This window comes from Felis catus, chromosome B2 (genome assembly GCF_018350175.1).
Source record: "Felis catus isolate Fca126 chromosome B2, F.catus_Fca126_mat1.0, whole genome shotgun sequence".
Lineage (NCBI taxonomy): Eukaryota > Metazoa > Chordata > Mammalia > Carnivora > Felidae > Felis > Felis catus.
Window position 1 is genome coordinate 17137532 of NC_058372.1, and position 72089 is coordinate 17209620.

At 42.5% G+C, this 72089-nt stretch overlaps 2 protein-coding genes across 2 annotated transcripts in view; one reads left to right on the top strand and one right to left on the bottom strand.

Moving 5' to 3' along the window:
• The window catches only part of LOC109500091, a 4994-nt gene extending 1412 nt beyond the window's left edge, over window positions 1-3582 (top strand). Inside the window, exons 2-5 of the mRNA XM_045058640.1 lie at window positions 1436-1580; window positions 2365-2509; window positions 2699-2819; window positions 3494-3582. Of these exons, the coding sequence (XP_044914575.1) occupies window positions 1436-1580; window positions 2365-2509; window positions 2699-2819; window positions 3494-3582 (500 nt within the window). The remainder of the gene's footprint in view (window positions 1-1435; window positions 1581-2364; window positions 2510-2698; window positions 2820-3493) is intronic.
• A 19585-nt stretch (window positions 3583-23167) lies between these two features.
• On the bottom strand, window positions 23168-60197 carry TMEM170B (transmembrane protein 170B). Its single transcript, XM_003985801.6, has 3 exons — window positions 59879-60197; window positions 41794-41964; window positions 23168-31151 (listed from the first exon to the last, which is right to left on the bottom strand). The coding sequence occupies exons 1-3, from the start codon at window positions 60195-60197 to the stop codon at window positions 31021-31023; spliced, it is 621 nt and encodes a 206-aa protein (XP_003985850.3). The 3' UTR covers window positions 23168-31020.
• Window positions 60198-72089: the final 11892 nt, after the last annotated feature.

Here is a 72089-nt window from a genome sequence, read left to right on the forward strand (position 1 = left end):
CGATACTTGTTTATTGGCCAGACCCCAATTCTTCATGACAGGGAACATCAATGCTCATTTGTCATTTGTTTTACAAGTTGAGTTCAAGTTGCACTTGAAAACGTTACTACATTTTTCTTTTCCTGAGCCCAAATGTCCATCAACAGGTGAATAGATAAAGGAGATGTAGTATATATATATACAATGGACTATTTTTCGGCTCTCAAACAGAATGAAATCTTGCCATTTCCAACAACAGGGATGGAACTAGAGTGTATTAGGCTAAGTGAAATCAAGCAGCCAGAGAGAGACAAATATCATACCATTTCACTCATATGTGGAATTTAAGATACAAAACAGATGACCGTAAGGGAAGGGAAGCAAAAATAAGATAAAAACAGAGAGGGAGACAAACCATAAGAGACTCATAAATACGGAGAACAAACTGAGGGTCGCTGGAGGAGTGTTGGGTGGGGAGATGGGCTAAATGGGTGGGTGATGGGCGTTAAGGAGGACGCTTCTTGGGATGAGCACTGGGGTGTTCCATGTACGTGATGAATCACTAAATTCTACTCCTGAAATCATTATCACACTATATATTAACTACCTCGGATTTATATTTTAAAAATAATAAAATGATAAAAATTTAAAAATGTTTTCCTTTCCCCACTCCCTCTGCCCACCAGATTCCCCTTTACCTACTCTAGTTTTGCTTCTGTTGTCTTTCTGTAACTTCTAATGTGCCACCCAATGTCTTTATGGTTTATTGTTAGCCATCTGTCTCCCACACTCCCCTCCCTTCCTTATAACGTGAGCTTTCGCGGCAACAAGTTTTGTTGTTTTTCCATGCGTTTCAAGCGCACAGGCCAGTGACCGGCACATACTAGACTTTCAAAATTAATTTATGAGTGAAGGAATACATGAATGAATGAACTGAATGAATGACTGAGTGAGTGAATGAATGAATGAGTGAATGAATGAACTGAATGAATGAGTGAGTGAATGGATGAATGAATGAGAGTGAAGGATGGCATCCGTCTCACTTTCAAAATCCAACAGCTTCAGATATTTACCCAGCACTGGTGAAGAGGACTGGTCAGTGTGGAAATACATGGAAGGTGGGGTTGGTACCGGATGGGGTGGGGGTGGGGTACTTTCTGGAGGATGGACGGCTCAGCCACCCAGGCGCTAATTAAGATTTGACAAAAGAGGTGTCTGTAGAGCAAACAGGCAGATTTTACGAGGGCAGGGGGAAGAGCTTAGATGACAGGTGTTTAAAACTGAAGCCATTTTCCCTGGGATGGGCACCCATCCTGGCATTCAGCCCAGGCACACTGATGAGGAGGTACAGGGCTTGAATCTTCTGTTCGGAAACCCTAGGGCAAGCCCAGAGACCCCCTAGGAGGCATAATGGCCTCATTATTATGTTAACCAGAAGGCTGAGGTTTCTTAAAAGGGCACCTCCCTTTCCTGGGTTTGTTTCACCCAATTCCCTGCACTCAGCTGAGCGCCCTCGGGCACTGTCTCTGGAGGGCAGGCGACCCCCTGGATCTGAAACCAGCTTGTGGCCTCTGGACAAAATGTCCTCGAATTAAAGGAAGGTAAAGGGAAGGGGGAGGGGAGGACGCTGAACGTCGGTGCAGAGTTGGTTGACTCAAAGGTTAACCACCCACTGACACAGAGGAGCCCAGTTTTCACTAGCTGCTTGAGCTGCAAAGGAATAGAGAGATTGCACGGAGTCAGAGCTGAAGACAGCCTCGATTCGGTTCACCGGATTCTAGCTTGCCAAATCAAGTTTGCCAAAAACAAACAAACAAACAAACAAACAAACAAACAAACTGAAGGGGCTGGGGGTGAGCAGCAGCTTTTATAGAGTCTTAAATGTAAATCCAACCTGCCACGTATTGTGTTAGAAACATGCACGCCTTGGCAGTTCTGTTGCCATCTCTGTTTCAATGGTCAGCATGGCCCATTGCGAAGACCTGCCCCAGTCCTCACTTGCCCCAGCCCCACTGCATTTTTCTGAATAAACCCTGTGCCCCGGGTCCAGAGCGCCCTGCTCAGAGCGAAACTTGAAGAACTCGAAGGCAGTGACTCCTCTCCTCTCCCTCTTCTGGCTAGCTGGCCGTGGATTCTCAAGTTTGGCTTTCACTTGAGCTGACCCAGGTCTTGTTTTCCTGGGACTTTCAGATTTTTATTTATTTTTTTTTTTTTGCAGGTGGTTCCCCAGGAAGGCCTCCAGTGTTTCCCCAGTCGTGATAGCTTTCTATTCTATTTTCAGCCTCTGCACCGATAACCCTTTTGTTCTCTCTGGAGCCCCCATGCTGACAGGGCGTCCTTCCTCCTTTATAATCTGTCTGTCTTTCTGTATATTTATCTCTGCAGGAATGTAACTCCAAAGAAAGAAAAGTCAGCTCCAGGTTCATTCCCTGCAGCTCAGCTGGCTGTTTATGTCTCTACAAAGCATTCACCCCAGAAAGGAATGTGTACAGCCGGAGGCATCGCAGAAAACAACACACCCCAATGTCAGGTAACTGAGTCAGGTACACCGGGAACTCAAAACAGATCTATTTTTCCCTTTGTATGAGGACAAATGGAACCCTGAGTGCCCAAACTCCAGTGGGAGAAAGTGGCTGCAGGGGGGAGAGGGGGTGTTGGGAGAAACAAAACAGGTGGTGTTAGGATCTGTTTTTTTTCTTTTTTTTTTTTCCTTTCCCAGGGTTCCTGCACTCCGCCCTCAGGGCAGCCAGGCCAAGAACAGGAGTTGATTCTTGACGGAAAGCTCCAAATGAGACCGGACCTTGAAGGTTCTGCCCTGGAGCACTGGAGGCTGGGGCGGGGCGGGGGGGGGGGGGGGGGGGCAGGTTGTGTGTGTCCCAGTCCTATCTGTGGCTTTGGATGAGTCCTTTGTAGTTATGTTACCTATTCCCAATTCCTAAAATAAAGGTGATTAAGAGATTATTCAAAAAGGAAGCTTCTGGAAGCTGATAAAAATTGACTGCTGTAAGCTTAGAGGCAGAGTGGATCTTTATGCTACTTTATTCTTCCACAGAACCTTTTTTTTTTTCAACGTTTATTTATTTTTGGGGGGACAGAGAGAGAGACAGAGCATGAACGGGGGCGGGGCAGAGAGAGAGGGAGACAGAATCAGAAACAGGCTCCAGGTTCTGAGCCATCAGCCCAGAGCCCGACGCGGGGCTCGAACTCACGGACCGCGAGATCGTGACCTGGCTGAAGTCGGACGCTTAACCGACTGCGCCACCCAGGCGCCCCCCACAGAACCTTTTAAATAGGCATGGTAAGATTTTAAAAGGCAAGGTCTAGGGAGTGTAATAGGCGAAAACGCTCAGACACCCTCTTGCTCTGAGCCATTTTCTAACCCTGATACCTATCAAATGAAGCAACATAGCTCAGATTCTGAGCCACCCGTTTTCTCCCTTCCCATTTCCCCTTTCCTGCTCTTTCTCGCTGTCCTGGCTGGCCTAAGTCGTCCTGGTCACCTTGCTTTTCTCAGGGCTTACATTCCTCGCTGCAGACGGAAGCTCTCTGGAGGCTACTGTCGAGGGTCAGCCTCGGCCTCTCCGTGGCGACACCATCCGCTAGGTGTGCCCGCAGCCCTCACCTGGACCCACCCTGCTGGGGCAGCCCCCACGGACACGGCCCTGACCTGAGCCAGTATTGTGGCCATACTGGCTCTCGTGGTCCCTGTTACGATTACAAGACGCACCTCAGCAACGGCCGTCGAGGAACTTTGAAAAGAAAAAAGTTTAGGACACACACATCCTAGAGGGTACAGAGCATGCCCAAGACCACGGAGTGAGATCATGGGGGTGGGGTGGTGAAGGAGGGAGGGAGAGAGAGAGAGAGCAAGCCCAGAACTGGGGTTTTGCTTTATTGGGGTCAAAAGTGGGGTGCCTAGGGTTTCTCGGGTTCACCCTTTATTGGCGAGTTTAAAATAAGAGCAGAAATCAAAGCACGGGAAGGGAAAAGCAGGGTCACTCAGTCCGTTATCTTTGGCACTCGGGGCTTTCTAAATGGGGAATTCATGGGCCGGGTGGCCTGGTTCTTTATCTCGTTGTGTGGTGGGCAGTGCGTTTATCCAAGATGACCGTCTTTGAAATGGAGGCCTCAGCAACCAAAAGCTTAGTGTCAGGACTCACACTAGAGCTACCCTGTGAGAAAGTGCTGAGCTCACCTCAACCCCAGTCCCCCACGACTGGGTGACCGTCCCGATGTGCCATCAACTAGCGTGGACAGCTTCCGCATACTTACGCGGACAGTCTGCCCACCCTCAGACGGTGTCCTACACGTTCCATGGCACTGTCCTACCATGATACAGTACAAGTCATTTGGCCACTGCCTCCGTTCATGAGGACAAATTCCTGATTATTCTGTTCCTTTTCTTTGTCACTTCATGCTCTGCACTCCTGATTAGTTGGTATGAGCTCTGACCCAGCCCTCCAGGGTAAGCCCTGGAGTGTCCCCTTACCTTTACGTCTCTTAGACAACTCCTTGCCTGGATCGGGTAGCCAGAGTTTAAGACCTCAAGGTCCAGCCATGGACAAGCCACATGGCACTGTGGGTGAGCCATCACGCATGGCAACCTCCCGCCTTTGGATTCCAGCCAGATGCCTGTGCATCAACCTGAGAGAAGGCTTGAGAATGGGTCTTGTTGAGAATGATCTCAGAAGGGGCGCCTGGGTGGCGCAGTCGGTTGAGCGGCCGACTTCGGCTCAGGTCACGATCTTGCGGTCCGTGAGTTCGAGCCCCGCGTCGGGCTCTGGGCTGACGGCTCAGAGCCTGGAGTCTGTTTCACATTCTGTGTCTCCCTCTCTCTGACCCTCCCCCGTTCATGCTCTGTCTCTCTCTGTCTCAAAAATAAATAAACGTTAAAAAAAAAAAAGAATGATCTCAGAAGAGAAACCGGATTCCGCATCACCATTTTCTGTCTTGACATAACAGCTTCTTGCCTCCCCCCACCCCTGGGGGTGCAGAAAGTCTGTCCCGGGAAGTGACTTCGGTGGCAGAGAGACCCCAAGAAGCAACCCTCGGTGTCATTTCTAAGCCACAGTCCAGATCCAGGGTTTCAGTCAGCACTGGAAACACACATCCCTAGCGGTCTGGCTATTGCCACTGGAACTCACACAGGCAAACCTGGAGAAGTTCAATACTGCACGCGTGTTCAAACGAGTGCAGTGATGAAATCACCAGTGCCTTCCACAGCCATAGCCCCGAAGCAGGTGAATTGGGTAACGTTTACATTATGTCCATTACATGCACAGTTTGGCCCTCGCTAAAGGCAGCAAAAAACCCAACAGTTCCAGTGATGAGGATAGATATATACAAATAACTGTAATAAAGAACAGCATGTTTATGAATAATCATACGTTATTACAGACCCAAATAAAGTGTTGTGGGAGCACAAAGAAGAAGAAGACAGGACTTCCATTGGCAGCAGGAAGTAGGAAGAGATGGGGGAGAAGGACTTCATTTCACCTGGGACCCACAGGGCAGGGTCTTAAAGGGATTCTTACTGAGTGAGCCAAATGAGAAGTCCTTCAGGGTAGCTGCTTCCCCTGGCTCATGGCTGCTGCCCCAGAGCCTGTTCTCTCTGAATGTATCGTGAGCTTGAGATATCCAGGAGAAAGGACTCCCAGGCAAAGACTGATATTCTAAATATCAAGTGACCAGTAAGGCACAGGCAATAACCAGTGGGAATGGACATACTGAGCAGGTGCGTGCCTGCCAACATCATTCCCACATGCAGGGGTGCAGCTGGTGGGGAAGACAGAAGCAAGATGTCAAAGGAGTTTGGGACTAGAGAAAGGTTTGGAGAAGAGCAGCCAAAGGAATATTATAGCAACTCCAATGCCTGGCAGGGTTTTTGTTTTGTTTTGTTTTTCTGGTGTGTGTGTGTGTGTGTGTGTGTGTGTGTGTGTGTGTGTGTTTTTGATTTTGGTTTTGGTTTTTTTTTAAGGGAATCTTTGAATATGTTTTTTTTAAAGTTTATTTATTTTGGGAGAGAGAGACCATACAAGTAAGAGAGGGCCAGAGAGAGAAAGAGAGAGAGAGAGAGAGAGAATCCCAAGCAGGCTCCACATTGACAGCACAGAGCCTGATCCAGGGCTGGAACCCACGAACCGTGAGATCATGACCTGAGCCAAAACCAAAAGTCAGATGCTTAACCGACTGAGCCACCCAGATGCCCCTCTTTGAATTTGTTCTAATGGGTATGTCTTGTTTTTAACATTAAGTAATAAAGATACGAAAATAATCTACTAATATTAAGAGAATATTTCAAAATATCCAAAAGGGTTTCAAAAGGAGACTGTGGAACTACTTCATACCCATTAGGATGGCTACTATTTAAAAAAAGAGAAAGAGGGGTGCCTGGGTGGCTCAGTCTGTTAAGCGTCCAACTTCGGCTCAGGTCACATTCTTACGATTCGTGAGTTCGAGCTACGCATCGGGATCTGTGCTGACAGCTCGGAGCCTGGAGCCTGCTTCGGATTGTGTCCCTGCCCCTCCCCTGCTTGTGCTCAATCTCTCTCTCTCTCTCTTTCTCTCTCTCTTAAAAATAAACATTAAGAATTTTCTTATAAAAAGAAAGAAAATAACAAATGTTGACCAGGATGTGGAGACATTGGAATCCCAGTGCACCTTTGTTAGGAATGTAAAATGATACAGTTACTTGAAGAGCAATATGGCAGCTCCTCAAAAAAATTCAAAATAGAATTACCCTATGAGTCAGCAGCTCCACTTCCGGGTATATACCAAAAAGAATTGAGAGCAGGGACGAGAACAGATGTTTGCACACCCGTGTTCATGGCGGCACTATTCACAATAGCCAAAAGGTGGAAACAACCCAAGGGTCTATCAGTGAATGCATGGGTAAACAAAACGCGGTCTATACAAACGATGGACTATCATTCGGTTTTATACAGGAGGGAAATTCTGACACCTGCCACAACATAGATGAACTCTGTCAACATTCACATTTGTAATATACGTATTCTTAAAAGGTTCATTGAAAAGGAGGGTATTGCAGACAGGGGGACTGTTCGTGCAGATCCTGGAGGGGAGAAGCAGAGTGCACACCTAGTCCCGTCGCAACACCCACGCGGCCTTGCCCGGGCCCCACACTGGACATGAACGGTGAGAAAGCTGAAATATTCCATTGAGTCAGATGGCGAAAGCGCATGACGTCAGAGTCAGGTAGGTTATTTTATGGTGATCTGACAGTTTTTGAGGAAGCAGGTGAAATGACTAACAACGAATTTCGGGGAAGTATCTGTCAACAGAAGTATGTGGGGTCATCGAGTGAGGAAGAGACCGGAGGGCTCGGCGCAGAAGAAAGGGCTAGAAGAACAGGGGACTCTTTCAGGGGAACGGCAGTTGGGGAAGGACAGGACAGATTTTGCAGAGGGGGAGCCCACGTGAAGGGTGGGCCAACGAGAGCGGTCAGCTACGACATTATGGAAGCTTGGGAGAAAGAGACTGATGGGACTTTTCCTGAGATCAGCACGGAAAGGGCGGGAACCCCTGCTGCCTGAAGTGTCTGTCACAAGGGGACATCTCATCAGGCGGAGATGTGAGCAGACAAGAACGGAGCAGAGGTGAAGAGCCAGGCAGAAATGCCTGAGGCTCCATCACATGGGTCCTGCAGACTCTGCCCCGAACACTGTCCCCACCCTTCGGTTCTCCAGCTTGTCCAGAGCTTCCCCTCGAGGCTGCTTCCTTAGGGAAGGCCTTACCTCATCTTCCCCAGCCCCGTGGTGATTTAGATGGCCCTCCCAGGGGCTCTGTACCGAGATGCCCTGTACCTCTCACTGCCCTTGCCACGTGTCACCGTAATCGCTCCTTCGATGTCCCGGTACGGTGACTGGCCCACAGAAGATGCTTAATAAACACCTGTTGACCAGACGAGAGGAAGGGAAGAAGTAAGGCTTTAACGTGACCATCTAGATGTCATGGACAGATGGCGGGGAGGGGATGAAAGAGTATACAGAAAGAAAACAGAATGTATGCGAGGACAGACGCTGTACATTGAGAAGGAGGAAGAGAGAAGAGAACACAGCAGAGAAAACAGAATGATCTCGAAAGTTAGAGAAAAAATCACAGTGGAGAAGCACCACTGTAATGGGGAAAGAGAAAGTTTCAGGAAGGGGATACGACAGCGTAGCAGGGATGAGATGAAGATAAGGACAGTGACCCAGAGCGTTTTGGGCTCGGCATCCTGGAGGCCTGTGGAGGCGGGCGTCAGGGAGAGGATGTGAGCTCAGCAATAGCGGGCTGTGGTGCAAATGCCACCTCTAAGCCCTTTGTCGTCGGCCGGGAGAGGGAGGCTTGCAGCCTCTCAAAGGAGGAAGGGGCATAGGTTTTTCCCCTTCGAGAAGACTGCACACACGTGAGACTATTCGTAGTCATGGGTAGGGAGAGCATCACAAGACAAAACAGGAAAAGGCACAGAGAATAGAATCAAGTCAGTGGGGTTTGCAGGAGGACTCAACGTCAAGGTCAGAGACTAGGGCTTTGGCCTTCAAAAGGCAGAGGAAAAAGTCGTTCCTTAAAAGAGGGGAGAGGAAGGAGGAAAGGACAAGCAAAGAAAGCAGGCAGGTGAGGGGGGCTGAGGGGGCCCCCTTGGATGGGCCAAGGTCAAGGCTGAGTGAGAAGGTCAGATAGGAGGGCCATTAGAGGTGAGGCTGGGTCTTGGCAGGTTTGGGGAAAAAAAGGGCTTGGAAATCCCTACCTACTTCAAGAGGAAAGAATGTTAATATACACGGAATATCTAGACTCCCTCAGAGCCCTTGAAATCCCAGCACGCAAACCCTGGAGGGTCACTCCTTTCCAGCCGCCCTGGTGAGTTCAACGAGACTTTCCGAGAAGAGGAAAAGACTTTGTATCCATTCCAAGAATTGTTCCAAGCAGCAAAGTTGGACTCAGAAAAGCCCCGGTACAACCAGATCACTGTCTCAGGATGGCCTGTCCACACTCCCACCTCTGCTTTGTGACCCGTCTGGCTTTCGGCCCTGCGGCCCTCGATGCGGCTGCGGGTCTCTTGAGAGTCCCGACCCCGGTGTGGCTGGAGCCAACCTAACTGCAAGGGAGAAAGGAACTCCTACGCGATGGGTATAACTGGGGGTGTGCCGGAAATGTGCGCCTACCATTTCCCTGGAAGAGGTGTGCCTTCCACATCAAAATGAGAAGACAGGCCCCAGGAAAAGAAGGAGGCCGTTCGTGCGGTCACCTGCGTGGATCGGTCACCTGCGGATCTCCTGTCCCAGGAAATGACAGCAGGGGCAGGCTGCCTGGAAAAGCCATTCCGGAAAACGAGGAAGAAGACGGAACTGGACAGGGTGCTCCAGTAAAGGCGTCTAGACAGCAAGACCCCTGGGTACTGGGGACAGGGAAGACGTGGAGAAACCTTTAGAAAGAGGAGGTAGAGAGGAGCAGAAACAAAACAAGAGCAGAGCCAAGCCCCATATGCGTCATAATTTCACTTGGCGTTGGCTTTGTTCCAGGGCCAGTGGCGGATTTTGAGCAAGAACCTGTTAGCAGAGAATGTGGCCGAACCCAGAGTGGGATTAGCTCAGAGTTTATTCTGTCAGAGCAATCCACCCAGGTACAAGAGAGTAAAGCCAGGGCGTGTTGGCATGAACCCAGAAAGCACGAAAGGCAAATGAGAGCCGGATGGGGCGTCCCCAGCAGCTGGCTTATCTCCTACTCCTCTCCCCTCGAGCGGCCAGCGGCCGGTCAGTCTGGTTTCTACAGAGCTCCCCTCTCTGTCCTGAGAATTCCCTCCTACTGTTCTCTCCTTTAACCATCCCCAGCCACCCTGTGAGGTGGGTAGTACCATCCTTCCCAGCCTGCAGATGAGGAAACGGAAGCCCGGAGAAGTTAAGTAACTTACCCAAGGCCACTCATAGAGTAGGCAGAGCCTGGACTCAAGTTCAGGCCATTGTGACTCTCACGACTGTGTTCTCAAGACCACCTCCCAGGTGCTGCCCTTTCCTGAACACAGTAAAGAAAAATGAGTAGAGGGAGGGAGGGAGGGAGGGAGGGAGCTGGAAGGGAACATTTGAGAACGGAGCCGTGCTTCTGAGACACGTCCCAGCAGGGCCAGGGAGGCAGTAACACCAGATGCAAGAACAGAGCCCCAGTATCACCCAGTTCAGAAAGATGGGTGCTGCGCCCCCAGGCCCCACAAACGTGTGCCATGAACTTGGTTATTTTTACCTCTGGCTTATTCCCGCTCTGGCCTCCCTTCCAACTATTAGTACCAGAACATTCTTCGGGTAATTTTTCCTTATAAAGGAGATACTACTCTTACAAAAAAGGTCAACTAGCTAAAAATATTTTGCTTGATTTTCCATGTGCTTTTCTGCATGATTTCTCTGCTTCAAGTCCTGCCTCGGAGAAACTACTAAAACATTTTCCACACGCAGGGAGTCATTTTCCAGTGCCAAATGTCTCTTGTCCTTCTTCCTTCTCTGCTTCACCCCCTTCGGTCTTCTCCGTAACTTCCAGAAGAACCAAAAGATTTTATTTTATTTTTTTTTTCAACGTTTATTTATTTTTGGGACAGAGAGAGACAGAGCATGAACGGGGGAGGGGCAGAGAGAGAGGGAGACACAGAATCGGAAACAGGCTCCAGGCTCCGAGCCATCAGCCCAGAGCCCGACGCGGGGCTCGAACTCACGGACCGCGAGATCGTGACCTGGCTGAAGTCGGACGCTTAACCGACTGCGCCACCCAGGCGCCCCCAAAAGATTTTATTTTTAAAGGAAGAGAGAAACATTCCTCTGACCTTTAAAACCACAGGGCCAAAGTTCCTTTTTAGTAAATCCCTTTATAGCAGCAAGGGCAGGGCGCTGTTGCATGCGGGCCGTGGAAATGAGCATTTCCCTTGGGGCAGGGTCTCCAGATGCCCGTGCACCTGACCCCGCAAGGGTAGACATAGCAGCTGAGCGCCCCATTCAGTGATTTGAGGGGGACCCCCAAATAGTACCTGGAGTCCCTACCAGCGGAATTACTTGCTTGAGCCAAGACATGGAAGAACCCCATTCAAAGTTCTCCTCCTCGAATATTCTTGCCTCTGTGTCTCTACTTGGCAAAATTCTGCCCCTTCTTTAGTACACAGCTCAGTTTACCTGCTCAGGGTAAATGCTCCTGTCTTCTGGATTCCCACAGCAGCTGATTCCAACCACCGTTACAGCTCTTAACTTGCCATTTACTTGTTTGCACACCTGTCTTCCCATGGAACACTCCCTCTCCCTGTTAGATCCATAAGCACTTCCATCCAAGCTGGGAGCTGTCTCAGCATTTCCATAAAAATAAGACCTGGGACCCAAGGTGTGCTGTTAAGGAGAACATTATTCGGATGCTTGTTAAAATGGTATGAAAGCTTTTCTTTTTCCCTAAGACTATTGCAGAAGGGAGAGCGAGACTGGGCTCCACTCTGAATAAGGCAAGGGCACATGAGGATTTATACCCAAGGAGCGAGGGCAGAGGGGAGGGGTGGGTCGATATTACTCGGAGGACATGTCAAGATGAGGGCACTCTTGGGGCGCCTGGGTGGCGCAGTCGGTTAAGCGTCCGACTTCAGCCAGGTCACGATCTCGCGGTCCGTGAGTTCGAGCCCCGCATCAGGCTCTGGGCTGATGGCTCGGAGCCTGGAGCCTGTTTCCGATTCTGTGTCTCCCTCTCTCTCTGCCCCTCCCCCATTCATGCTCTGTCTCTCTCTGTCCCAAAAATAAATTAAAAAAGTTGAAAAAAAAAAAATTAAAAAAAAAAAAAAAAAAAAAAAAAGATGAGGGCACTCTTGCCAGATGACCTCGCAGGATTCTTTGCTAAGTCTGGGCTGGGAAGGCCAAATCCAGGGAGGGGGCCAATCTGGAGGCCTAGTCGAAAAGAGGGCTCAGAGGAGCCTAACTTAAGTTTGGTCAAGGTCAGCCTTGGCAGTAAAGGGTGTACAGAGTAAAAGAAGCTAATTGCAGAGAGTAACTCATTCTTGTCATTCAACTCAATTCACGTTATTCTTTCTGTAAACCACTGCTGGCCATTTGACAGAAGTTCTCTTGGACCAAACTCAAGTCCAGGTTCTCCTGAACTCTCTTCTCAACTAGGCTTTGACGTTTGGGCTTCTGTGTTTGTCTCTGCACCGTCCAAGGTCAGCAAGAATCCTGCGAAGTCCATGAAGCCAGACCCCTCCCCCATTCTCATATATTTTCTCCTAAACTACTTGAGGGTAGATTGTACGCATTACATCCCTTTACCCCTGAGGACACCAGTGTTTGCCCGAGAACAAAGCTACCCTCTCAGGTAACCACAGTGGTTGTCAAATTCAAGAAACTTCCATTGATAGGATACTGTTATCTAAATCTACGGCTCGTAACATATGTCTCTAATGGATCCCCAAGGTCTTAGTGCAGCTTTAAGCTGTTTAACGTTTGTAATAAAACAGAGAAAAATGTTCTGTGCACCTACTGCGGAGACCATTCCTGAGGAACTTTCCACCAGTTTACACTGTAAACAAATGATTTGCTTCGTAAACTATTTATTGATCCAGCTCTGTGTAGTTTGCTTCTTGCCTAGCGTTTGAAGGCCCCTAAATACCTATTTATAAATCCACAAAGATATTCTAACAATCCCGCTGGTATCGAGTTCATTTGAAAGATCTGATATTTCATTATAAATGCAATTAATCAGTAGGGACGTTGATGAGACAAAACACAGCCTGTAAAATTTTAGCGGGATTTGGGCTTCTGGGGGCACACAAGAATGAAAATGTCCACTTGAAATGTTCTTTATGAAAGTTACCCCGGGCCCCACAAGACCAGAAAATGCACAGTCAACAGGCATATCAGGGGCCCCCAGTGAGATCACTGAACTAAGCAAGACCCAACCCAAGCTCCAAGGCTCTTCCTTCTTAAAGGCAAAGAGATTGCCATTCTCCACTGGGAGGGTGTGTCTGGTGATTTCCTAATAAGGTGATACAGATATTGTATCAACAGTACCTACTTTCCTGAAGACACACACAGTCTTCTATCCCTTTCTTCCATATCATTGCAAGAGACACCTTATAAGGCCAATGCTTTCTCCCTCTCCCACCATGTGCGACCTAATAAAGGCTATCTCCTCTCTTTCCTGCTTTCCTCTGAGACTTTGCCCCAACAATCTCTCTCCCTCCCTCCTTTTGTCTCTCTCTCCCTCCCTTCTCTCTCTCTCTCTCCTTCTCTCTCCTCCTCTCCTCTCCCTCCCTCTCTCTCTTTCCTTCTCTCTGTCTCCCTCCTTCCCTCCCCCTCTCCTTCTCTTTCCCTCCTTCTCTGCCTCTCCTTTCTCTCAATCTCTCTCCCTCTCTCCTCTCTCTCTCCTTCTCTCTCCCTCTCTCTCCTCCATTTCTCTCTCTGCCTCCCTTCCTCTCTTTCTCCCTTTCTTTCTTTCTCTCTCCCTCCCTCCCTCCCTCCCTCTCCCTCCCTCCATCCCCATCTCTGTCTCTCTTATCTTTCCCTCCTTCTCCGTTGGCTTTTCCCCTATAACTCAGAGCCTACTCAAGTTCCTCAAGACCAAGTCCGGGCACAGCTCCCCTCACCCCATAGGCTACAGTGTTGGGTGCCGTGCTGGGAGGGTGTCAGACACACAGGAGCGGGAACAAGGGACCAAAGAACTTGATAAAGGGACCAAAGGGACTTGATAAAGAAGCTACACGTGAGGAGAGAGTAAGATGAGGCCTTTAGTTCCAGAAAGTGAGAGTCTGGGGTGAGGGGTTAAAACCAATTTTAGAAAAATCCCGATGGGGGGAGAGACAGGATAAGGACAGAAGGAACGTAAAATGTTGGCTGCTAATAAGTACTTACGAAGTGTCTTTTGTTTAAAATAAACCCTCACAGGGGCGCCTGGGTGGCGCAGTCGGTTGAGCGTCCGACTTCAGCCGGGTCACGATCTCGCGGTCCGTGAGTTCGAGCCCCGCGTCGGGCTCTGGGCTGATGGCTCGGAGCCTGGAGCCTGTTTCTGATTCTGTGTCTCCCTCTCTCTCTGCCCCTCCTGCGTTCATGCTCTGTCTCTCTCTGTCCCAAAAATAAAATAAAAAAACGTTGAAAAATAAAATAAAATAAACCCTCACCGACGAGAGCCTACTTTTACTTATTCGCAACACCTTGGGCCCCAAGTCGCGTCCGGGTGAGAGCTATTACAGACAATTCCCATCGGGCAGTCCCTCCCCCGGCTAACGAACTTCAGAAAAAAGGAAGGGAAAAGCCACCAGGGAATTTCAGCTTTCCAGTTCTTGGCAAAAACTGCCAGGTCGGGGTCAATGGGTTTCACCTCCCTCTGACTGTCTCCTTTGCATGGGAGGTAATTGGGCAGATTGGGTTTTAAGAAGTCGTTCCCCAGAGCCAGCCCAGGTGGCCGCTTTTGTCTTGAGGACAGCTCAGGCTGCCTCTCCTGCTAATGTAGAAAGCAGAGAGTGGAGGGGCTCCTGGGCAACCGCGCTAACACAGCAACTCAAGAGGAAAAAACACCCCGGCAGCAGGATTATCTCTGCCGTGGGCCCTTAGGGCTGTGCGGGCTCAGGGGGTCCCGCGGGCCAGCACGCCCCTCGATGTCTCTGGAAAACGGGGCTGTGCAAGCTGTGGACGCTGGCCAGGTGCACGGCTCTCCCAGCCCCATCTGGAGCCGTGGTTTATTCCCAGAGCACAGTCCCTTTTCGAGGCCTGAACTCATCCCCCCGACAAGAACTAGTCCCCGACGAGGTAGCTTGAAATCGTTTCACAACGTGCGGAAACTGAGGTTCTGAGAGAGGAAGTCATTTTCCCAAGACCATACGCTAAGTGGCAAAGATACGAAGTCATTTTCCCAAGATCATACGCTAAGTGGCAAAACTGGAAGGGACGCGGTGGAGGGTTGGGACCCAAAGCCCTCGCTCTTGCCGTCCAGTAGCTAGAAGCAGACACAGGAAGGATGGGAAGGCGCCAGGACCCCACCCCTCTCCTCCTCTCTCATTGCAGATGGGCTATAAAAGTTCTCAGAAAGTTTCCGTGGCTCCCTCCGCCTAGAGGATACGACTCAAGTTCATGGCCCCAGTTCGGGGCTCTTCCCTGCGGTGTCCATTAGCCTCCCAGCCCTACCTTCTGCTGCCTCCTGCTTCCCCCGCACCTGTCTGCAACTCTCTTGCACATCCCGATCGCCACCTGGGTTTCCACTCTTCTTCCCCCTGCACTATCCCTGTGCATCCTTTTCCTCCTCGCGAAGCCGCCCCTGACCTTCCCAGCCCCTGGCAACGCTGTGACATTTAGCCTGCCCCCCCTCGCTTGACATTTGCCAGAGGCAACCTTGAATTTTACATGAAGGTCCCATTGAATATGAGTAGGTCACGGAGAGTAAATGCCAGCCAGGGGACTGGGGACAGGGAAGCCCCAGAAGGACATACAGGTTAGGAAGTGCCTGACATACATCTGGCAAACGTGACATCGTAAGGCCCAGAAGGTACCCACGGCCAGAGACCGGGAGGAGGACCAGGAATCGGAAGGTCAGCATATACCGGAAGCCAGCAAGGAGTGGCACTGGGTGGTGGGGATCAAAAACTTAGGTTAAAACTCAGATATTAAAACTCTACTTCATATTTAGTGTGATTGAGGCAGACATCTTTGAGATGAGCACAGCAGGTAGAAAAAAATTTCTTTATTTAAGTTCTATTTTTATTTTTGAGAGCGGATGCGTGAGTGAGCGAGGGGCAGAGACAGAGGGAGAATCCCACGAAGGGCAGAGAATCCCATGCAGGCTCCACACTGTCAGCGTGGAGCCCCGACCCGGGGCTGGAACCCACACCCCTCGAGATCAGGACCTGAGCCCAAGTCGGATGCTTAACCTACAGAGCCACCCAGGCGCCCCCCCACCAGGTAGAAATTTAAAAATGTTTGGAAGTGCTTTCCAGAAGACCACAGAATCAGCTAGTGAGATTTCTTCTTATTGCCCTAGACACTTTTCAGAACATTCACGGCAACGAGGCAAAGCCAAATAGGGTTCTTAAAGCTTTGCAAAGTCCTTACTTAATATGCTTGTGTGAGTTGTGACTCTCCAAGTCAGGAATACAGAGGCAAGTTTTATCACTTACTTGTCCAGGGAATTCTTTTTCTCAAGAGCCTCTCCCAATTAGCGATGTTTGGAACACACGTAATAAATGCTATTTATATTTACGTGAAACCCATGTTTCCTTGTGGCTCAAAAAACTGCAAGACTGGGAAATTTTAGAGAGATTGGGCCTTATTTCACCAAAGTTTTACTGTATGAAAAGCCCAAGTTATAACAGAAGACCAGAAGGGGGGAGGGGAAGGGGGGGAAGTTACAGAGAGGGAGGGGGGCAAACCACAAGAGACTCTTAAATATACTGAGGACAAACTGAGGGTTGATGGAGGGGGGGTGGGGGAGAGGGGAAAATGGGTGATGGGTATTGAGGAGGGCACCTGTTCAGATGAGCACTGGGTGTAGTATGGAAACCAATTTGACAATAAATTACATATTAAATAAATAAATAAATAAATAAATAAATAAATAAATCGATAAATAAATAATTTTTTAAAAGCCCAAGTTATTGGTAGCTTTGGACAAAAGAAGTCCAGGCTGAATTATCCACAGCCAAGATAACTACAGAACTCTTTTTGAGGTGCACATCCAAAATCTGGAACCTTCCCAAATGATTTGATGTATTTCTGAAGTGGACATCGGATATTTTCTAACAATAAAGACACTAAATGGATAGTTTAAAAAAAATTCTTAGTTATTTCTAGCTTGATCGTTTTCATTTCAGCATATGGAAAAAGCCCTGATCCTATGACAGAACCCGTTTCTTTCTCTTTTTTCTAAGTTTATTTTATTTATTTTGAGGGGAGGGGGGGGAAGAGGATGCGTGCCCATGAGAGCAGGGGAGTGGGCAGAGAGAGGAGAGAGAGAATCCCAAGCAGGCTCCGCACTCAGTGCAGAGCCTGACATGGGGCTCCTCGAACTCATGAACTGTGAGATTGTGACTTGAGCTGAAATCAAGAGTTAGACGCTTAACCAACTGAGCCATCCAGGCGCCCCCATGACAAAACCTATTTCAAGGGCTTATTTTGTAAACTTTCGGGGACTATTCTTTTGCCAAAAAAAATCTTATCTTCTTGATCCATCTCAATTCTGTATTCTGCATGTAAAGAAATCCTTTGACACTGGACCACTTCTGCCCCCGCTTCTAGAGACGGCGGCGAGTGAAGACAGTTGATGTGCATTTGAGAAAGAAACGCTTTAAGAGATAAAATATTTGTAAAGTGGTGCAAATTTCAATGTCAGGCAAAAATTCCTTGGGACTTATTCACTGATTTATGATCTCTGCCTCTTGTTTCCTCCCATGTGAAGGAGCTGACAGAATGTTGAGCCTATCTTTATTTATGGGCACTGTTGTAATCTAAATTTTGGTTCGAGCTTTTCATAATTTTCCCAACGCTGTTTCAAATGCCACAAACGGATTCCTGATGTCACGGGTGGATATGTGTTCACTTAATCCTGATTCGTGCTGTCGACTCTTCCTATCTTAGCCAACGAGCCCGCCGCTGACATCCTGCAGGCCCTGATCTACGGATGTCCCTGGAGCATGGATGTCCCTACTTCCCATCCCTATGATACCCAAACTACACCTTTGTCTTTGTGTCCCTTTTGAATGCAAAATGTCTAGGAAGACTCAATGTTTTGCTTTGACGTGGCAACTTTTCCAGTCCAGGTAATTTGTGGCGTGCGTTGAACCCGTTAAGGTGAATCAAGAATCTTTGACAATCACGCCACTTTATTTATGAAAGTCATGGCCTGCTTGGTTGAGCTAACTCTTGGGAAAACCTTAGTTAAACACTTAGTTAAAGTGACGGCACTTCTACTGACATGAGCATTCTATCAACACTGGTGCGTGAGTCTTAGGACTAAACACGTTCATCACAAGGGAGATATTTCTGATGGAAGAGAACAGGTTAACTTCCCAATAAGGTCTCGAGTGAATACATATGGGCCTTCTGCATCCTTTCTTAAAATGTCTTAAGCCAAAGCATTGTGGAAGAAGAATGAGCTAGTCGTGGGTTATCCAAGAAGTAATCAGTTTTCAAGGGGATCTCTTTGGGTCTCTGAGGATTACCTGACTCCAGGCAATGAGGATGCTGTGGCCATTCCCAGTCTGCTCTTATCAGCATTCGTCCAAAGAGCTGCCCATAAAATACCTGTGTTTATTCAGGTAAATGGCTTTGACTTAAAAAAAAAAAAAAAAGAAGAAGACATTTAAAAAAATTAAAGCATTTTATCTTTTCCTCAAATAAGAGCAAATTACGAGGATAAAGTGAGATCATAGGTGTGAAAAATGGTTTCAGAGTAAAAGTTGAATATCAACATTATTATAAAGCTTACCCTAGGGGCACCTGGGTGGCTCAGTCAGTTGAGCGTCTGACTTCAGCTCAGGTCATGATCTTGAGGTTCAGGAGTTCGGGTCCCACACTGGGCTCTGTGCTGACAGCTCAGAGTCTGGAGCCTGCTTCGGATTCTGTGTCTCCCTCTCCCTGAGCCTCCCCCACTTAAGCTCTCTCTCTCTCTCTCTCAAAAGTTAGTAAATAAACATCAAAAAAAATTTTTTTAAAGATTATCTTATTAATAATAAGGGTTTACGTATTTCCTCCAAATACTTGTAAAAAAATGTTATACTTCAGGTTTGAAAATTTCTTTTTTACAAATGTTTTTTATTTTTATTTATTTATTTTTTATTTTTTTTAATTAATTAATTTATTTTTTTAATGTTTATTTATTTTTGAGACAGAGAAAGACAGAGCATGAACTGGGGAGGGTCAGAGAGAGAGGGAGACGCAGAATCTGAAACAGGCTCCGGGCTCTGAGCTGTCAGCACAGAGCCTGACGTGGGGCTCGAACCCACGGACCGTGAGATCATGACCTGAGCCGAAGTCGGACGCTCAACCAACTGAGCCACCCAAGGCGCCCCGACAAATGTTTTTTATTTTGAGAGAGCATGCACGTGGGCGGGCAGAGGAGGGGCAGAGAGAGAAGATCCCAAGCAGGCTCCCCACTGTCAGCATGAAGAGCCCGATGCAGGGCTTGATTCCATGAACTGCGAGATCATGAGCTGAGCCAAAATCAAGAGCCGGGCGCCTAACTGCCTGAACCACCCAGGCGCCTCTAGATTTGAAAATTTCATCCCTTCTCATTCATCTTGCAAAAAGCCTCCCAAGTTAAACAAGCTCCAAATAAGAAATCTAAAGATGAACTAAAGCTTGGAACTACAACAGATATGATACGGCAAATGTCAAATTCATGATTCCAAAGTCATCTGGGTCCGTGAAAGTCCGTGAATGATGGGTCTATACTGATGCTGTCCCCTTGAAAGTTTCAACCTGCATTTAAGAGAAGACAACAGAAGCTGATCTGTTTCCAGAAGAAACTGGCATAGAGAGATGGGGCCTCATGTGCCCAAGGGGTCAGAACCGGGGAGAAGTCCCAGATCTGATCCCTTCCCAGTCTGTCAACCTGCACAGAGCTTTCCAAAGTCCCCAGTCTCTCAAAAATGTCCCTCCCTCAGCCCTACATCTCCCACCATCTCTGTCCCTCCTCCTGTTTGCGGCATCAAAGATAACACAAGTGTCTTGTATCCCAAGTTGGGCTCACCCACCAAGGCCAATTCCCGCGGAAAAAAAATAAGCAAAGGGAAGGGGAGAGGTGTCTTTTTATGAAAATCTGGTTGGTACCTTCTCTGGTCGCTGAAGTTCGGTCTCGATTTCTCAAGGACTCTGAGCGCAGGGGCATGTTTCTCTGCGTGGCTTCTGCAGACCACCCTGTGTAAGGAGGCTTTTTTTTTTTTTAATATAATTTATTGTCAAATGGGCTAACATAACAGCGTGTAAAGCGTGCTCTTGGTTTGAGGGGTAGATTCCCGTGGTTCACCACTTCCCTACAACGCCCAGTGCTCATCCCGACAAGGGCCCATCTCAGGGCCTGTCGCCCATGTTCCCCTCTCCCCTACCTCCCCTCCATCAACCCTCAGTTCCTTTTCTGTATTTAAGAGTCTCTTATGGTTTGCCTCCCTCCCTCTGCGCTCTTAAGGTCCGAAACTCTAGAGCGGAAAAGACCGACACTTCCCTGAGTTTGAACTACAGGCTGTCTTTGCAGAACAATAAACAAAGCCACGAACCCCCGCTCACAACAGGATCTGAGGGCTCTGGGCACAGCTGACAGGAGAGTCACAGCCATCGTCGGTGGGGTGGGGGAGGGATTTAATTTATGTTGGCTGCTTTGGCTTCCTCATCTTGTACATATTTGGTTTGCGGAATGCAAGGAATTTGCTTGCTGGGCAAGTTTAGCCATTCTTTCTTTCTTTCTTTTTTTTTGTTTCTTCCTAACCAGGCTCTTTGCTACTGAGGTAGGTTTCTGAAAAATTCCTTCAGCAGACTGCTGCCAAAGAAGCACACGGTTCCGTGGGACAGTTTCACCGTGAAGGAAGCCCTCTCTGGAAATGCACTGTGTGTTGTACGCAAACAGAATCCGGCTCCCACTTTGAAACACACAGCTAGCCGGGCTTACTACCAAAACTCAGCACAAAGTCTAGAAGGACATCCCCTTTCCTCGTGCACTCAGTACACAAGAGGGAGAAGCCAATGGGACAGAGTGCTGAACCCATCATGTGCAACATGAGAGAACTAAAGGTCACAGAAGTGAAAACCCTTGGCCAAGTTCAAAGACTCAATGGCAGAGCAGGAATTTTAAACCGAGTCTCATGATACAAGGCCCATAGCGTTACGCTGGTGTATTTGCTTTTTTTTTTTTTTTCCAACAAGTTGACCAACCCTGTAACTCTTACTACAATATTGGTTATTAGATTAAAAAAAAAACATTTTGTGTTAAGAGTCAGAATAACAAATTTGAGAAAAACACATAAATCAAGGTCCAGACTGATGACTTACCAAAATCGTACAATTAATGTGCTTTTATGATTTGCAAATAACCCCTGAACGCGATCTTCACGTTCTCTGGTAAATTGGTTGGCGATAACCTGTAGCTCTTGATTGTTCTCATATTTAATTTCCTCACGCGTATTTTTTTCAGAAACAATGAACATCAGATGTATCCTACGGAAAGGAATCCAAAAGCGCCCGTGGAGTTTGCAGGTAATGGCGAAGACAAAAGCAAGGGAAAATAAGATAGAACCACTGCGCCACCTAGTGATGAAACTCTCGCTGCGCAAGAAAACCAACCGATGGGATTCCATTTTGCCAATCCGTCCCCAGGATTCTCTGAGCCTGAAGGCTCTTCACAAAACTGGGCGAAAGAAAGATGTCTGATAACAACGAATAATGGAGAAATTAATGGCAGATCAACAAGCACAGTGGAATGGGGAAGATTCTTCTGTTAAGATTCCCTTAGAAGCTGGAGGTGAACCCAAATTCTACTCCTCAAAGATCTGTCAACAGGTCCCGCTAACCTTTCTCCCTGTACCTTAAAACGAATTAACAAGGGTTCAACTTTAAAATACGGGTGGCATTAAGTACCTATTCAGTAAGTCTGGGCTAGTCTTCCTCCACAAGTGCGACGCCGACCCATTCTCTGTCATGGAGCTCAGTGTCATAACTGAGCATCCTTCCCCCAGGTTAGCTTTCCTTCTGGTCTTGTTCTGCACCCATGGCAATAAATCTGAAACTGACATTTTCTCTTCCATGCTCGGTAAATAGCAAAATTCCCAAAGATAGTTTACCCATTTATAAAAATACTTCAAGAGCCAAAGATAATGGAATCAAAATGAAAATGTCTTGTATTTTTAGAGACAGAGAGAGAGAGCACGAGTGGGGGAGAGGGAAGGGGGAGGAGAGAGAGAAAGAAAGAGAGAGAGGGAGAGAGAGAGAGAATCCCAAGCAGGCTCCATGCTCCACACAGAGCCCAACACGGGCTCGATTCCAGGAACCCTGAGCCGAAATCAAGAGTTGGCTGCTCAACGGACTGAGTCACCCAAGCGCCCTGAAAATGTCTTTTTAATCTCAAAATTTATACTTTGCTCAAAAACTTTTTTAAGATGGAAGGGAATAATAATTTTACAATTGTTATGGTTGAGTGAAAAAGTTATCTAGAAAAAATAAAGTACATTTCAATTCAGTAATTACATGAATATGTCAGTGTACGTGAAAAAGAAAGTTCACCTCCACTTTGCTTGCACAGTTTTTAAATTTTTTTCAACGCTTATTTATTTTTGAGAGAGAGAGACAGAGCACGAGCGGGGAAGGGGCAGAGAGAGAGGGAGACACAGAATCCGAAGCAGGCTCCAGGCTCTGTCAGCACAGAGCCGGACTCGAACCCATGAACCATGAGATCATGACCTGAGCCGAAGTCGGATGCTTAACCGACTGAGCCACCCAGGCGCCCCTGCTGGCACAGTTTTTCACGTTAGCTAGCTGTTACTCCCGCGGGGCTTGTAACAATTACAGTGACTGGCTCTGTTGGTCCCTATCTTTTCTCAGGCAGGAGAACAGATGAGCCTAATTGGGTACCTAGCCCTCGCCCCTAGAAATCCCTAACAAAAATTCAAAATATTCATTAAATTTGATGATACCAACCCTGAGTCGATAATTTTTCAAATCCCCAGAATGCCATCTGGTCTTGGTCAAGAATGAGATTTTATCTTACTCCAGGTAGGAGCTCCCAGAATTCTCTGTAGAAACCAATATAGCACAGTGCAGAAACAATAGGTAATAAAGAAAACCCCGGCATAGCATTTTTAGCTCTGCGACCTTGAGAAGTTTCTCAAATGCTTTGTCTGTGAAGGACTGCCATAGCAAACCTTAGTAATCCACTTAAAGAATCCCCGGAAAGTGTTAAAGAATGAACGTGAAGTATCTGAACCGATAATAAGCACTCAGTAAGTGGTAGCCATTTATTAACAAAAGCAATAGTGTGCCTTTCAAGACAATCGTTCTTAGAAGAAGATGTTTACGTGGCCTCCAACTGGTCCTAGGCAAAACTATAAAGTCAGCCGAGTTTGTCTTTAGGACCTCTCGCTTACTTTTCGGTGCCCCTCCAAAACCCGCACGCAGAACCGGCCCAGAAGAACTGACAGGAGGGTACGAGAAAACATTCGTGACTACAGGGAGTGAGTTGAAAAGCTCTGTCATCAACAGTCAAACGCCCCATAAAGCTTTTAAAGACAGGTTTATTTATATATATAAGTGCATGAAATTGAATACAGAAATTTTATTAAAATACTGTATATTACAAATTTTTAATCCAGTAAATTTCATGTAATGACAACACTGAAGTTCTGGAGTTGCTTTTAACAGCTGTTTCATATGTGTGTCGGGAAAGGGTTCGCCCTGTCTATTACAAAGAGGAGAGACACATGGGCCTCGGAAACGGTCCTGTGATTAGACAGTGGATGATACTAATTGTGCATCTTTTCTTGAAAGCAATGGGCTGGAACCTCGGTCTTGTCTTTGCAGATCAACTTTCTATAGTCACAAATAACTCACAGGTTAAGTTTATTGCTGCCCTTTGAAGAAAATGAGTGGTGAGAAAGAATTTAAAACCAAGACCGACATCTCTAAGGCTAACCTGATGCTTACCACAATTGAGATAATTCAAGTTCGCTGCAAAATTTGTGTTGTCCAGGAAATTACGCTATGTACACAATGAGATTTATACATGAATTGGGAAATAAAAAAATTGCTTATATAAAATTAAAAATCAATAGTATACAATATTTACAGCTTGTTAGGTATTATACATAAACATAGTCTTGAAAATAATCCTTCAAAATTAAACGTATTATGTAAACATGCACGATACAAACACATACTCATACAGTGTAGTTTACAGTCTTAACAGAAGGGGGAGACCGTGTTCACATAATGTAGGGTACTTCATCACGTATGCCTTTGTTTTTGTGCGTTACCCCATTCAACATGTATCCTTCCCGTCTTTGAACTTCACAGTAAAGTATTTCTATAGTAAAAATAAATCCCTGATGGTAAACGTATGCCTAAAGGTTACATAAAGTGTCTGCCCTTGAACTACAGTATAAAACTGACACGGCTCACACCAGAATTTCGAGTTTCCAACAAAACTAAATTTTAAAATCCCACGTTAACTTGTCTGGACTACATTTTTCTCCAGCTCAAGCTTTCTTGTAGAAAAGAAAAAGATACAGACCAATAGCACATCACGAAAGCGTAATGAGAAGAACTGTCATCTGTCAGAGTCAACGGCAAAATGGCTGATCTTTACAAACCACGAGGAGTAATTTCGATTACGCCGTCCCTAACCGCTAAGCCTCCAGTGACAATGTGCCAATCCTGAATCCTGCCACATTCACTTTGCAAACGTGTCTTAACTGCAAGGCACTAACGCATCATTTAGCTTTTAAAAACTGGACTGTCTTGCTAAATGATTCATCGGTGGTCTGAGACTTAACACAATTTGAAAGTGAGTTTTTAATACCTCTCGGGTAAACTATATTTTTGCTATTTAAATCAAGACAGTTTTGTTGGTGGACGTGAAGTTGATCCCCTTGTCCTAGAATGACTAGAGTCAGGGGTTAATACTTCATGGTAGAATCCTACAAATTTTACCAAGTTATAGGACTAAAATGAAAAATACTGTGCACTTTTGTTTGTTCATCTAAATATACAGAGCTCGCGCATGTGTGTGTGTGTGTGTGTGTGTGTGTGTTGAGAGCCAAAACTGTAAAAAAAACCTCTCCATCGTAGATGCATCTGATATCACAAATACCAAGAAAGTGTAGACCATCAACTCATCCAGTATTGAAAGTAAATCACTTTTAATTACTTTTCCAACAAGTGCCTCTATTTTGCTCTCCGTGGAGAAAACTTAAATGTTCCTTCCCCCAAGATACTTAGTGATGATGTGCAAATATTTTCATTTAAAAACAAGAGTAACTTAGCAGCAGCAATACTACCAAGTTCATATTCATTCGTACAGGGCTCTAAAACAAGAGATGATCTTTAGCAATTATCAGTATGTATTTAGGAGAAAACGTGTTACCGTTACGGTAAGTGTGAATTATAGTTCCTCTTTCTATATGTATGTGTGACACAGCTTTCTAGTTTCAGTTGCATACCTAAAGACGTTCCCCAAGAGGGGACAGTTATGTTACTACTGAAGGAACATCTACATAGGTGCAGAGTGTAATCTAAAACAACATGTAAGAGGTTCATGCTCTCTTGGCTTGCCTGTAGCATTTATTTTTCGGTAAGGTTACAGCTGCATACCTACCCATAAGGTGTTAAGAACATTTTCTTCTAAACCAGCTCTTTTGAGTCTATGAACACACCATACGTACGTTTAAACTATAACATATGACATCTGAATGGAACGGAGAGGGAGGTTTTTAAGAAACTCAAAATTAGTTCTCAAAATCCAGAAAGCGTTATTATGTAAGTTCAACATACGTGCAATGGCCGCAAAGAATGTAAAAGTGAGGCCTCTAAACGCGGGAGAGGAGACAGTTACAGCTCAGAGCTCAGTTCATTCAAAGAATGTGGGCGTTCCTGTCCATTAATAAAATATTAACTGGTACATCCCCACATTTACTGAAAATCCTTTGTATGTTAATCACTACTTCCCCAAACAAATTCACAGATACGTTTTTAGATAACTATTTCAGCAGCCTCCTCAAAAACACTGTATTGCCTACACCGAACAGAGACCCTTTCATGAGAAAGGAAAACCTACCACACACACACACACACACACACACACACACACACACACACAAATGTACTAGGATTTCAAATGCTCTGTGGCCAGTTAAGCCTCACAAATAAAGAAACAGCATGTTTCAACGTGCAGGAGACAGACTCACACAGTGTAGTTTACGACCCTAACACAAGGGGGAGCTGTGTTCACATCACGTAGGGGCCTTCATCGCGCGCACCCAGGCTTTCCTGCGTTACCTCCCAGCCCTTCTTCCCATCTTTAAACACCCCGCTGCTACAAAATGCTGCCATGTGCTTGAAAAACTTTCTCATCTTTAATCAAATAATGTCCTTTTGCACCTGAAGAGTCTCCCTGCAAGACGTTATAAGAAGGACTGGGAGTTCGGGGACATTATGAGCCACCTGGTCTGACGGATGACCAGCCAACTGTCAGCACCGAGAGTCTCACCTCTGGTTCTTAAAAGGAACAACTGATGCAGCTGCCCAGCAAGTTTACTGCCAACTTCCCCGTAATTTGGGCCTACCAGAATTTCTTCCTAACTTTCCGTGTTCTTCACGTCTTACAAGCAGGTAAGGACTCTCTGAAGAGATTCTGATTAAGACTTTTCTGAGAGGGAAGCATTTTAGTAGCAAGCGTGAAGTCGTTTGAGAATATTTCAGACAATATTCTTCGCATCTTGGGACTTCCTGAATTATAAAGTGGACATAAATGAAAAGCAGCCGTATTCCCTTGAAGTTGGAAACAAACAGGCTGGGCGTGAGCACCTTTGGTCCGTGGGAGGAAGGACTTGGCGGGCACTGAAGCCCACTTCTCTTTCCGACACAGGAAGCCCAAAGGCCAGGGTGGCAGCTTGGAAAGATGGGACTCCTAAAGGACACCCTTTCCCATCCCTACCAGGATAGTAAGCTGCAGGTTGGAGAGATTCAGTGAATGTTGCCTGAATGATCCAAGGGAAGTGAGCAGGATAAGGCAAAGGAGTCAACGCCGGTTACCCTCACCCTTTTCCTCTTTTAACTAGTGGTGAACACGACTGGCAATTTAGCCCTGCTGGTCCTGGCCATTCCCACCACCACCAACTCCCAGAAGTGGTCTTAGAGGAGTATCTGCTGATTTTCAAAATCAAGACGGGGAGAGGGAGGCGCCCGGGGGACTCAGTTAAGCATCCAACTCTTGGTTTCAGCTCAGGTCACAAACTCGCGGTTTGTGAGTTCGGGCCCCGCATTGGGCCCTGTGCTGACAGTGTGGAGCCTGCTTGGAATTCTCTCTCTCTGTCTGCCCCTCCCCTGTTCACTCTCTCTGTCTCTGTCTCTGTCTCTCTCTCTCTCAAAATAAATAAACTTTAAAAAGTTTTAAAGAGAGAGAGATGGAGAGGAGGTAAAGGAAGCAAGTTTATTAAGAGACATTTTTTAGTTTCCTTCTTAAAATAGATGCACGGAAAAGGTGGAAATTGAAGAAAATAGATGAATTGTATAAAACAACGTATTCAGTTGGTATTAAAAAGTGTAACTAAAAAATTCTAATGACTATCTATTGGTCATTTGCTACCAGACATGTACTGCTTTGCGTTCACGAACAAAACATCAACAAGTGCTGCGCCCTGGATTGAAATCGATGCTGCTGGCTTAGAGGCTAGTATTCTCTCCACTCTGCCCCAGTAATGAGATCTCGGTTGCAGATATTTCCTTTGGTGGATAAGCTGGGAAAAACAGAATTTGAGGAGAGGGAACAGGACTTAAGCTCTCGAACAGAAACTCGGGAAGCCAAGTGTCCCAACCTTTTTAGGATTTGTGATCATCTTGCCGGCTCTTGGAGGACTCAAGGGCAAGATCCATCTCGGTCATCCCTGTACTTACTACAGGACATACTCAGCACAGCGCTTTGAAGACAGCAGATCCACCAAAAACATTTACAAAATTGAGTCAGTTGGTGAGTGTCGGCTTCACATGGCGGCCCCGCTCATGTCTTCATTAGATGTTCTCTAACAAAGACCTTTTCAACAACACTGATTTTAACTTACCCCTCTTCCTTATATCACAAATGCATGCTATACAGGGCAGCTCATCTCCTTAGCTCTCACTTCAAGTACAAACAAAACCCTTACTTTGGGCCGTGGAAACCTACGTTGCAGATACTAAGAAAGTATACTGGGTAATAAACCATAACACTGGCCAGTATCCACTGAGATCCAGAGTAAGAGAGACTAAGCCGCAAACACCGAACAGGGCCGCCGTCTAGAAATCTCCTCCTCCTAGCAACCAGTAGAGTTACCCCTCAGGTGCAGATTCATTGCACCTGTTGCATTTAAAAGGGTGACTTATTACTTGTAGCTTAGATGGCTCCGCCCCCCTGACTAATTCTGCTCTATGGACAGTTCTCATCAGTCTGTTAAATAAGAATTTGTTTGGGCACTGGGCCAGAGGTCTCTTCTTTGGGGAACTGATTTCACTGTCAGTGGTATTTTAATAAACATTTTTTTTAAATAAGGAGTGTAAACGCTGAAGGATTTCCCCCTTCCTTCCTGCATATGTCACATAGAAAGTTTACTGCTAGATCCCATATAAATTTTAAGAAGGTGTCACCCAAATACATCAATAAGGGCTTCTGTCATATCATTAAAAAGGGTCTCCAGCATGACTAAACCAAGAAAAATTTCCCCAAATTCAAAAATCTCACACATCCTTACCTATTTAAAAGATCACTCAACTGAACAAACACACAAAATTCTCCACTAGAACATGAAAAGCGTTCACTGAACAAAAGCTTCCCAATTAGACTATATTCATATATAGCAGCCTTAGATATATGTATGTAATGATATATACGTGTGTGTAGATACTTATCATCAAGCGTCTATTGTCTCTGTAGGAAAACCACCGATTAAAAAAAATCTCGCCATAGAAATAGCTATTAAGACAATTTCATCAATTCACTCTATTCAGCTGCATTTCAAAACATCAAGAGAGGGACAGTTGCACAAAATCCCAATGAAAAGAACTAAAAACAGCAAAGAAACCAAAAACTCCCCTAATGTTTCAAAGTACACACACACACACACACACACACACACACACACACACTTCATCACGTAAAGCAACCTGATGGGGCAGCTGCAGACTAATTATTCTCCATCCAATTATACTTCCATTCCAGAGTAAAAACAGGAGTTAAAATCTCTTTGGTCCACACCTTGATGGATTTAATGTGGCTAATTTTGGATTCCAAACCATGAGCTCCCTAGTCCCTTACCGTGATAACTTTCCTAAATCATGAAATAACCATATGTTGAAATAAATACCCATTTTGTAGATAGATCTGAAGCAATGTAAACACATTATCAGTAATTCCTCTCAAAGAATAGGAACACTTGAAATTATTGACAGAATAGGCAAAGTAAAGAACACAATTCAAGTCTGAAAGAAACGGAGAAATCAAACCGACTTGGGAAACGTATGCCTACATTTAATTTAGGAAAACATCAGGAATAGAAAGAACACATGAACATAATTCTAGGCTTGTACATAATAAAAAGAATCAATTTTAAGATTTACTCCAAAGATCTCTAGGGATGCATAGTTGCTTATTCGTTTTTTTAAAAACAGATTTCCAAGCCACAGCATTAGTAAACCCCCCAAATTGGCCTCCATACTGGTAAAAGTATCCCCTACCCCAACTCCTTATTGGTAAATCATGCATACATATTCTGCTTTTTGGTGGACAGAAGTAGTGTGGGCAATGAAGTTCTTACATTTGAACAGGACCTAATAGAAAACTACTTTTTACCAAATCATTTATAAAACAGTGAGGCTAGAGTATGCAGATTATTTTCTGGATTGCCCTTAAGATATTTTCTGCAGTGGCTTTTTGAGTTAGTACATTTGTAAGAATACCTGGTATTTTTAAAAATCTCGGTAGGAGACAAATTCAACCAGGCTCTGTGTTTTCCCTTATTCCTGTACTCTTAAAAACGATTACATCTTGCCAGAATCTCTTAAAGTGTTGTATGCTCAGGGCTTTTTCATTCTAGTAAATTTAAATAATAGCATAAAACAAGAACTGAACAACAGAATCACTCTACTACATGCTCAGGACTGTACTGATATGCTGAGATTAACTGCCAAATTTTAAAATTATGTACTATATACCCCAATTTTTACTTAGCGAAATCATGTTACCACATGCCCAAAGTAAGATAGTTTGTTACTCTTCGTATATAACTTACTTGTTACTTATCTACAAATGAGGCTTTTTGTTTTCACAGCCTAATTTAGGCCACTCTTTAAATATAGTTAATACTCCAGAATGAAAGATTAAAGATTGTGTATGTTTTGTCAAAAATCAAGATATGTGCAACAAGTAATATAATCCCACCAAGATACTAGTTATAAAGATGTTTTCTCCATGACTCACATGGCAAAAACTTTCTTTAGAAGGGTCAAAGAATGCAACATGCATTTCAGACTTCTTTTCTTACAAAGGTTATAAGAAAATTTTCAAATTATATTTTCATGACACACAAACTACAATCAACGTGTGTGACCCATAAAGTTTCTGAATTCATATCAACAGAATAGTTTCGTAGGAGGGAAACTATTAAAAGAGTGTTATTTAAGTGACTGGAAAGGATGCACCCTACAGGTCTACTTTGAGTCCTTAAAAGAGTTTAGCTAGTTTTCCATTAAGTATTATTTTCCACATAAATTAAAGTAAATAACAATAATGCCTAAACATATTAAAGCCCTAAATCCCAGAAACGCTCAACGTGAAAAATCAAGTAATTTCCCTATCATATTAAATGATCCGGTATTCAGCACTCATACGGGATTTAGCGTTACACGACAAAAATCTCACTAGTTACCTGAATTCATGTCGGATGTGGTTCACAGCACTCGTCTACATCTACACTTGCAAATTGTCACATGATCAATGTTAAAAAACAAAAAAAGAAGAAGAAGAGGAGTTTGGCACATATATCAATTCCTCCAAACGTCCCTGTAACTTAACACAACACTGTTAACAACGGTGATTCAACACCAGTGTTAACCTGATTGGCAGCTAAACAAGGTGCTTCCTCTCTTAGCTTCCGGTAGTGTAATGCGCCTGGCCCGGGACGGAGGCACGTAAGGTGCAGTGCGGTAGTGCAATCACTTGAACACCAGAGGGCGATCTTTGCACACAGCTCAAGGCCTTCCTTCGCTTGTGACCCGGCTCCTTCCACGTTCGGGTACCATTTCACTCCCGCTCGTTAACAACGCCATTTTCTGAGAAGCTGTACATCTGTTTCCTTCGGTGACGTGAGACATTCCCACCGAAACCTCAGAGTGTGGCGAGGATCCTTGAAAAGGAGATGATTAATGTCAATACAGTCTGTCCCACGCCCCACACCAGCGCTTCCAGGGGGGCCATGTTCTTCCCTGCTACTCTGTAGATGCCGGCGACGGCTGCACCTGGACGAGAGAGGGGCAGAGAAACAAGATCACACACGCATTCCCTCCGTGACCCCCTGCTCCGAGGCGACGTCGGTGTTTGCATTTCAGCAATCGATCATTCTCATTTTGTGAGCTGTCCGCAGAAGTTTCCCTGGGACTGGCAAAAGTCACGCTTTACCACGTCAGGTAACTGGAAGACAGGCCTCTTATTTTCCTATTCAACTGTAAAATACGTATTTATAGTACACGCTGTCCCTAGGCACCGAACAGGTTCATAGAAAAGGAATAATTTGCTATTGCAATCTCTCACCTGGGCGTTGAACTGGCCAGACATCACCACTACTTGTATCAACATACAATGCAATGTATTAATAATTATTAGTGAAAAGAGAAAATTACAGAAGTTAATCAAAATTCTAAATTAACTAAGACATTTTTAAAAAAATTAATTCTTAGATGTCATATAAGATAATCAGAATAGCAGACTGCTACATCTCAGAATCTACCATATAAAGTAGTTTATTGTAGTTCTTAATAAAGCATACACCTGTAAAGTTATTTAGAGACTAGTATCTTGACATCTAATAAAAATGGAAGATGAACTCAACACCTGTTCTGGGACAAATGTTTAGATGATGCACACTTCTGAGAATGAGAGAATCCCAGAGATTCTCCAGGAGAATTCCTGAGAGAACTCCCAGGAGTCGCAGAGCCCATATGATTGAATACTTCACCTTATTAATACAGTATATATAATGAAACATTTAAGTTACAGTATGCCTTCTTACAGACTGAGATGGCCTTAAAACTTTCCTCTAGAAAAAAACTGTCTCTCTATCCTAGAATGACCAAACAAAAAGCAAGACAAGAAGTAGAGGATTCAGAGACACTGAAATGACCATTATTTGAGATACAAATCCGTTCATAAAAATTAGCTAAGAATTATCTCTGTACTTCTCTTAAAATCTCCCAAATAAAAGGAACCATATTTCTCTAAAGCGATACACAGGGGAAAAACAAATTATTAATCTAAGCCAAGGACTTTATATGCACATTTTTAAATGCTTGTTTGCTTATTTTGAGAGGGAGAGAGAGAGAGAGAGAGAGAGAGACTAAGCTGGGGAGGGGCAGAGAGAGAGGGAGAGAGAAATGCCACGCAGGTTCTGCACTGTCAGCATAAAGCCCGACGCGGGGCTGGAACTCACGAACTGTGAGATCATGACCTGAGCCGAAACCAAGAGTCGGATACTTAACTGACTGAGCCACCCAGGCGCCCCTAGACACATTTTTTCAGAAGGAAATTAAAATGTGTATCATATTTCCTACATACTATGTTTCTTGATAGTACCTTTACAAATATTACCTGGTTTAAATATCCACACCACTCCAGGGTATTATTACCTAAAGATAGAAAACAGAGGTTCACAGAGGCTCAATTGCTAGCCCGTGGAAATACAGGAAGTACAAGAGCTGGAATTTCAACCTAGGTGAGTCTGGCTGTAAATCCCCAAAGCAGTCTATCATTTCACATTGACACTATTTGAAAGAGAGAACAAGGAATTCAGAAAATCATAAAGTGAATAATTATCATCTCAACATTAAATAAAACTTCTAATGGCACCTGCATTTGCTTAATCAAGTAATAAACTTCACTAGTGTAATTGGTGATATCCTCAAATTTTAGAATTGGATAACAGTCTTTAAAAACTGTAAAGATCTGGGGCACCTGGGTGGCTCAGTCGGTTAAGCGTCCGACTTTGGCTCAGGTCATGATCTCACGGTTCGTGCGTTCGAGCCCCGTGTCGGGCTCTGTGCTGCCAGCTCAGAGCCTGGGGCCTGCTTCTGATTCTGTGTCTCCCTCTCTCTCGGCCCCTCCCCCGCTCATGCTCTGCATCTCAATAATAAACAAACGTTAAAAAATTGTCAAGATCTTATGCTTTCTCTGTTATCAGAAATTATATTAAACCTGAGAAATACTCTGCTTTTATGAGGATTTACCCCAGATTTCCAAGACTATCGTCAATTTTAAAAACACCATTTGGCCTCCGTCCTTCCAGCATGAAGTTTTCAAAAATGATCCAAAGGAGAGGAAACACTGAGCACTCAACTAGCTCCAGCGGCCTAGGGAATGGGAAGCAAATCTGTCAAGTCAAACTTCTTCACACGTTTACATGACGCGAAGAGCGTGGGTTCTGGAGCCAGACCTGTGGATTAAAGTCTGCGATCCACCACCTTCCAAATGTGCCACCCACGGCAATCACTTCCCCTCTGGTGTGCCCTGTTTCCTCAGCTGTAAAATGGGCGCGTGTGAAGACGAACAGGTGATGCTTGGTAAGTCTTGGGAGAGTGACTGGTCCTAGGATGCGCTGTCAACTTTGGCTGGTAGTTGCCACAGTAGTGGATGAGACAGGTGTTTCCCATGGGTCATTCGGCATTCGGCAGATGGTGCCGGAACACGTGGCTGCCACTGGACGCCATAAATCTAGGTCCCTACTTCAATGTTAAAAACGAAACTACGAATGTAAATTTTAAGGTATAAGAGAATATGGGGCGCCTGGGTGGCTCGGTCGGTTGGGCGTCCGACTTCGGCTCAGGTCATGATCTCACAGTTGGTGGATTCGAGCCCCGTGTCGGGCTCTGTGCTGACCGTGCAGAGCCTGGAGCTGCTTTGGATTCTGTGTCTCCGTCTCTCTCCCCCTTCCCCGCTCATGTTCTCCCTCTCTCTCTTTCTCTCTCTCAAAAAATAAATAAAAATGCTAAAAAAATTTAAATATAAGAGAATATATTTATGATCTGAGGAAAAGAGGACTGCTGAAAGACTACACAAAAATAAGCAGAACCCATCAAGGGACAGACTAGAACACTTGATTAATATACTTGATTAATGTCCAGAATACAGACACACATATACACACACAAACACACATAGAATAACCGAGGCAGTACTTTTTGTAAAAGCAAACAGAACAAAACAAAACAAACAAAAAAACAAACAAAAACACAAAAAAGAACCCTAAAACTCCACAAAGTCAAAAGCAAGAACCCAAGTCCATCAGCCTGGAGTGGTTAAACTATACCAAGTCCACATCATGAAACCCATACAATTTCAAAGGAAAAATATAAACTTTATGAACCAACTCAGAAAGGACCTAAGACATGTCATTTATGCAACAAAGACAATGGAACACAAGACTATATATTCTCCACTAGTACATACACCCGCATGTAAGTGCACCTATACGTAAACATGTCTATAGGAAAATACAAACAAATGTAAATAGAAATCTGGGGAGATACATACCAAACTGAAAGTAGGGATTACAACTGAGCAGAGCACTGATTTGGGGGTGTCGTCAAAAGAGTGTTATGCAGAGAATAAAACAAATGAGAATATAAATTTCATTTTCTTTCCTGTTGATAATCAGCTAGGGACCAGTTTGGAAGCTACCACCTCGCTCCAAGAGAAGCAGATGTGCAGAAGTCCTGTATGATTTCACACCCAGAAGCACTGGTCAGAAAAGACTGTGTCAGTGGAATTCTCGATCTAAAAGATCTGCAGGCAATTTCGTGTGCCTCTTAAATGTACTTGGGAACACTGCTATTGAATAGTGAGCAGATAGGAAACAGTATTTATAAAACTACACGTAGGTTATAAAATAACAAATTCCCAAGTACTGTTATCCAGCTGAAGAAAAGAACCTCTCTATTTCCTTTGAAGTTCCCATGGACTCTGCTCAGTCACGTCCCATTCCCTCCCTGTATTTGTTTTGTTTTGTTTTTGTTTTTTTATCATTCCTTTGCTTTTCTTTGGCTTTACCACCTTCCTGTGTCCTAAAAATATATATGACTTAGCTTTCTGAATAAACTAATTTTTTTGTAAACGGATACTGTGCACCTTACAGGTCTGAAAGGTATCGTGCGTGTGGTGTAGGTATAATTCATGCATTTTCGCTACTGCATAGAATTCTACACATGAATATACCACAATTGATCCATTTCACTGCCAATGACCTTTGTTTCCAGTACTGAGCAATGACAAACACTGCTTCTGTGAACATCCTTGCGTGCAACCCTTGGCACACAGAAGCGGTCAAAAATTTCTCTTCATCACATGGGTGAAAGTAGGACGGCTCCGTCTCATGTTACGGGCATTTTCAACTTGGCTAAGGTGATGCTAAACTGTCTCCCAAAGAAGTTGCCCCAATTTATATTCTAGTTACTCCATATCTTCAGAAGCAGTTGGCATTTTTTTTTAATCTCTGTCAGTCTGATGGGTAAAAGGTACCTCTGTGATTAATTTGCATTTCCCTGATAATAATTAATGTGACTGAGCTTTTCTTCACATATCAATGGCCAGTAGGGTTTTCTACTTTTATAAAATGTTTGTCACATCTTTTTTTTTTTTTCTAATTTTTTAAATTACGTTTCTTTCTTTTTGAGAGGCAGAGAGAGACAGACAGAGTATGAGTGGGGGAGGGGTAAAGAGAGAGAGGGAGACACAGAATCAGAAGCAGGCTCCAGGCTCTGAGCTGTCAGCACAGAGCCTGATGGGGGGGCTCGAACTCACGAACCGTGAGATCATGACCTGAGCCAAAGTCAGATGCTCAACTGACTGAGCCACCTAATTGCCCCATAAAACATTTGTCAAATCTTTTGTCCTTTTTTCTACCAAGTTGTCTTTTCTTATTTGATTCGTAGGGTTTCTAGAATATAGTTTGGATATTAATCTTTCTATATTTATATATGCTGACAAAGGTCCTCCCCCCAATTTGAGCTTTAGTTTTTACTCTCTTTAAGGTCTATTTGGCTGAACACTAGCCAGCTGAAAGAATACAAATATTATGGTCTTTATTTTCTTGGGGAAATACAAGGCTAAGTTATGCAAGAATGAAGACGACACAAGCAAAACAGGATGTTTGAAGTAAATGATACATGTTCGGAACTGCCCCTCCCAACAATGGCAGACAGAATCAATTAGAAATAAGGAAAGACCCCATGAGGACCAAGGGACTAGCGAAGGCTGGCAGAGTGAGGACGAAGTGGGGAAAGCAATGCTGTGATGGTGTGGAGGCCAGTGAAAGATATGAACCTACAAGGACAGGAGAGACTAGACGAAGAGCCACCAGTGGACAGAAAATGTCAATATCCAACAACACAAAGGGCCCACGGCGCCACACCAGTGAAAGTGATTCGGGTCGCCCTCCATAGTTCCTGAGAGAGAGAGTGGACATGAAGGCCAAGGCAGATTTGGTTTTAACAGTGTGGGTTCCGTCAGCTTGTGCGGCCGGATGAGGGGCTGGCAAGCGGTGGTCCGTAGGTCCAGCCTGCACCCCGCATCACATGGACGCGGCATGGGAGCTAGGAATGGTTTTCACATTTTTTAATGGTTTTGAAAAAGTCAAAAGAAGAATATTGCACGATGCATGAAAATCACACAAAATTTAAATTTCAGTTGCCATAAATCGTCTTTTCCTGGCATACAGCCATAGTCATTTGTGATCCCAAATTATCTCTGCATTCCTAGGATAACACTCACGAGGTAAATGAGCCCATACCCTCCTATTCTTGTGCACTCTTTATGCTGCTTACCCAGATTACTGTGGCCTCAGCAAATAAGCTGTGCACAGCTTTTTCTCTTTCCGTTTCTGCAATAATTTGGATAAAACAGGAACTAAACCGTTCCTTCAAAATTTGGTAGAACTCCTCTGTGAGCCCCGTTTGAGCCTGGAGTTCCTTTGGGAGGAGAAAGTCTTCAACATGTCAATTGTTTAAATATACTGATTGTTCCATTCATATTTTCTTTCTTCTTATGCCAATTTTGACAGTTTATATTTAGGAATATATCTCTGTTCAAAAAACTTTTATATTTCTTTATTCTACATTATTGAGTATGTAGTTATTTATTCTATTTTGTCTATATTTTACTTTTCTGCCTTCAACTTTTTTAAATTAGTTTGCCAGCAATCTATTCATCTTAGTATCTTTCCAAAGAGCCAGTTTTTTGCTTTGTTAATCTTTCAGTTAATTCAGAAAACTGAACGGTGTTGGAATGCCTGGGTGGCTCAGTCAGTTAAGCGTCTGACTTTGGCTCAGGTCATGATCTCATAGTTTGTGAGTTCGAGCCCCCCGTCAGACTCTGTGCTGATAGCTTAGAGCCTGGAGCCTGCTTCTGATTCTGTGTCTCCCTCTCTCTCTGCCTCTCCATGTTCAAGCTCTGTCTCTCTCTCTCTTTTTCTCTCTAAAGTAAGTGAATATTTTAAAAAATTCAAAAAAAAAAAAAAAAGAAAACGGAACGGTATTTCTCTACACCAATAAAACTAAGCAATGTCCTCGAAAGATACCAAGTACAACCACCATAATATAGGAAGAGTCTGAGAATTAAGTTCACCAAAAGTATTCAACCCTCTTGCTGAGAAAAACATTTTTAAACTCTAACAAAAGACTAGAGAATGACCTAAATAAATGGAAATCTATTAAATGTTGTTGGGTGGAACAGTTTAATATGCCAGTTCTTCCCAAAGCAACCTCTCCATTCAATTAAATCCCAATAAAAACCATAATTATACTTTTTGAGCAACTGAGTAGACATATTCTAACATTTATATGAAAGAATAAAAGCCCATAAATAGCTATGCCGACTTTGAGAAGGAAAAGAAATGAGCGAAATCTAGCCTTACCAGATACAAAATGCCACAAAACCGTAGCGATAAAGAAAATGTGACCTTGCTGTAAGAACGCATAAAAAGACTAACAAATCAGAACAGGGTTCAGAGACAGACCCTTGTACCTTGAACATAATACGCAAACAAGGTGAATCAGTGCGGAAATGATGCATTTTTTTCCAGTGGGTGGTGTGGTAGAAACTGACTTACAATGTGGGAGGAAATACCTGGAATGCTGTCTAATACCAAACCCAAAATGAGACTCACCAGGACCCAAGTCAGGAATTGATGAAATTATGTCTGAATGCCAGGCACCTGTTTTTGTAAATAAAGTTTTACTGGAAAAAGCCATGCCTATTCATTTACACACGTCTATACGTGCTCTCACACTACAATGGCAGGGCCGAAGAGCTGTCACAGAGACCACTTGGCTTGCAAAGTTTAAAATATTTCTTATCCAGGGGTGCCTGGGTGGCTCAGTCAGTTAAGCGTCTGACTGTTGATGTCTGCTCAGGTCATGATCTCACAGTTCATGAGTTCAAGCCCCGCATCGGCTGACAGGTAGAGCCTTCTTGGGATTCTCTCTCTCTCTCTCTCTCTCTCTCTGCCGCACCCTCCCCCCCCCCACTCGCAGGTGCTCCAAATAAATAAACAAGCAAACATTAAAAAAATATTTCCTATCTAGCCCTTTAAGAAAATGTTTACTGACTCTTGTTTTAGATGAAGTAAAGATCTTTATATCAGAGGTAAAATTATAAAATTAACGTTAGAAAATATATCAGCATATATTTTGACCTTGGTGTGGGGGAGAACTTCTTAAATTAAATCGTAGACCATAAGGCAAAACACTCTTTGAGCTGATCACATGGAAATTAAGGATTTCTGGAGGAAGGTAACTGATAAAGGACTGAGAAGTTCCTCGTGAAATCCAAAACCAACAAGGGACCCGTATCTCAAATGTGTAAGAAACCCCTGTAGTTTAATGAGAAGAAAAGAAGAACCCCCAAGAAAAGTAAACACATAACTTAAGGAAGCAATCTACAGGAAAAGAATTCTAAATATATAAGCACGGGAAGAGAAGTTCAAACTCATTAGTGATCAGAACAAAGACATGTCACTTTATACCTTCAGATTTGCTAAAATTAGCTCTACACTGCCAGCTGATGGCATTATATGGAAACCCAGTTTCTCCCAACTCTCATTAATACCAACTAAGATGAGGGGCGCCTGGGTGGCTCAGTCAGTTGAGTGTCCGACTTCGGCTCAGGTCATAATGTCACCATTCGTGCGTTCAAGCCCCACATCAGGCTCTGTGCTGACTCAGAGCCTGGAGCCTGTTTTGGATTCTGTGTCTCCCTCTCTCTCTCTGCCCTTCCCCTGCTCACATTATGTGTGTGTCTCTCGCTCTCAAAAATAAATAAACATTAAAAAAATACCAACTAAAATGAAAGATCACTGTATTCAGAATAAAATCTAAGAAGTAGCAAAATTTAATAGATGTATCTATATTCAGCCAATTTTCCCATTCAGAATAGATATTAATCAATCGTCTGCAGACCTGAATATACAGCTATGAGTGCACAGACACAAACATTGAGAACATAAATATAGTTAAAATATTCACACTTCGGCTAGTTTTCTTAATTCAAGTATCTCCAGGTCAAGAGATTAGCCAGAAGAAATTTAAATGTTTTATTGCTAACCTGGAATCTTTACTTGAAATTATGCCAGACTATTTATGTTTTTAAGGGCGTAAAATATAAGACTGCCGTCTCTAAAATCATTGGCTTATTTTATTCTTGGATGAACTGCAAGTAGGTAATACATACACAGATGCATCATTAGAGATAAATGGAAATAGAAGGACATTTCTCCTGCTCTCTAACCTTTTACAATAATTTACGCCAGTAAACTCACGTATATCCACACACTACTTACAACCTCTGAACAAGCTATCCCTTCTTCCCTCCTCTGGTGGTGGGTCCACAATTGTAACAGTGGTGCACATCAAAGACACTGGCAGTCCCTTTCAAGCCTCTCTGTATGACACCACAGTGAATAAAACCAACTCGGATTTTTTCCCTTTGCCGTTGTCCATAGGTCATCTCCAACCACAGCTAGTTTAGATCCCAGGCTCAAGTTCAGATCGCAGTTAATGCCTCTCAATCCCTCTTCCTTCCCCTTGTTTCTCCCTTCTTCTCTCCCCCGTTTCTTCCTCTCTTCCCTCTGCACTTCCTCCCCTACTCCATCTATCCCCCCAACCAGTATTTTCTGAGTATCTATTATGATCCGGGTACCCTTTTATTGTTGGGAATCCAGTAGGGACGAAGGCGCTTTCAGAGTGCTCTCTCGGTCCTTTACACATATAATCTATTAAAACAATTTTTTCCACTGGACTGCTTTGTTCCTTGCCAACCCCATTCAAGACTCTCATTTTCCATGCCCTGCAGGAAAAAAGGCCCAAATTTTCTGGCTCACCTTCCAAGATCTTCTAGGATTTGGCTCTACTGGGTCTTTCCAGCTGAATGTCTACTCCTTTACTATGCATATCCTGTGCTTCAGCTATACTGGAGTACTTGTTTTAAAGCCTCTTTGCAGCAGGGGTGCCCGAGTGGCTCAGTTGGTTAAGTGTCCAACTCTTGATTTCAGCTCAGGTCATGATCTCACAGTTTGTGGGTTTGAGCCCCACATCAGGCTCTGTGCTCACGGTGCAGAGCCTGCTTCGGATCCTCTGTCTCCTTCTTTCTGGCCCTCTCCCGCACATGCTCTCCCTCTCTCTCAAAAATAAATAAAAATTAAAAAAGGTTTTAATAATCATAAGGCCTCTCTGTGGCAAAATGGACGACATGCCATATGATAAAGTTATAGGCTGCGGGTAGCAACGACGAAAACCTAATACAGAATAACACAGAAAAACCAGACGGTAAATGAAGGATGAAAAAACAACTATTTCGTGACTGTCATACCAGTGCCACGGGACAGAGGCAGAGACATGGAAACAGGGCTCTCCTCCCAGGGTGCGAGGTATGCCGGTCACTCTGGGAAAAGGTGACGGTGGGATACAAAGGAGGCCTTCGAACCACAGAAGGAAAGGACTCACTCTTCTCTCCGGGGCTAAGAACCAACCAGAGAGTTCGACATCCTTGTTGTGGCAGCAGTGAGCCGTCCCAGAGGGACGGATGGAGGCCGGAAACTAAGGGGAACGGGAGCCCCCACTATTCACTGGTTGTGACAGAAACCAACGGCAGCAGAGCCCAGCAGCCACTGTCTGCAGGGCCCTGCCCTGGCAGCGGCTGCAGTGTCCTCCGGTCCCAACAGGATGCAGCTGAGTCCTGGCTCCACCGGTGCAGGAGCTAGAACTCGCTGAACCAAAGGCAGAGGCTGGGGCCTCCGTCCAGTGTTAAGAAACGGCCGGAGGGGAGGCACCTGAGGGCTTGTAGGAAACGCACACGGGGCGGTGCACTAGCAAAGTTGTACGCGGCCAGGGGACCTTCTCAAGGGGCCAATTTCTACTAGGTCAGGGGATGTTCGTGTCATAATAACTTGTGCTTCAGAAGAAAGTGCGGTTTTATTTTGTAGTCACAGGCAGAAAACGTGAAGGACCTACGGGCTATATTTTCACTTTTTTTTTTTATGACAATTACCAAAGTCAAATTTGTGTGCCTACCTCTCTCCCTTACTAGGTGGGGAGTTCCTTTAAAGCAAAAACTACATCCACCAGACGAGAAATTTTCCCGTGAGTTTCTTCGCCCCTTGCCAACGTTTACAAATTTTTCTATTTCCCACCAAACCTTGCGTAACGAGTCTTCACCCAGAAGCACAAAAACTATCTGTTCGATGAATAAGTGAACTGATCTTTCCTTCCAAAAGTGTGATCAGGGCTGAAAATATTCCACACGGAAGATTACACTACCGTCACATGCATCATAAGAACAGAGTTACTAGAACCGTTAGGTGCACATACAATTAGGTCCTTGAACAAAACAAAATCAACTTACTAGTGATCATCGCTCCAGTTACAGAAGCCAGAAATCCGATGCTGACTGCAATGACAGAGATTACTCTCCCCTGCCTATGTCTCTGCAGCATTACAAACATCAACACTCCTGCAGCACCGTGGACAAACAGAGAGGAGAAGAGAGCCCAGAGAAAGATCCAGTACCACATCTCTGAAAGGAAAAGCAGAGTGTTAATAATTCAGTTGAAAACACCCGGGAAAATTCGGTTTAACAAACGGTGAGCCCCCACGGTCTGGAGGAGGGTTAAGTGAGGTAACAGGTATAAAAGCGCCCAGTACAGTACCTCATACATAGTATTACTAAATACTAATACTAACCACTGCTTGGCAGTTATCATCGTCACTAATGCTTGCTGGGGAAATAGTTCCAGGGCTTCAGAAGGTTAAGGCTACATTCTAATTTCCTCTAAATGTCTCCATCATTGAGCTGTAATCCATCAATGTGTCTGACGAACCCCTGATATAGTTGCAGAGCTCTTGGAACAAAGTTAACGAATTGCTGTCTGACATGTCATTTTCTATGTTCTACACTAAATAACAGTGTTAAGACATTTCTGAAATCTACTCCTTAATTCAAATCGTTCCGGAAATCAGTGATTCTCTTTTATGATTTTAAGAATTTCAGGCAATTCCCCTCTTGGCTTTCAACTTTATATACTAAAGCATCACTCGGAATTTTTTTTTTTTTTTAATTCTTTGCCTCAGATCATTTTAACGGTCCTTACCCAGACCTTTCCAAGCACCACTGTCCTTTCTTCAATGTGGCCTCGGCTGCTGTCCATTTTAGGTTACAGTTGATAAGCACACCTTTCATTCTGTCTCTCTGCTCACTCCCTTTCTTTCTGGCTACCTACTGCCTCCCAGTCAATCCACACATCTCCTGATGGCTTTGCCAGGTCCTTGCATTGACTCCGTCTCCCTAACCAAGTCTGTTGTGAGGTACGTCATGGCAGGCAACTGGTCCCAGCTGGGCCAATCATTCCCTTCCCCCAGGAATTCTGGATTGGGACCACGGGAGCATCTCAGTCATTGGGTGGCCGAAGGTTTTGTGAACAGCCATTTCATCAGCACATGAGGAAAGCCGCGACACAGGATGAAAGGAAAATGGATCCCTCAATGAGACAGCCAGTCCCTTACTCCCGTGATTTCTAAGGCCTGACACATCACTACCCTTAGATTCAATGTAGCACCTCCGTTCCTTATAATCAAATTCCCTTTTTACTTAAACTGGTTCAGGTAAGGTTTCTGTTACTCATACCGGAAAGAGCGGACATCAAAATGCTTGGATGACACCTTGAGAATCATCCTTGGTGCGCAAACATTCTATAATGCAAAATATCTGCTATTTGTGCTAGTGTTCACTAGCAAATGTGAAGGAAAAGCCAACAAAACAGTCATGAAATAAAGAGAACAGAAATGGAAGAATTAAAACTTGTTCATCCCAACATCATTCAAGTACAGGTATACAGTGCTGATGGGAATGCAAAATGGTGCAGCTGCTATGGAAAAAGGACGGTGGTTCCTCAAAAATTTTAAAAAAGGACTACCATATGATCCAGTAATTCCACTGCTGGGTATGTACCCAAAAGAATCCAAAGCAGGATCACACCCGTGTTCATAGCAGCATTATTCACAACAGCCAGGAAGTGGAAGCAGCTCGAATGTCCACCAGTGAACGAATGAATGAACGAACAGTGGGCTGCACATGCACACGGAATATCATTCAGCCTTAAAAAAGGAAAGTACTCCTTTCCTAGGGAGTTGCTGTTTAATGGGTACAGAGTTGCAGTTTTATGAGATGAAAAAGATATGAAGATCTGTTATACATCGATGTGAATGTACGTAACACTACTCAGGGGTACACTTAAAATAGCTAAGATGATCGGGGTGCCTGGGTGGCTCAGTGGGTTGAGCGTCCGGATTCGGCTCAGGTCATGATCTCAAGGTGCGTGAGTTTGAGCCCCGTGTCGGGCTCTGTGCTGACAGCTCAGAGCCTGGAGCCTGCTTTGGATTCTGTGTCCCCTCCTCTCTCTCTGCCCCTCTCCTGCCCATGCTCTGTCTCTCTCCCAAGAATAAATTTAAAAAAATGTTTTTTAAAAATAGCTAAGATGATTAAATTTTATGTGTTTTCACCACACTAAAAAACTAAATAAATTTTTTCAAGTGTGTCTATAAATTTAAAAGATGATTCTTTTAAGTCATGCCCACAAATGACTAGAAACAAGCAAAAAGCTCGTTAAGGAAGGAAGGTGTGGATGTAAGAAACTAATACTAGGGACCTTTGTGGCAACGGAACTATTCTGAATTTTGACTGCAGTGGTGGATACGTACACAAGGGATAAAGCTGTACAAAAATATGTAATACACACACACATAAGTAAGTACACATATACATGTAATCCTGGTGAAATGTGAATGAGGTTCATGGATCAATGTCAGTATCATGGTTTTGAAATTACACCGTGGTTTGCCAAGATGTTCCCATTGTGTAAACTGGATAAAAGGTACACGTGTTTTCTCCGTATTATTTTTTACAAATGCATGTGAATCTATAATTTTCTCAAAGTAAAAAGTTTAATTTTTTTAAAAAAGGATACACAAAAAAACAGATTTTAAAAACAAAATCATTTCCACCCTGCCAAATTCTTAAGAATCAACACTCAGAATGGACTCAGATAATGTGAAATCATTTGGAGAAAAAGACAGCAGGTGTATTTTCCAGTGTGTGGTGAACTGCCGGGCCTGCTTCTCAACGGCCTAAGAGACAGATGCTGGTCATTAAGGAAAAGTGGACAAAGCCTGCCTTTTAAGGTCTTTCTCTGCCAGCTTTCAGGGAAAGCGTGCTTCTGGACTGTCACTCCCAAACAACCGGCTTCAGCTGATAATAAATGCTTTAAGGACACAAAGGCTTCACCTGCTCAGAAGGCATTTCTATTTTAAAATATATAATTTTCCGAAGCGAACCTAATAAAGCGGGAAGAGAAAGGAATAATAATATGGAGCAGGGCATTTTCATCAAGGGAGCTCAGAGATAAGGAAAGGTTCTACAGCAGCAAGCACATACTCTTAAACAGAAGTCAATAATCAGCCTCAGATCCCAACCCCCGTTCAGACAGCTTACCAGATCTATGTTGTTCTTGAAATACAAACAGAACGAAAAATTTCTTGACTATATTTAACAGTATGAGTGAGGGATTATTTGACATTACAAGTAATGGTGTCTGCCTAGTGACTATACAGTTCTCGGCCTCAACCATAAATTGACCTATTCATTGGGGAATGTAAATTTAATGTTCTATAAAGCCCCAAGATATCAAAGACATTATACAGCTAAAATAGAACCTCAAATGGTCCTCTCATGACCAGTCCAGGGTTATCGCTTGGGCAGACTGAGCACAAACTATATAAACTCAAACTTATTTTCCCATTTCTCACTCTTTTTTAAAAACCTTATTATTCATCGTGGAAAACACTGAACTCCGCTGACAATATCTACAACTAACCTAGGTTTCAGGTTACTACTATTCTTGTCAATTCTCTGCTAGATGCACACAACCCGGTCAGCGGACAGGGCCTAAGACCTTGATCTACTCTGCATAAGGCAAGTCTGTCTAAGGCCCCTGCTCACTATTGGCAAACTCAGGAAACCTACTGGGCTAGTTCAGGCAAAGAGAACTGCAGTATCCTAAGAGCAGAGCAAGAACATACATCCGCGAGGCCTAGAGGAAGGACAGGTACTAAGAGGACAGGTATGAAATATCGCCACTTTTTCTTAAACTGCCCGTGTCGCACAGCTAACGTAGACACCCACGGGCCCACTGGTCCATCTGCCGCATCCAACCTTCTAGAAAGTGAGCAACAGTGGAAAGAGGATGCCAGAGGGAGCCTTGGCTGGTGCTAAGCAAGATGCACAACAAAATCTTAAAAATACAATGCACAAAACCGAAAACTCTGAAGCATGCCATTGTACAAATCACCTTAATTCACTGGAAGGAAATATTCCTTCTTCCTGGGCACACCTCCTGAAGTCCTCTCGTTATTTTTTCCCAGTCAAGGCTACCATAAGCTTCAGCCTAGACGAATTTTGCCTGGATTGTTGCACTGTGTTTGTTGCCGGAGAACTGTGATGTGTCCCGGCCTCCAAACGAGACTAGAAATAGCCCTGCTCCCAATCTCTGTCTCTCATCAGCCCCCGTTGCCAGGTTGCTCAAAATTATCTTCTGTGCTTTTGTTTTGAATCCTTGGACAAAATTATTTATGAGAAATGGTTTTCTCTAGATGTTTAAAATATACTAGCTGAGTAAAAACAAGTCAAAGAATGGTACCTACTGTATGATCTTATTTGCTGAAGAAGGTTTGTACATGCACAGAAAAATACACAAACAGAAAACAGTGGCTATCTTTTAGAGATAAGAGATGGGTTATATTATTGTATACATTATTTTTAGCACCTGCCTGAATATATATATATATATATATGTGTGTGTGTGTGTATATATATATGTATATATATACACACACACACACATATATATATATATAAATTTTGCTGCAAACATACTGTCTTTAAAAAAATAGTTTTGATTCTAAAATTCATCAACGAAGACGCCCCACTAGGCCAAAGGTTCTCAACCCAGGCTGCTCGCAAAACTTAACCTATAGAAAAGGAAAGCAGCCTCTGGAGGTAGGACGTAAACAGCAACACTGCCGTCAGCTCTATCAATCACAACACGAGACAGAGATAGAAATCACTACTCTGGGCTAAAGTTACTTAAGAGATATTTATTAAAACATCCAAAAGTCCTAGAAACAACAAAACCATCTCATTAGACAAATACTAAACACATTTTTTAATCCTCTAGAGGATATATGACCGTTCTAATAAAATCATTAACCAACAGATACTCAGCCCTAACTGTGTACTCACATAGTCTATGCCCCAAGCTGGAAATACCATACCAGTAAGCCCATAGTTTGAAACTGTTCATGGTTCCTACCTTCTTTATAGAAATGGTGCACATTACGGGGCGCCTGGGTGGCTTGGTCGGTTAAGCGTCCGACTTCAGCTCAGGTCATGATCTCACGGCCCGTGAGTTCGAGCCCCGCGTCGGGCTCTGTGCTGACCGCTCAGAGCCTGCAGCCTGTTTCAGATTCTGTGTCTCCCTCTCTCTCTGCCCCTCCCCTGTTCATGCTCTGTCTCTCTCTGTCTCAAAAATAAACAAACGTTGAAAAAAAAATTAAAAAAAAAAAAAAAAGAAATGGTGCACATTATATGTTTAAACAGTCTGTGTTCACATTAGGTTATCTCAAGCTTTGTTCTCATTCCAGCAAACCTAAGGTGTGGAATCCACAGCCTTTAATTTCTAACATCAGTGACTTCTCAGTTTGGGGATATGTCCCATATAGGTGGCTTATTAGACTCTCTGGGGGATGATGCATTTAAAAGTTGAAAAAGTCCCCTCAATCAGACATCAGCAAAGTATGGTCCATGAGCCATAGCTGGCCCACCACCTGTTTCTGTATAGCCTGTGCGCTAAGAATAGTTTTTACATTTCGAAGTGGTTGAAAAAAAAAATCAAAAGAACAGTATATCACGACACATCAAAATTAATCCGAATTTGAATTTCAGCGTCCATAAAGTTTTACTGAAACACAGTCATACTCATCCATACTGTCTATGGCTACTTTCATGCTATAAAAGCAAGCTGAGTAGCTATGGCAGAGATAATATGGTCTGCAAAGCTGCAAATATTTATTGCAGTACTTTAATTTTGTACAGTACTTTCATATATTAGCAAGAGCTGACACTTTGAATCTTTAGTTAATGGTACTTCAATAGGATATATTCTAATACCTCGGGCTCTTCAGAGCACAATAGGTAGTCGATCTTACGGGAAACAGAGGCCTGAACAAGAACAACAATGGCAAGAAAGGCCCCAGGAGAATTCACTGCCATGTCTGAATTAAAAAAAAATAAATTTAACTTAACCAAATGATAAACATACTGGAGATAGAATGAGGGTAAATAAGAAAAACAATCTACTGTCAAGAAATAAAGCAATCAACAGAACCAGACTCAGCAATGATCCAGATTTTACAACAATCAGAAAGGGATGTTGAAATGACTGTAATTTACAGGTTAAAGGCTCTCATGGAGAAGGTTGCAAACTCATAAATACATGGGGAATTTTAGCAGAAAAATGGAAATTCCAAGAAAAAGGCAAATGGAAATGCTGGAAATTAAAAAAAAATCATCATCAACAACAACAAAAACCATGATATCTGAGATGAAAAATTCCTTTACTGGTCTCATCAACAGACTTGACACAGTTAAGCAAAGAATCGGTGAACTTAACAATGGACCAATAGGAATTATTCAAATTGTGATAAGAGAGAAAAAAGAATAGGACCAGAGGAGGAGGAGGAGGGAAAAGAGGAACCATCCATCTAAGAGCTATGGAATGATTTCAAATGGTTTAACATAATGTGTAATTGGGAGTCCCAGAAGGAGAAGAAAAAGAGAATGGAGAAGAAAAATATTTGAAGGGATAGTGGCTGAAAATTTTCTAAAAATAATGAAAGATACCAAACTGCAAATCTAAGACTCTCAGAGAATCTCAAGCAAAGATAAAGACTTCCCAAAATAACCAAAACAAAATAAAATAAAAATAAGCGCCCCCCACACCTAGATACATCACAGTGAAATGAATAAAAACCAAAGATAAAGGGAAAATATTGAAAGTAGTGAGAGGGAAAAAACGCATGACATACAGAGGAAAATAGATAAAAAGTACAGCAAACATCCCGTCAGAAACTATCAAACAAAAACAATAAAGCGACATTTTTTAAAGACCGAGAGAGGAAAAAATATAAACCTGCAAAGCCAGATATCTATATTCAGGAGAAACAGCTTTCAGAAATGAAGACTTTTTTTCAGAAAGAAAAAAAGCTGGGAGAATGAACCACCTGAGCACCTCCATGACCTATTAGAGGAAGCTCTTCAGACAGAAGGAATATGATACTAGATGGAAGCTTAACTCTACACAAAGAAATGAACAAAAAAGGTTAAAATGAATATAAACATAGAATATATTTTCCTTATTTTTAATCATTCTCTTTTTTTAATTTGGCAGTGATGTTTTTATTTTACTATTTTTTTCAAATAGAATTTATTGTCAAGTTAGCTAAACATACAGTATATACAGTGTACTCTTGGCTTCAGGAGTAGATTCCCGCGATTCACTGCTGACATACAACACCCAGTACTCATCCCAACAAGTGCCCTCCTCAATGCCCATCACCCCCGCCCCATCTCCCCCACCTCCCCCATCAACCCTCCCTTTGTCCTCTGTATTTAAGAGTCTCTTATGGTTTGCCTCCCTCTCTGTTTTAAACTATTTTTTCCCCTTCCCTTCCCCATGGTCTAAAGTTTCTCAAATTTCACATATGAGTGAAAACACACATCTGTTTCTCTGACTTATTTCACTTTGCATTAATACCCTCCAGTTCCATCCATGTTGTTGCAAATGGCAACTGCATTTCATTCTTTCTCATTGCCAAGTAGTATTCCATTTTGTATAAACCACATCTTCTTTATCCATTCATCAGTTGATGGTCATTTAGGCTCTTTCCGTAACTTGGCTATTATTGATAGTGCTGCTATAAACATTGGGGTACATGTGCCCCTTTGAAATAGCACACCTGTATCCTTCGGATAAGTTCCTAGTAGGGCTATTGTTGGGTCTTTGGGTAATTCTATTTTTAATTTTTGAGGAACCTCCACACTGTTTTCCAGAGCGGCCACACCAGTTTGCATTCCCACCAACAGTGCAAAAGGGTTCCTGTTTCTCCACACCCTCGCCAACATCTGTTGTTTCCTGAGTTGTTGATTTTAGCCGCTCTGACCTGGATGACGTGGTATCTCAATGAGGTTTTGATTTGTGTTTCCCTGATGATGAGCAATGTTGAGTATCTTTTCATGTGTCTGGTTGGCCATCTATTTTTAATCACTCTTCACATATTAACCAGACTTAAAAATAAGCTGCTGCATTTGTCCACTCGAAACCTCATTTAACACAGAAGTTACATCTACTGTAAATATTTAATAGCTGTCTGCTTCTGCTTCTTAAAGAAAGCAAAAACACTAGTTTTTAAATTTAATTGTGACACCTTCAAGAGCTGCTTTAATATATCGCCCTTCTCAAAGCTTATGGCAACACTTGTGTTATTACCCACTTCTACGAAATTACCCTTTTTCCAGCTAATTATATAATTTCAAACTGTAAATTATAGTACTTATCATTGAATACTAAAAGAAATTTCTTAGAAAAGCAAGTTCTTAATTTAAAACAATAAGAGTATCATTGCTTTAAAGAAATCAGGTTAAGGCTATTTAAAATAGTTAAAAAACTGCTCTATATTCAAGTCATAGCACTGTCTTCCTAAAAGATGTCATTCAATTTGTTCTTCCTCATAATTGATTAGCTACTCAGTTACAAAAGTGTAAGAATTAGGTGTCAAAATCTGAATCTGTTATGAAATTATAACACAGCATTTTACAATGGTTTTAATTGTCATCACTTGTGAGTCCTCAAGTATCTTAAATTATACATGCCACAACAAAAAAGAAAAAAAAAGTCAGTAACAACATGTTTGTTTGAATCAGTTACTAATCTAAAACGTCTTCTCAGCAATTGTCAAAATGTTTTACAATCTCATGATACAGTATTTCCAAGGGATTTTGACACTGAACACTGAAAAATGAACTTTTTACATCAACGAGCGTATAATGAAATTCTCAATATAAACAAATTCCTAAAGTTAAATCTAAATAAAGGACCAAATGAGTGACAGCTCAGAAATAAAAGCACAACCAGGAAAATTCAGCAAGTAAGTAATGGACGTGCATGGTCAGGACTGTCACACTGTGGCTATATCACTGACAGTGATCCTGAGGAAGCAGTCATACTGCACAAGGATAAACAAAACAAAATAAAACAAAGACATAATTTCAGAACTAGAAGGGATCTTCCGATACTGAACCCAGAGTTTCCTAAACCAAGTTTTAAGAAGGCCTAATTTGGGGTGCCTGGGTGGCTCAGTCGGTGAAGCATCCAACTTCGGCTCAGGTCATGATCTTGCAGTTTGTGGGTTTGAGCCCCATGTCGGGCTCTGTGCTGACAGCTCAGAGCCTGGAGCCCTGCTTCGGATTCTGTGTCTCCCTCTCTCTCTGCCCCTCCCCTGTTCACACTCGGGGACTCTCTTTCTCTTTCTCAAAAATAAACATTAAAATTTTTTTTTAAAAAAATGGCCTAATTCTATCACTTATGTAAAACACCCAGTGCTCATCCCAACAAGTGCCCTCCGTAAATTCTACTCCTGAAACCATTAGTACATAATATGTTAACTAGCGTGAATTTCAATAAAATTTAAATTAGTTAGGTAATTAATTAAATAAAATACTCCAGACTCTCCCCTCCCCTATGAAAGAGAAAAAGTGAATCAAGATTAGCCACATTTTAATAACTGCTGAAAGGGGATGATGAGTATGTCGGTCTTAGGATTCCCATAATAAAAAATTCTTTATAAAGTAGTTGGAAAAAAAGATAAAATTATCACTAAAATGAGACAGTAAATGTCTAAGAATGAACCTAAAAACAAAAAAAAAGGCCTAATTCTAAGAGTTCTTAAATGATGTTCCAAGAACAAAGAATTTCTAGGTCCTAAACCTCACCCTATTAAAGGCCTGAAAAAGCTCTGAAGAAATTTAAAAATCTTTTAATTTTAAAGATTCAAGAAACAAGTTTATATGCAAATGGTAAGAGTTTCTCTTAACTCATAGTTACTAAACTTTTCTCTCAGAACTTTCTAATTTTTAAATCAGCCTTCCCTTAACATCAACATGAAAACTGCCAACATCAGACTGTATTACCAATGAAGAAACCAAGGCCTGGGAAATAATGTGGCTTGTCTAAAGTACAAAAACCAATCTGTAGCATTTAAGGATAAAACCAAGTTTCTTGACCCATAAATTTCGAGATTCTATTGCTTCTTTAGACTCTATTTGCATACAAAAATCTAACAGAACCCCACTCATTCTGTAGGGGAAATTCCAATAACATTATCTAAGTGTTTGCATAATTATTGTTAATGTTTAATTCTCTCATGTACTTCAGATGTAACATATATAAACCACCTCGAATTTTCAAAATCCTATCATTTAATAGGAATCATTCTCTATCGCTAGTAGTACATATAAAGAAAACATCACTAAAACAGTAAAATATTAATAATATTAATAATTAATAATATTAAAGATAGTCACTTTTTAAAAACTGGGTTTGAGCAACCTCTTGGAAATAAATGAGTCATTTATATTGAAAATTTAATAAGTCTTTAGTTATACTAAATACTCCATATTAATTTGCTTTATATATCACAACACAGCTACAAACTGATCACAACGAAACTTAATTTTTAAAAATCGGATGTCCCCAATCCTTGAGCTCTCAATAACAAAATCACCAGAAGGGCTAGCTATAAATGTAGTTTCAGGTTTAAAAATATAGGCTTGCTCCCCAAATCCCAATTCCATAAATATGGACCGGGACCCTGGATCTGTACCTTTAACCAGACCCAGGTGATTGTGATAGGCAGCAAGGTTCAGAGCTATGTTGTATCAAAGTAATCGACCGTAGGAAATGGGAGAAGGGAGGAATTTTATCATGAAAATCCAGTGTCACAACCCTGACAAAAACATCTTAGCTAGACACTTTTATGCAAGAGTAGTTAGCATACAGGTATCCCCTGCTTTTCAAAAGCTTCCATTATACCACTTCACTTTTACAAAAGACCTCCTAGATCATATCCCAAGATTTATAAGAACGCATTCAACTGGACCCATGTAAAAGTTTGGTTCTTCCTACTTGTACCAAGTTTGGTGAAAAATCTCCTTTTCTTTTCAAGTTTAATCTATTTAGCTAAGGTTACTGGAATTTGAGAGTCTAATGAGATCTTTTTCAAATGGTTCCGCTGCCACTGTTTATTCTATGACCAACTTTTATTGCTGGAATACTTAGTCACTAAAAACACAACCAGCCTATGGTACCTGATCTAATCGTATACATTTAATAAAGCAGTAAGTTACAAGGCCACTTCAATTATAAGAAAAGAGATGCGTGCAAAATGCTTTGCACAGTATCGGGCCTGCAGTGAATATTCAATGAACACAACTATTTAAGACTTCTGGAATTTATTAGAATTTTTCATCTGATACTATGGTAAATTCAACATGCTGAATTGGGGTGGGAGGGTTCTCTTCTTACATCTGACTTTTAACTGAAGTGTTGTTGACACACAATGTTACATTAATTTCAGGTGCACAACACAGTGACTGGACAAGTCTATACGTTACGCTGTGCTCCCCCCAACTGTAGCCACCATCTGTCCCCATACGATGCTACTAGAATACCATTGGCTATACTCCCTCTTCTATACCTTTTGGCTGGTGACTTACTCATGCCACAACCCGAGGCCTGTATTTCTCGCTCCCCTCTACCCATTTGTCCATCCCTCCATCCTCCTCCCCTGTGGCAACCATCAGATTGTTCTCTACATTTACAGGCCTGTTTCTTTTTGTTCATTTATTGGTTTGTTTTCGTTTTAGATTCCACATGTAAGTGAAATCATATGGCACTTGTCTTTCTCAGTCTGACTCATTTCACTCAGCGTAATACCCTCGAGGTCCATCCATGTTACCACAAATGACAAGATCTCACCCTATTTTTATGGCTAAGGAATATTCCACTGTATACATACACACCTTCTACATCCATTCATCAGTCAGTCCATCAGTCGGCCAATGGACACATGGGTTGCTTCCACATCTTGCCTATTGTAAATAAATGTTGTAAATGATGCTACAGTAACAATAGGGGTGCATGTATCTTTTTGAATTAGCATTTTCATTCTCTTCAGATAAATACCCAGTAGAATTACTAGATCATCCAGCATTTCTATTCTTAATTTTTTGAGGAAACTCCAGTTTTCTGCAGTGGTTGCACTCATTTACTTCCTACCAACAATGCATGAAGGTTCCTTTTTATTCACGTCCTCACCAACACTTGGTATTTCTTGTCTTTTTGATTCTACCATTCTGACAGATGTAAGGTGATGTCATTGTAGTTCTGATTTGCATTTCCCTGATGATGAGTGATGTTGAGCATTTTTCCATGAGTCTGTCGGCCATCTGGATGTCTTCCTTGGAAAAAATGTCTATTTAGGCCTTCTGCCCATTTTTTAATTGGATTATTCATTCTTCTTATTTATTATGTTCCTTATATATTTTGGGTATGAATCCTTTAACAGGTAGATCGTATACAAATGTCTTCTTCCATTCAATAGGTTGCTGTTTCGTTTTGTCGATGGTTTCATTTGCTGTACAGATGCTTTTTATTTTGGTGTAGTCCCAACAGCTTGAGTTTGCTTTTGTTTCCCTTGCCCAAGGAGACATAGTTAACATGTTGCTACAGCCCATGTCAAAAAGATTACTGCCTCTGTTTTCTCCAGGAGTTTTATAGTTTACATCTAACTATTCTTAATCCCAATTTCCTTTCCTGGCTCCAGTGACTCCTCCCCATCCCCGACCCATCCTTCCTCCTCTGTTTAGGCTTCCTTTCTACAAGAAAAACTAGCTCTAGTCATTTTGACTCCTCCTCGTGAATTATCTTACTTTTCCAGTCCTTCCTTTCAATTGCTAAACAAAGCACAGATAAGTTTATATTCTGGTAGTTAGCTACGAAAGAGTCACAATTACAGCTTACCCAGTCCTAAGGCTTGTCCTGAAATTGCTTTAGGTTTAAGAAATGTCACCTGGATGTCAGACTTGGTATTGCCAGAGGATACGGATGCATGAGTCAAAGATAATGAGATGGAAATTAAGAAAGAACCTGAAGATGACAATTCCGGTTTTTGAAAAATTACAGTAGCTTCTTTCTCAATAAGATACACAGGTAAAATTTCCAAAGAGCAAAGTCCTATAAAGTACGAATCATACCACCACTAATTTACTGGCTCTGTACCACAAAAGAGTAAGGAATTTTTCACCTATATTTCAGGAAAAACCTCCTGTAGTAGAGCATTTAGGAAGAACTTAACCCAATGAGAAGCTGGGGCACAGGGCACCCCGGAAGATGCATACCTACTTGGGAACATATTGAGGGTGCTGGCTATACATGTGAGTGTGAACCATTCCAACTACGTACAGTAGATACAAACTAGCCCCCCCTTTATTTTTTTGCTGACAGTCAGTATTAACACTACAGTAGCTTAGCAACTATAAAATCTAAAAGGGAACGTACTGTAAGTGTATGTTTAAAAGAAAAATGAGCACATATATATTTTATACACAAAGACATCTGACCTTCTTTCCAGTTTGAATCCCCAGCTTCTCAATGTTTGTACCAACAGAAAGAGAGGAGCACCCGCCCTACATCTGCAACTGGCAGTGAGAAAGGAGATGAGCCTGAGGCCAGCCTGTGCCTTTTTTCTCAGGGACCAGTTATCCCTCTCCCAATACCAGCCTGGCTCTGTGTTTACCCACGGGCTTAGGGATCCTGCCTTGTGGTAAGCAAAAAATTCTCCTCTAAACTCTTAGCAACCAAATTTGGGTCAGAACACAAAGTTGGAAGCCAAAGTAGATGAAGAAAATAAAAGTAAAGCAAAGGAATGCATTTCATTGTAGATTATTTTTTTAAGTCAAATTACCCATAAAACGGAAAGAGTACACTCATAGACTATAATTTTAGATCGGGGGTGGGGGGGTTAGAACATATGGAGAGAATGAAAAACTATTTCATAGGGGAAGGCATTTATCTCTACTTTGGTAAGCTGAAGAAGCATCTAACCTACACACAGTTAACAATTTTGGAATCTTGTGAATTACATGGTTTGGGAAGTGGTGAATACAGAAGAGAACTTTAGCAATGGCGATTAACTGAAGGGATGGGGTCTCCAGATACGAATCTGTTCTACAGGCAATCCCTATACAAGGTCTTCAGGAAGGAGAAAAAATAAATAGACCAAATTTGGTAGGATTTCTAAAACCGGATATATAATAAATATGGATCACTAACTTTTACACCAGCAATCGTAACTTCAAGTTTGGGGAAAGCATTATTATTCAATCATATCTTCCATATTCCAGTATCTTTTATTTGCTGGCCAAAACTTAGTTGCATTCACACACTCTTGGGCTCAATGGGGCGAATACTGCCAGGCTATTCGTAAGTATATTAAGATTTATCATCAGACGCACCAGAGTTAAGAATCTATGTGGAATCAAGTGAGAGGGACAGAACTAAAAGTCAGTGAACATCATCCCAAGGCCTGTCTCTGTCACTAACTGCCCCAGCCATGTCACTTCCATGATGATGTGTCACTATTTCTAAAATGAAGTAGTCAAACTACATAACTTCTAGCTCTAAAGTTAGTTCTAATTTCTGGTTCTTATTATCACTTTTTTTTAATTATCACTTTTTAAAAATTTTATTTCTATCAAAGTAATACATACACAAGACTATTTTCTAAAGGTCTCTAAGAAAAATAAAAGTCAATACAAAAAGGCGTCCCTGCTGGGGCGCCTGGGTGGCTCAGTCAGTTGGGCGTCCAACTTCAGCTCAGGTCATGATCTCACAGTTTGTGAGTTTGAGCCACAGGTCGGGCTCTGTGCTGACAGCTCAGAGCCTGCAGCCTGCTTCGGATTCTGTGTCTCTCTTTCTCTGTCCCTCCCCCATTCACACTCTCTCTCTCAAAAAAGAAAAAAAAAAACATAAAAAAAAACCAAACTTCCCTGCTTCACGTCTGGGATAAAATACAAACATAAGAATAAATAACACCTGTCGGTTTGTGTAAAGAAAAAAAATAGAAATGAGAATACATTCTCCTTTTGTTTTTTGTTTTTAATTAACCAGAATTCCTACTAACCAGATTTCTATAAGTCTTTCACACAGTCACTTCTTAAATCCAAATCAGTCTGGTTCTACACTACGCTTTTTTCTGTGTTAGCCATCTCAGCTCCAACTTTATATGCCTTCTGAGTTAATGTGTTACCACAATCTGAAAAAAGGTAATAATTTTTCACATATTAGCTATCAGAGCTAACCAAATTATTCTTGGCTTCAATGTCTGAATCCATAAAATAAGGATAAACAATCATCTTTCTCCAGATTACTAAAAAGATTAAATAAAATATAAGAACACATGGTAACTAGCCCAAAAAGTGCATTTAATAGGCATATGTGTGGTTTAAAGGTATGGCCATCTATCCATAAAAGTTGCTTAAATGACTCATTTCCTGATTAACAGCACATTCACTCCAACAGACGTGTCTGGAAAATAATGCAACTAGAATGTTTAAAGCATGCAACTGTTAAGTATTATTTTAGAACTGCAATTCAAAAAACATGCATTGAGTATTTATATGTACTAGGTAGAATGCTAAAATTCCAGAATTCCGTTGATTATGACAATGACCCACCCTCCAAAAGCTCAGTCTAGTAGACACAAAAATTATAATACAACTGAACAATATAATAATAAAGGCATATACATGGAGAAGTAGCAGGGGGAAGCATTCATTCTGCCTGAAGAAAGTAAAGAGGAAGAGTAAAAGTCACGTGAAAAGCAGAAAGAGTAATTCTGTGGACAAAGCCTCGGGTTGAAATCCTAGTTCAGCCACTTATTAGCAACAGGATTTGGGGCAATTTAATTTCCCTCTCTGGGCCTCTCTGTAATTCTACTTTGGAAAGTTATTAAGATTAGAAATCATATATATGTTAAGTGACATATATATATGATATATAGCAGGCACTCACTAAGTGGTGGCTGTCTTGTTCTAGGAGGTGTATTTGTTTTTAGTAGACCAAATTCTAAATGGCACTGTAGGGAGCATCTCTGGACTAATGACCAAGCTACATAAGGGATCACTAAGGTCACCAGCATCAAAAGGCCATAAGGAACCACATCACAATATTACCACTTTTAGAATCCACTTTTTTCCATGTGAAGTGATTCCTAATATGTGGTATGCCGACCTGCTGGCAAAGAAGACTTCTAATCTATTATGTCCCTCCGTTTTTATCCTCACAAAGTGAATTTTGCACATTCAGACTCATTATTTAGGAAATAAAAGAGGTCCCCGTGTTCCTCAGTCCGACCTGAGGAACTAGTTTTGGATGTTCAGCATATCTTGCATGAAACGGCAAAGTCTGATGAGAAAATGATTATTGAGATTATATTAGGGGGAAATGAGGGCTAATCCTGGGTTGAAACTGCTATTATCAACCTAATGGGGGACTTGAAGAACTGGAAGCCACTATAATGACTGGAATCTTATTAAACATTTTAAAAACATTGTCAAATCTGGCCAAGTGGGAAGTTACATTTACACTACTGTGACTCCCCAAACTAATTTTTTCTAAATAAATGATGAGCTAAGCCAGGCCTTAACATATACAAATACAAACTCTTAAGTTCTTTTCACTTCACTCCTACAAACACTATCAATACAATATTTGAGAAATCAATGGTGGATAAATACAAGCAGAGCCAGAAGTAAGAGAACGTAAGGTATCTCTAAACTCAACTGAATCATGAAATGGTCTTCATGTCGTTTTGTTTTTTTGTTTTTTTTTTTTTTTGGAAATATAAACGTATTTCTGACCCTCAACCATCATGTAAGGTCAGTTTGCTCCAAAGCAAATAACCACAGATTCAAAGTGAGGACACCATGAATCAATCCAGAACCGATGTTAATTTTATAGTTGCCACATTCAAGAAAATCAGTGCTCAAGAAAATCTGTGGTATAAAATTCCATCAATTTTCTTTTCTACAAATATCTGAGAAATATACACATACAAGACAATATACATAATTCACACATGTGTATCTTGTCAGGACAGGTTATATTTGTAAAATACTCTCCACACTCTTAACCACTTTGACGTAATAGATTTTAAAATACTAATGGTCTACCAAAATTAGCCTTATATGTTTTCAAGAATTAAATCCTGAGTATGTTTCTAAGTTTTTTCTGAGAAGCAGAAAACTGACGAGTTGCCAAGTTGCAACCGAATTTCCTTCTTGTAAACACTCATCTTTAAAGGGTATTTTTAAAACTCGGAATTCAGAGTGTAAGAATCTCCACCTTAACAAACCTGCAAGTTTCTTCACAAAGCAAACCTACAGATGCGATAAAAATATATGGGCATTACTGCTCACTTTAGCAACTACAACTTAGGTTATTATAATGTAGTGAAGTCCAATTCCCTCCTGACAGCCTTGACGAATGAAGGGAAATACAAAAAATGATAATAAGTAAATAAATAAATAAATAAATAAATAATCAAATGTCACAGAAGCGGCAGCTTGAGGCCAGAGGGAGAGAGACAGACAGACAAAAGGAAATAGGAACTAGGAGGGAGGAGATAATACGGTCAAAGCTGAAATGCTTAGAATGCACTAGACCTTGGCCCAGTCTCTGGCCCACTATACCCTACTTCATTAGTCATCTACAGCAACAAAAATTTAACAGGTGAGGCAAACTGATCTGATCGTTTGAACACAGAATTTAAGCCCTGTATCCGGTCTGAGATGTGTCAGAAAGAAACAGATCTAAGCATCAAGAAGCGGAGTGTGCGTGCGTGTGTCTATGTGCGTGCGCGCGTGGATGGGGGGCTGGTAAATCCACGCGAACTGTGCCCGAGACTCGGCACTAACGCTATTCGGCGCGTACTACACTAGGCAGCGCCGTCGGGAGCCCTCCCCGAGCCGGGCAGGAGGCGGGGGTCGGGGATTCTCCGCCCGCGATCCAGACCCTCGCAGCGCCCCGGGGACCGGCGCGAAGTGCACCCAGTTAACACCTTCCTCTCTGGGACCAGGGGCCGCGAGCCGGAGAGCGGGGCGCGCACGGGGGTGGGGCGGCTGAAGCGCGGCCCCTCTTCGGGAGGGAGAAAGGAGGCAGGGGGCGGCACCGCATCCCCGTCCCCACCCCGGGCGCATCAATTACCCGTGAGGTTCCTCAGCACCGTCCCGTGGGCCCAGAGGCTCAGGACCTGCTGCACCGACAGGTTGATCATGGAGTGATCGCCCCCTTCCGCCTTCATCTTCCCCGGGGGGCGCCCGCCGCCCTCTCCTCGGGCGCCGGGTGGCGGCGGCGGCTGCGAGGCTCCGGGGGCGGCGGCGGGTGCGCGGCTCCTCCAGGCCGCCGCCGCCGCCGGGGAAGGCTGCGGGGCGCCGGGCCGGGCGCTGCTGCTGCCGCCGACGGGCCTCCGGGGGGGGCAGCTCAGCGCGTCTCCCAGGCAGCCCCCTCCCCGCCGGGGAGACATTGAGGACGGCGGACGGGGGAGGGGAGGGGGCCGGGCGCTCTCCCCGCGCGGCCCCCGAGCGAAGACTCGGGGCGGAAGAGGCCGCTGTCGCTCCCTCTCAGGGGCAGCCCCGCGCCGCGGGGGCCGGGCACGCGAGGAGGCCGAGGTCACGCAGGGAGGCCCGGGGTGATGGGCAGACGGCAGGTGCAGCCCCCGACGGGGCCCAGCTCATCACCGCCGGAGGACGAAGAGACCCGAGACCCGGAGGAGTCTGCGGCGGCGGCCGCGGCGGCACCTGCCGCCAGCCTGCCCACCCTCCGGCCGCCGACACTCGAGGAACCGCCCCCTCCACCCGCGGCCGCCGGCGGGCCGCTCGTGCGCGCGCGCACGGGTCCCCACCTCCCCCGCCGTCCCCGGAGCCGCTGCGCATGCTCACTCTCCCCCTTCTCGCGACCCGCCGCCCTCCGACTGCCGGCCGGCCCCCAAAGCCCTCCTCCTCCCCCTTCCCCGCGCGCGCGCGAGCTCGCGCGGCTGACGGCGCCCGGCGTCGGCCCGCAGTGGGGCGGAGGGAAGCGCGGCCTACGTCACTAGCGCCACCGCCCGGCCTCACTGCTGATTGGGTGCTCCGAGGGAACCGCCTCCACTCCCTCCCCGCCCCCAGGCCCCGGGGGCGCGCCTGGTGAGAGCTGGAGTCGTAGCCCGGGGGAAGCGAGGCACCGAGATGCTGCGAGATGCTGGAGCCCCAGCTTGAGGGGCAGCCCGACCCACCTTGCGGTGGTGGTGAGGGGTGCTCAAACCCGTGTGATGGATTCGGTGGCATTTCAGATCTTCGACCTCGAATAAAATGCTTTTGATAAAGATGTTTGCGTACAAGTTATTATTTTTTTTAAAGGGCGTAAATATCTCAACATTTTAGATTCATTTATTTGCGGGTTTTTTTTTTAAAGTAAGTCAGGTGGTCTGGATAGATCACTACCTGCGGAATGCATTTTTAAGCCACTAAAACAGAAATAGACCCGTTTTATCTTCATCCAGTCCTTCCCTCAGCAAGAACTTGGGCCTCCCGTCGCTCTAGCATCTGAAATCACCTATTGATACGAGGCTTGGCAGGTGTCCTACTCCTCCACGCCATCCCCTGGTCTAGTTTTTTTTTTTTTTTTCTCCCATTGCGGTATTCTTTTTATCTAAATTGTGAAAGTCTCCCGTTATTTTTTTCCCCCTACCACTGAAACTAGACTCTCTTCCCAGGGTTTGCTGCCTTTCTCTGTATCCAATATTAGCCGGAGGAGCTAAATTACAACCACAGCGAACTAAACTCCTCCTTGATGTTTGAAACCTTTTAACTTGCAAAATAAAAGCTCAGTTTTAGCGATAGCATAAATATGCACAAGGCAGCTCTCTGCACCCCTCCTTTTTGAACCCCTCCGTTGTACACATGTATGCACTACCTGCCTGATATCACAAGAAAGGGAAATTTTTGCATCATGATTTGGAATTGAGCCAAAACTCATAATGTGGAGTTTATCTTCCTCTACAATTTAGAAGTATTAGATGTTAATCAATTTAATATCATAGAATATGACACTTAAAAGAGGCTTTAACATTTTTCTAATTCATTTCACTTTACAGGTAGAGAACTCATCCTGCAGAATTAAGTGATTTGACGTAGGTGACGCCACTTCAGAGCCTAGTTTCTGAAATTCCTAGTCTATGAATTCTTTCTTGCTATGACATTACCTTTCTCAACTCACTAATTAACTCCATAATTTAAGGTGCTGAATGGGGACGTGCAGGTTACCTGGTGGCAACATTAAAAGATTTGGCATTATTTGATTAGTGATATTAGAGAATGTGATCACGTTCCGTGAAGGGTTTATAGCAACAGCTCATTAAATTCTCACATCAGGAACTTTTAGTCAGTTAACACGGAATCAATTGGGGTTCTTATGGTTACACACTATTATATACACATAGTAGCATTCATTAAATACATATATTTAAAATATTCAGAACTTGGGGCAGTGCCTAGCACATGATGTTCAATAAATATTTGCTGAATGAATAATTGAACGAACTTCATAGAAAAGTCAGCATTTTTTGTTCCATATATATATTTTTTAAACTAAATCTTAGTGACTTCAGGAATTGAGAAAGTAAGACGCAGCAATGAAGCCTCAAGTTGTGCTTTCATAACTTGACAATTTTCCCACTGCTTTTCAGCTCAATTTAATAAGCATTTATTTGGCACCTACTATCCATAATGTTCTATGCTAAGCAGAATCTATAGGATTCTAAGGAGACTAAGGTCATTACTCTAGGCTAATGCATTGCATTTTACTTGTCTTTGCCTTGATAAAGGTAATGATACCTACTGTATTGGAAGCCTATGTTCTTGAGAGAATTGAACATTTTCCCAATAGCCAGAGTTATGAAACTCAAAACTGAGTTAATGCAAGTAGAAGTTGTATAATTTCTTTCCTTGAAGATTTTTGATATTGAATAAATATAACAATCAAGGAATGGTTGAGTCACATTCCTGCCAGAAGTCAAAGAACACACGAAACAAACCCTAGAGGTGTCTCTCAATCTTGTGCACTTGAGTGTGAAATAAACAGTTCTTGGTTTATTTTTTATGTTCAGATAAGGGAACATCCATAAGTCTTAGGCATCCTATTAATTGTCCAAAGAGGGCTCAGAAGAAAGCTCTCAAAATCAATTGGAATATAAAATGATATTGATCCTTGGAGAAAAACATTATTGAGGGTTATTTCCCTTCACTTTATTATCGTCCTTTCTTGCTATCCAGGACTATAGCACAGAGTCACATTATGTAGGCAACCTAATTTCATGTTCTTACACATTTCACTGGGTTCTAAACCCTGAGTGGTGGGGTAGGTTCAATAGAATGATTACCTGGAAAATATGGCTTGAACACTGGCTCCAAGACCTACCAGCTTTAAAATGGGAATAATGATAGTATCTCTCTCTTGAAATTTTTGGTGTCCTTTAAATAACAACACAGACCTCCTTCCTTATGCTAGGCCCTGTGTCAAATTAAAACTATAGATTCAATTGTCACAAGGATGAGTTGAAATTTCTCAATACTATCAGATTATTTTATTTTCACAATCCATATACAAGGCTGTGCAAATCTTTGTACACACACACACACACACACACACACACACAGAAAGAAATGAGAGCACTGTTGGTTATTTTTTGAAGAAAAGAAAATTCAATTGGAAGAAATGACAGAAACAAAAGGAAGAAGGAGTCATATTATTATTCTAAAATAACTACTCCACTGAAATTTACATGTCGCAATGTTTCTCAGCATACCTATTAAAGTCAAGAGACATTTTCCATCACAGTAAATCAGAGAAACAAAGTACAAGACTATTTCCTTCTCAAAAAGCTCTAATTCTAAAAACAATGCCGCAAAATGACATTGTGGAAATTCACGTTCTAAATGTAGTTAGTCTACCTACTAAAATTGTATCATTCCAATTTGCCCACCTTGGGAATTTAAAAAGCTGAAATTTCTGGGACCAGGAAATACAAAGGTGTGTCCTGTTTTATTTCCCCAGTAAGATACGACACACTTAGGATGCCAAGCTACTTTATGGGGCTGCCCAGAAAAGGAAAAGCTGACCCATATTGGCAATGGATATGACCTCCATCCACAGTCATGAAGGGTGAGGGGCATGTTTGAGATGGCAGGACAGACAGATAACTGCCCATGCCTCCAATTCTATTTTCCACCTTATTTTTGTACCCTCCCTCTACCACCTTAATTATTATCCCAAGTTTTAGAAAGAGAATACATAATGATATTTGGACTCCGAGAATTCGTACTTTGAAGGTTAATATGAGCATGAGAAGAAAAATACTGCTAAAATCACACACACACACACACACACACACACACACACACACACTTCTGCATTTACAACATATGAGATGCTGTTTTCACCCTAAAAATCAGTGTCTACAAATTACCCTGCATATACCCTGGTCATATTATAGATGAAAGGCCAAATATTTAAAAAAAAAAACATAAAATAATGTGTTAACTAAACAGCATCTGTAGATTTGTGATACATAATCTACACTACATTTCATTTCTTAAATTATTTCACTATTGAGCTAAACATCAGAAAGCATTGTATACCAAGATCAAAATGGTGAAAATGGTATTTCGCTGTATTTTAATTAACATTTTTCTGATTTTCAGTAAGGTTACACATTTTTTTTACGTGTATAGGAACTTTTGGATTACCTTTTCTAGGGACTTTCACCCGTTTTCCTTTCACATAATTTATCTTTTGAAAACTATATGTAAGGGCTTTTATACATTTAACAAATTAATCTTTGTGATATGCATTTCATTTATTGTTTCCAAAAAGTTTGTCAATTTCTTTTAATTTTAATAATTTTTTTGTCATACAGAAATTTCTGATATTTACATTGTCAAGCTTTCATTTTATGGTATCTTCACTCATGCTTTAAAAAGTCTTCCTCTTGGGGCGCCTGGGTGGCTTAGTCAGTTAAGTGTCCAACTTCTGCTCAGGTCATGATCTCAGGGTTCTTGAGTTTGAGCCCTGCCTTGGGCTCTGTGGTGAAAGCTAGAGCCTGGTTTGGCTTCCGGATCTCCCTCCCAATTTCTCTCTCTCTCTCTCTCTCTCTCTCTCTCTTTCTCTCTCTCTCGAAAATAAACAAACATTAAAAGAGAAAATCTTTCTCAGATTTTATTTTTAAACCTTCTTATATGGTTTCTAAATATTTTATGGGTGTTTTTGTTTACAACTTTGGTCCACTTGGAATTTTTTTAATGTAAGGAGTTTGGTAAAAATCCAATTTTTTTTTTCCCAGATGGGTACCGTTGTCCCCAAATCCATCATTTTCCCACCTAAATACCTAAAATATGTAACTACCTAAAATTCCAGCTATATCGTGTATCAAATTCTTTATATACTTGGATTTATTTTCGCGTTTTCATTGTTTTAGCTATTCATCTGTTCATGTGTCAGTACTACCCTGTTTTTATTTTCTTTAGCAGTAGAATTTCCTTCAAAACCTGAAATAGTTCCCTCTTGTCTATTACTCATTTTCAATTTTTTTCTGATTAATCTTGAATGTGTATTATCCCAGGGAAACTTTAAAATCAGCTTCCTAAAAAGTAAAATATAAAATAAAATAAAATAAAATAAAATAAAATAAAATAAAATAAAGTAAAGTAAAATAAAAGAAGGTAAAATAAAATAAGCTTCCTAATTCTAAAAATGTAACTGGTTATATTTTTAGTGGAATCATGTTTAATTTATGAATGAGTGTAGTGTAAATTGAGAAATCTTGATCTCTCATCTTAAGAATTTTGATTTTGAAAAGTTGTTGAAAATGTCTGTTCAGCATCTATAGATATGACCATGTGATTCTTCCTTTGGTTGTAAGTACACGATGAATGATATTAATGTATTTCCTAATATATTCTCTTTGTGTTCTTGGAATAAATGCCACTTGGTCATGGCCATGGTGTGGAAGTTCCTCAAAAAATTAAAAATAGATCTACCCTATGACCCAGCAATAGCACTGCTAGGAATTTATCCAAGGGATAGAGGAGTGCTGACGCATAAGGGCACTTGTACCCCAATGTTTATAGCAGCACTTTCAACAATAGCCAAATTATGGAAAGTGCCTATTTATTTATTTTGAGAGAGACAGAGAGAGTGCAAGCTGGGGTGGGGCAGAAAGTGAGGGGGTACAGATCTGAAGCAGGCTTCTTGCAGACTGTAGAGAGCCAATGCGGGACTCGAACTCACCAACTGTGAGATAATGACCTGAGCTGAAACCAAGAGTCAGATGCTTAACTGACTGAGCCATCCAGGCACCCCTTCCCATTCCTTTAATATGCTACTAAATTCTGCATCTTAATCTTTTATTAGAATTGCACCATTGATATAAGTGAGATTGATCTGCAGTTCTGTTTAGAGACATGTTTGATTTAGGGGTTTTTTTGTTTGTTTGTTTTCTAATTAATTTTGTATTGACTTTATACAAAATACTTAGAAACTGTCCTTATGTGGGCTTCTCTTTTTCTTAAATGTTTGGAGCAATTCAACCATAAAACTGCTATCCATGCTTTGGGGAAGCAGTTCTTTTGTCAACTTTTTAATTTATTATTTTTACTTTTTACTTTTTATTATTTTTCCTAGGTCAATCAATATACTTAGATATTTTTTCTCTTCTTGATCCTTTTTCCTATATATTTTTTTTATTTTGGTCTATTTTTAGCTCTCTGACACCATTTTGAAAAATAATTTTCAGAGTTAACCAATGCCTCCTGTAATTCTTCTAATTTCTCTAATACATTGCTCATTTTGTGACTTTAAGCTTTCCCTCACTTTATCTCAATTATATTTGCTGTTCATTTTATATTTTTTCCAGTTAGCTGGGTCTTAGAGATATTTGTCAGTCCTTCACGTATCTATATATTCATTCACATTTTTTTGAATTTTATCATTATCAGTTTCTGCTGCTTTCCTTTGCATTGTTTTGTTGTTTTCTATAAATTTTATGTTAGCTGTTTGATTCATTTACTTTTATTCTTACTTGTTTCTTAGGAAGTACAAGTATTTTAAGTTTGTTCACTGAGTGCTACTTCAGTGCTATCCCGTGGTTTTCGAGACATAATGTTCCATTAACATTTTCTATTGTTACCTTCTAGAAATTCTGCCACTTTTGTTTTGATGTCTACTTTAAAATTACTTCAAAGAGAGACTCCCTTCTCATTTTTGACTTTTAGGGGAGAAGCTTTTATATTTATTAGCAGTTCATAATGCTTTTACAGTGTGGTCGAAGAATGTTATCTATACTATTTTCTACTTTGGGGAATTTATTCACGTTTCCTTTATGACCCAGTGTATGGTTAACTTTGGTAAGTGAGTATGTACACAAAAAGGTGTATTCCATTTTTAGGGAATAGTGTGGTATATACATGAGTAAGATCTACCATATTTTTTGTGTTACTAACAGTCTTCGCCATCTTACTTTTATGTGCTAAATCTACGTAGGCTGTACCTTAGATTTTCACTAGCCCATGCTGCGTAACAAACAAACTCAAATTTTCATTGGCTTAACAATACATCTCGTTGCTTGTCTGTGGTGCGTGAGAACTGCAGATCAGTTCCTGTTCCCTGGTACCTGCTTGCTCTGGCTCAGTCCAGCTCCGGGCCTTTTCATTTCAGATGCAGAACTGGAGGAGAAGCCACCCTTTGGGTTCAGGCCGTGCTCATGGTCTAGGGCAGGAACTAGGGTCACAACCAGGGCTCTTGCCTTGCAGACAAATTTTAAGAGGACTCCAAAAACTCAGGGATCAACATAAATGCCATTCTCATTCAATATTTTTAACATCGATATTGAGACAAAAATCCATGTTGAACAGCATGTCAAAATGTTTACATGGAACAGAGTCTCACCCTGAACTTTCATGATCCTACCTCACCCACCTCACCCTGATCCCAGTGCTGGAGGGAATGAGTTTGTCAGTTCCAGGCTAAGCAGGTGCACTTAAAGTTTATGAACAGATATGGTCCATGCACATACTCCCATTCCTTCGGCCAAAGCATGTTGCATGATCAAGACCGAAGTGAATAGGAGAAAGAAATATATTCTACCTACAAGTAAAGAGGGGAAGGATGGGTGTGTAGAAGCAACAAATAATTGAAACAGATGAGACAGTCCAATACAGGCTGCGTGAGGTCAGTCTCCTACCGATACTCTAATTCTACATATTTCTCCTATTTTTATGGTTTGACCTTTATGAATTTCGATTCTATATTTTTCAAATCTATTAGAGTCTGATTATGATTTTTTCTTTTGTGAAAATTAATAAAGAGAAACGTCACTAAAATGGAGTCGGGAGGTTGGATCAGGGGAGCCCTGGGGCCCTACTACTTGTCATCAGACGGACCTTGCACATGGACACTGCTTTATTATCCCAGCAGGAGGAAGAAAGGTTTTCCTCCTAACCTGGCAACAGCCCAGCCAATGAGGATCCACTACACTTAAAACTCCCAGTTTACTCCAATGGAATTTTTGTTTATATCAGCCTCCCCTCTACTCTATAAAGAGCATTCCTCTCCTTTATTCAGCCCACTTGCCTTTGGTTTTTGCCCAAGTTTGCTTAACAGCTAATTCCCAAACAAAGCCGTTTTTGCTGGTAAAATAACTGGAAGTTTTATTTTTTTTTTTTATTTTTTTTTTATTTTTTTTTCCAACATTAGTTTATTTTTGGGACAGAGAGAGACAGAGCATAAACGGAGGAGGGGCAGAGAGAGAGGGAGACACAGAATCAGAAACAGGCTCCAGGCTCTGAGCCATCAGCCCAGAGCCTGACGCGGGGCTCGAACTCACGGACCGCGAGATCGTGACCTGGCTGAAGTCGGACGCTTAACCAACTGCGCCACCCAGGTGCCCCTGGAAGTTTTATTTTTAAGGTTAACACCTTGTAATTAAAAATGTCTTAATTGGTAGTATAGACGTTTTTAAATTTAATATAATCTTATCTAATATTAAGGTTCTGGCTCTAACAGAAATGTTTTCTGCTTGTATTTGCCAACCATAATTAAAAAAAATTTTTTTAATGTTTATTTATTTTTCAGAGAGAGAGACAGAGAGAGACACAGAATCTGAAGCAGCCTCCAGGCTCTGAGCTGTCAGCGCAGAGCTTGACGCAGGGTTTGAACCCACAAACCACAAGATCATGACGTGAGCCCAAGTTGCACACTTAACCGACTGAGCCATCCAGGCACCATTGCCAAGCATAATTTTGTCCTTTCTTTTTCAACTTTCTGAACAACTTTCAGGGATTCTGTTGTTGAGTTTGACTTTATGATTGATATGCCATGAGACTTTTAAAAAATATTTTAACAGTATTGGTAATATTTTATTTATTTTTCAAATACAATTTATTGTCAAGTTAGCTAATACACAGTATAACCAGTGTGCTCTTGTCTTTGGGAGTAGATTCTCATGATTCATCACTTACATACAACACCCAGTGCTCATCCCAACAAGTGCTCTCCTCAATACCCATTGTCCATTTTGCCCTCCCCTGCACCCACATATCAACCCTCAGTTTGTTCTCTGTGTCCAAGAGTCTTTTATGGCTTACCTCCCTCTCTGAAACTATTTTTTCCCCTTCCCTTCCCTTCCCCCAAGGTCTTCTGTTAAGTTTCTCAAATTCCACACATGAGTGAAAACATATGACACTTGTCTTTCTCTGCCTGACTGATTTCACTTAGCATAATACAGTCCAGTTCCATCCATGTTGTTGCAAATGGCAAGTTTTTATTTTCATTGCCAAGTAGTATTCCATTGTGTGTGTGTGTGTGTGTGTGTGTGTGTGTGTGTGTGTGTGTGTATACCACATCTTCTTTATCCATTCATCAGTTGATGGATATTTGGGCTCTTTCCATAGTTTGTCTATTGTCGATACCGCTGCTATAAACACTGGGGTACATGTGCCGCTATGAATCAACACTCCTGTATCTTTTGAATAAATTCCCTAGTAGTGCTATTGCTGGGTTGTAGGATATCTATTTTTAATTTTTTGAAGAATCTCCACACTGTTTCCCAGAGTGGCTGCATCAGTTTCCCACCAGCAGGACAAGAGGGTTCCCATTTCTCCATATCCTCCCCACCATTGGTTGTTTCCTAAGTTATTAATTTTAGCCACTCTGATCAGTGTGAGGTGGTATCTCAATGTGGCTTTGGTTTGTATTTCCCTGATGATGAGCGATGTCGAGCATCTTTTCATGTGTCTGTTGGCCATCTGGATGTCTTCTTTGGAAAAGTGTCTATTCATGTCTTCTGCCCATTTCCTCACTGGGTTATTTGTTTTTTGGGTGTTGAGTTTGGTAAGTTCTTTATAGATTTTGGATACTAATCCTTTATCTGATACGTCATTTGCAAATATCTTTTCCCATTCCTTCGGTTGCCTTTCAGTTTTGTTGATTGTTTCCTTTGCAGTGCAGAAGCTTTTTATCTTGATGAGGTCCCCCAAGTTTGTTTTTGCTTCAATTTCCCTTGCATGAGGCTATTTTAATAGAGGAATCTAAACCATTTCTATTTGTTGTTATAAAAGGTATGTGGTATTAGTTGTATCACAGTTATGTTATGATTTCTATTTTTGTTGCTTTTTAAAACAATGTATTTAGTTAGTATAGTTTGTATTTCTTTTGCTTTGTCTGTGCATTCTTTATAATTTAAAAGGGTAAATTCTGTTTTTATTTTTTATGATAATCTCTATCACCATCACTGATATATATGCACATCATCATCTGTTTGGAATGTATCTATTGACCCACTCCACACAATCCTAAAACTGCTTACCTCCATTTCCTTACATCTGTTTTCCCTCCTCTTCCCCATTAGATTATAGCAGATTGTATGTTTTTTCCACTGTTTACTTCTACTGCTAAACTACCCGGGTCTAATCCTACTTTGACTGTTTTTCCAGATGTGAACATTTAATGTTAGGCAAATTACTTAACCTCTCTAATCTCCAATTTCCTCATACAATGGGAAATACATGTATATTTATTTATACTCTTCATTTATATATTACATATTTTATTTTAATATTTCCTTGGGCTAATGTGTCAGCTAAGTACTCAGAATGGAGTCTGAGAGCTATAAATACTCAATTAATGCTAGCTTTTTACTGTTAGTGTATTTAAATATTAAGAGATTTTTATAAAACCATATGGAAATGCCAACTTTCTGAACAATATTTCTTCTAAAGAATATGCAAAAAGGCCTTGTAAAGAATTCTTTTTTTAATTAATTAATTTGTTTTTGAGAAAGAGCACAAACAGGGCAGGTGTCAGAGAGAGAGAAGGAGACACAGAATCCAAAGCAGGCTCCAGGCTCCGAGCTGTCAGCACGGAGCCTGACATGGGGCTCGAACCCACAAACCATGAGACCATGACCTGAGCCGAAGTCGGACGCTTAACCGACTGAGCCACCCAGGTGCCTCAAGGATTCTCTGGATGGGCAAGCATCTACTTCTATTTCTTCTCACCCTTTTTTTTAATGTAATACATTCCCATGGCTGAAAACTCTCATCATGTGAAATGTATTCAGTGAAAAGTCTTCTTGAACCTTATTCCCAAGTACCACTTTGTACCCCTTAGGCAACCACTGGTATTAGCTCCTCTGTAGATTCTTTCTAAATCTTAGCCACGTTAAATATCATTTCAACCCAGTTACGAAAGGTGAGGAAATCTGAGTACTTAAGCATTCCCTTCCCCCTCTTTCCCTCCCAACTCTATACGTTTTCATAATATTCTTTCATCATTGACATTGAGAATGTTTATGGAGGTGCCCGAGTGACTCAGTCGGTTGAGCGTTTGACTCTTAATTTCAGCTCAGGTCGTGATCCCAGAGTCGTGGGATCGAGCCCCTCATGTCAGGCTCCACGCTGAGGGTGGAGACTGCTTAAAATTTTCTCTGTCTCTCCCTCTGCCACTCTTTCCAGAGCATGCACTCCATTTCTCTAAAATAAAATAAAATAAAATAAAATAAAATAAAATAAAATAAAATAAAATAAAATAAAAAGAATGTTTATGGAAGGGGTGCCTGGGTGGCCCAGTCAGTTGAGTGTCCACCTCTTGACTTTGGCTCAGGATTTGAAGTGCCATCAGACAGACCATTTGTGTCCTATATTTGGCTCCTCTCGTGTTCCCTGGCCCAGGCTTGGGACAGCACAGAACCTGGACGGGGACATAGGCATCAACGGAGAGAACATCAAGGAAAGTCCTCTGGCTGTGGTTTGAAGAGCAGGAGAAAGAGCCCCCCCAGCTTCTTCACCTGATTGGATGAGGCCCATGCACATTAGTGTAGGCAACCTGC

Excerpts from the sequence above, each read along its gene's own strand:
- TMEM170B (XM_003985801.6), bottom strand. The coding sequence starts at position 60,197 with ATGTCTCCCCGGCGGGGAGGGGGCTGCCTGGGAGACGCGCTGAGCTGC. Across the intron at positions 41,965-59,878 it reads GGTGCTGAGGAACCTCACGG|AGATGTGGTACTGGATCTTT; the intron begins GTAATTGATGCG and ends TTTTCCTTTCAG. Across the intron at positions 31,152-41,793 it reads AACTGGAGCGATGATCACTA|GTGCAGCCGTCGCCGGCATC; the intron begins GTAAGTTGATTT and ends TCTCTCGTCCAG.